Source organism: Ranitomeya variabilis, chromosome 5 (genome assembly GCF_051348905.1).
Source record: "Ranitomeya variabilis isolate aRanVar5 chromosome 5, aRanVar5.hap1, whole genome shotgun sequence".
NCBI classification, from domain to species: Eukaryota; Metazoa; Chordata; class Amphibia; order Anura; family Dendrobatidae; genus Ranitomeya; species Ranitomeya variabilis.
The window spans coordinates 104,842,982-104,915,070 of record NC_135236.1 but is presented as its reverse complement, the minus strand read 5'-3'; the positions used below and the strand labels follow the sequence as shown (position 1 = coordinate 104,915,070).

General features: G+C 45.2%; 1 protein-coding gene across 1 annotated transcript; it reads left to right on the top strand.

Annotated features, from left to right (window-relative positions):
- The first annotated feature begins 21,434 nt into the window (after nucleotides 1-21,434).
- Nucleotides 21,435-59,902, top strand: LOC143775218 (low molecular weight neuronal intermediate filament-like). The gene is made up of 4 exons (XM_077263091.1): nucleotides 21,435-22,249; nucleotides 51,944-52,264; nucleotides 53,093-53,217; nucleotides 53,692-59,902. Exons 1-4 carry the CDS (start codon nucleotides 21,536-21,538, stop codon nucleotides 53,951-53,953), a joined length of 1,422 nt encoding a protein of 473 aa, XP_077119206.1. The 5' UTR covers nucleotides 21,435-21,535; the 3' UTR covers nucleotides 53,954-59,902.
- The last annotated feature ends 12,187 nt before the right edge of the window (nucleotides 59,903-72,089 follow it).

The following is a 72,089-nucleotide window of genomic DNA, read 5'->3' as shown; positions in this document are numbered from 1 at the left end:
GAAATGAAACTAGATTTTTTAGCAAAGGAGAAGGAGGCCAAAACTATCTAAATAGACAGAGATAGAAAAGATTGCTGTGCGGACAGTATAAAAACTAAAAGTCCACGCAGAATGTGCAAAAATAACCACCACACCGACTCACGGTGTGGAGGGGCAAATCTGCGACCCCAGAGCTTCCAACTAGCCGGAATATCTCATAATGACAAGCTGGACAAAAGAGACATAAATTGAACTGAACAGAAGGTCATAAGCAGGGAAACACCCAAAAACTAGCAGACTTATCTTAAGCTGAAAATGGACTGGCCAACAGAGAACTTCCAGGAAAGGACTGAATCCACAGTAAATGCATTGACAGCTGGCATCACCTACAGCCAAAAGCCCAGTTAAATAACAAGGCCAGGAAACCGATTAGTGAACACAGCTGCTAAGTTCCACTTGAAACCACCAGAGGGAGCCCAAGAGCAGAACTCCCAAAAATAGAATTAGTTCTTACCGGTAATTCGGTTTCTAGGAACCTTCCACGACAGCAGTATCGGAGGATGTCTCCTCGCCCTAATAGGGGACAGGAAACAAAGAGGTTAAATACCCCTCCCCTTCCTGCAAGTGCAGCGCCCCAGAGTCCTGGTCGTTGCAGTACTGTGGCTCCGCCGCTAAGGGGAGCTATGGTACGTCTGATGGCACTGAAGGAGTTCATCTGATCAGGTATCACAGACACCAATACATTTCACCGCCGGGCCTCCAGGGGGAGCTAAGGGTTCTATTTACTAGGCCACTCTCCACAACACTGGTAAAACTGGGGGTCAGGCAGGAAGTTAGACAGAAAGCTGACTGGGTTGGAGCCAGGCAACACCTTGTGGCAGAGGGTGTTGCAGGGGAAGATTCGGTAGGGTCTCTGTCAGGGGTGGGATCCTGACAGAGGCTTGGCAAACTGAGAGAACGTAACGGGACCGTGCCTGCTCAGTATAACGACGGTGCCCAAGGAAGGACTAGAAGCGAGATAGATTGTGCTGAGTGAGAAACGAGATCAAAGTGACAAGGAGAATACCAGTAGGGGTCGTGCTGAAAGACCGAGGCAACATCCTACTGAGGCGCAAACAACCGGTGGCCGGAACGCCGAAGGAAGTATTTCTATATACAGCTTCAGGCAATACTTCGAACCTACGGCAGGACAGTCAGTCTCAGGCGGGCTGTCTCACTTAAATCACCTATGCAGTCTTGGGGGGCAACTTGTGGAGAGGGGCGACTCTAGGGTCCCGAAAGAGCTCCGAGCCTACCCATCAAACGGGTGCCGTCCTAACCGTAACATCAGGGAGGGACGGAGGATTAGCAGAACATCATCTAATCGAGTTGTGAGGGAACTTAAGAAACAGACACAACAGTTGTGGGGACTTTCCGTAAGCACAGCAGGGAAGGACCGCAACACATAGCGCAAGAAGGAAGGCACAGATTTCCACCTGTAAAGAGAACTCTGGAGGTGCCATCGGACCGGCCGGACTTGCGCAGCCTGGTGAACCGTATTCCGGACTGAGGACCCAGAGATCTTCAGTAAAGAGGTAAAGAGACTGCAACCTGGTGTCCTCGTTATTTATTGCACTGCACCACCACCACTATCATCATCCATTATATCTACTACTGACTGTGCGCCCCTCGGCAGGGTCACGGATCGGGCCTAGCCACCGTGACAACCCCAGAGCAGAGACTCAGAGGCCCGGTACCGGGTACCCCTCGGCCCTGCGGCAGTGGGGGGCGCTACACAACCACCAGTGTTTTTTTCTGGACACAGTAGCATGTATAGTTACCATTTAAGTGCAGGAATTATAATTTTAATAAATCAGATAGGGAGGGAAATTAGTGCTGTCGTGGAAGGTTCCTAGAAACCGAATTACTGGTAAGAACTAATTCTATTTTCTCCAGTCACCTTCCACGACAGCAGTATCAGAGTGATACCAACCGCTATTTTCTTTAGGGAGGGACAACCGCCTGCAGAACATGTCTGCCGAACGTTAGATCCCTGTTGAAGTTGAGCTTATAGTGCCTGGTGAACGTATGTATTGACGACCAGGTGGCGGCTCTGCATATCTGCTCTGCTGATGCGCTTCCCCTTTCTGCCCAGGAAGTTGAGACTGAGCGGGTAGAGTGGGCCTTCAGTGAAGCTGGAGGTGAGAGCTTCTGAGAAGAGTATGCTAGGCTAATGGCCTGCTTAATCCAATTAGTGCTTTTGGCTGCCTTCTTGCCCTTATTACGCCCTGACCACTGGATGAACAGGTTTTGATCCAACCTCCAATCTTCCGTTTGCTGGAGGTAGAACAGGACCACCCTGCGGACGTCCAGGGTGTGAAAGACCTCTTTAGGATTAGAGGGGTTGGGACAGAAAGAAGGTAATATGATGTCCTGATTTCTGTGAAAGTTTGAAGCTACCTTAGGTGTAAAGGACGGGTCTAATTTGAGGATTATACTATCCGTAGTTATAGTCAGGAATGGTTCCTGAATTGATAAGGCCTGTAACTCTCCTATACGCCTGGCAGTAGTGATAGCTACCAGGAAGACCATTTTGAGGGTTAAGATCTTTAAGCCAGATGCTGAAAGGGGTTCAAAGGGGTCCCCGGTCAGACCTTTTAGCACCAGGTTTAAGTCCCAAGGTGGGGTATGGATCTGGAGTCTCGGACGGATTCTGGTTGCCGATGATATGAATCGTTTCACCCATTGATGACTTGCTAGATCCCGGTCAAAGAAAGCACCAAGAGCTGACACCTGAACCTTTAGGGTACTAGGTGAGAGCCCCAGCTCTAAGCCCTTCTGTAGAAATTGTAGAATCTGCGCAATATTTGGGTTAAAAGGATCCGGTCTGTTCGGGGCACACCATGATGAAAATTTCTTCCATATCTTGCCATAAATGGTGTTCGTTATCGGCTTCCTACTTTTCTGTAGGGTTTCGATTACTGCCTGCGAGAGTCCTCTGGCTCTCAGGATCTCGGCTTCAGTAACCAGGCTGTCAACTTTAGTTTGTGTAGGTCTGGATGGGTGAGGGGACCCTGTTGCAGAAGGTCGTGTCTCTGTGGAAGCGGAATCGGGCCTTCTAGACACATGCTTGTCAGTGCGCTGAACCAGCTCCTTCCTGGCCATAGTGGGGCTACCAAAATCGTTGCGATCTGATCCGTCCGGATCTTCTGCAACGTCCTGGGTAGCAATGGTATTGGCGGAAAGGCATATGCCAGGGTAAACTCCCAGGGGTGGGAGAAAGCGTCCAGTCCTAGTGCCCCGTTTGAGGGGGTCAGGGAGAAGAAGGTGTTTGATTTTGTGTTCTGAACGTTGGCAAATAGGTCCACATCGGGAGTTCCCCACCTCTGGACTAGGGTTAGGAATACCTCCTGGTTTAGAGACCATTCCCCTGGATGGAAGTCTCTCCGGCTGAGATAATCCGCCTGGGAATTGTCTAATCCCCTTGTATGAACTGCAGAGATTGACATCAGGTGATTTTCTGCCCAGGAAAAAATCCTTCCAGCCGTTAGCTTCAGGTTCGAGTGTCCTGTGCCCCCTTGGTGTCGGAGATATGCCACGGTGGTCATATTGTCGGACATCACCCGGACATGGTGGCCTTGGATGATGACAGATGCGGCTTTCAGCGCCTCCTCCACCGCTTTCAATTCCTTCAGATTTGAGGAACTGCGTCTTACATCTGGGTCCCACAACCCCTGGAAGTGGAAGTCTTCTATCACGGCGCCCCAACCTCTCTGACTTGCGTCTGTTGTGAGTACTCTGAGAGGAAGCTGATCCCAGCTGACTCCTCGGTGTAGTTTCTGGGGGTTCAGCCACCATAACAGAGAGGATTTCACATGAGAGGGAAGGGGAATCTTCCTGGTTAAGGCCATCTGATGTCCTCTTGAGTATGCCAGGATGTGTGATTGAAGTATTCTCATATGGGCCTGCGCCCAGGAGACTGCTTGAATGCAGGATGTCAATGAACCCAGGACTGACATAGAGTCTCTTAGAGTCGGGGCTCTTTGATCTCTGAACCTGGAGATCCTGCGGACAAGATCGGTCTGACGGTCCTCGGGTAGAAAGGACATTCTCTTCTCCGAATCCAGAAGGATTCCTAGGAATTTCTTCTGTGCCGAAGGCTGGAGGTCTGATTTCTCCAGATTCGGGATCCACCCGAGTGATTCTAGGATGTCGAGGACTCTTGTCACATCCTGATTGAGACGTGAAGCGGATGGAGCGATGAGAAGAAAATCGTCCAGGTATGGAATGACACAGATCCCCTGTTAACGAATAAAGATTACCGCTTCTGTCATGATCTTGGAGAAGACTCGTGGAGCAGACGAGACTCCGAACGGGAGGACATTGAATTGATAATGGCTGATCCGTTTGTTTTGGGAAATCGCGAACCTGAGGAATCTTCTGTGGTCTGGGTGTATTGGCACATGATAGTATGCGTCCCTCAGGTCCAGCGTCGCCATCACCCAGTCCTGACCGATCAGCGGGATTGCTGATCTGATCGATTCCATTTTGAACCTTCGGTATTTTATTACCTGATTTAGAGGTTTCAGGTTTACAATGATGCGGTGTTTCCCTGAGGGTTTTTTCACCACGAAGAGGTGGGAATAGTGACCTTCTCCTATTTCCTGATGTGGTACATGGGAAATCACCTTCGCTCGCAGCAGGTTTAGGATATCCGGCATCAATATTTCCCGAAGTCCTGGGGATTGTAGAGAAGTGATAGTCAGACGATGAGGAGGAGGGCTCTCGAATTCCAATCTTAGGCCTTCCCGTATGGTACGTAGGACCCACTGATTTGTGGTAATCAACTGCCACTGGGAAAGGAATCCCGAGAGTCGACCCCCGACCGGAGGGCAGTCATTGCTTTTCAGAGGCCTGAGTCGGTTGGGGGACCAGGATGTTTCTGGCTTTTCCTCCCTTGGGGCAACTCCATCGTCCTGATTTGCCCTTACCCCTGTAATTCTGCTGGGGGGTTTGGTCACGGGGGGGATGAAAAAACCGCTTCTTAGGGTTCTTTTGTTCCGGAAGGACCTTCTTCTTATCTGAAGCTTTGTCCAAGATTTCGGCCAGGACTGGCCCAAATACATAATGACCCTGGAAAGGTATACCGCAAAGCTTAGACTTTGAGGTAATATCACCTCCCCAGGATTTAAGCCACAAAGCTCTTCTAGCGGAATTAGTGAGAACCGCTGATTTAGCGGCAACCCGTACTGATTCTGCGGAAGCGTCCGCGAGGAATCCGGTTGCCTTCTGGAGCAAAGGAAGAGAATTAAGAATCTCTTCTCTGGGTGTACCCTGCACCAGGTGATTTTCCAATGTACGCAGCCAGAGGAACAGGGATCTGGCTACACATGTTGAGGCCAAGTTGGACCTCAGTAGGTTAGTTGAAGTCTCTCAAGATTTTCTCAATAAACTCGCAGTTTTGCGATCCATGGGATCTTTCAGCTGGGAGGAATCTTCAAAAGGCAGGGCCGTTTTTTCGGTTACCCTTGAAACCTGGACATCAACCTTGGGCATTTCAAAGAGAGAACAGTCTCCCTCCAAGGGAAAACGGTTCTTGAGTTCTGATGGGACGTTTAACCGTTTCTCTGGAAGGCCCCACTCATGGAGGATGAGGCTTTCTATATTTTCGTGTATGGGGAATCCCTTTACAGATTTGGGCTTTAACCCCCCGAACATGTCATCCTGTACAGAATGGCCCTCCACCTCCTCCTCCACCCCCATGGTGCCCCTCACCATAGACACTAATTCCTCCAAATCCTCGGAGGAAAAGAGGTATTTTTTGTTGTCTGATTTGGGAGCAGAGATAGAGGCAGAACTCTCATTCTCCCAACGGTCCCCTGAATCAGAAGTATGCAGTTCTTTTGAGTCAGAGTCAGAGACTACCGGGGCTATTTTCCTTTTCTTAGCAGAAGGAGGCTGTGGAGTCGGGGTTGGGAAAAGGTCGCCATGGAAGATTGAACTTCCTGCCTGATGAGAGTCCTGATGCTGTCCATAAGAGAGGGCTGTTCAGCACGCAGAACCTCGTATGTGCATGGCTGGCAGAGCTTCTTCTTATATGTGGAGGGAAGCTTGGACGCACATGCAGCACACTTGCGACTGGGCTTCTTAGGGGCAGAAGCCCTGTCTCCCTAAAGGAGAGAGAGAAAGTCGAACTAAGTCACTGAATTTCAAAGAAAATTGGACAGCAAGGGACATCATCCCACTACTTACGGCAGGGGGGTGAGCGCTGGGCTCTGCAGAAGCAGAGTGAAGGGTTTTGTCGCCGTCCATATGATCAGAGGATCTGACTACAGCGGGTATAGACAAGAGGTCTTACCTGGAGGCTCCCTTAGCCAGGAATAAATAGATTACCGAGGCTCCCAGCGAGATTGGTGGTGCTCCTCCCCCTCGTAGTGTCCGTTTGGTGGGGGGGGGGGGGTCAGGGACGCCCGTCCATGCCGCCACTGAATGTCCTGGCCCAGGACGCTGAACGGCGCGCGCGGGAGCTGCGGTGTAAGGAGCCGGCGAGAAACCGTAAGTTCGGGTGCGCGTCACTTCCGGTGCGCGCGCGCCGGCACCAGCAGCAGCGTGGAGGGAGGAGGACGCCAGGGAGCTGTTAGAAGGACCCCGGAGCGCCGCACCGCCCTGCTTTGCCTCCCGAAAGAGGCGCGGATAGGGCGGGCAGGGGTCCCAAGTCACGTGAAGGCCACGGAGATGGGAGCAGTCTGGACGGAGGAGGAGAGCGGAGCCCCCGACCTCGACTGCCCGGCTTAGCAAGGTAACAGTGCTCCCGATCGCCGGCCACGGCAGCACTATCAGAGAACCTCTTCATGCCCCATAGGGGACAGAAAAAACACTGGTGGTTGCAGGAAGGGGAGGGGTATTTAACCTCTTTGTTTCCTGTCCCCTATTAGGGCGGGGAGACATCCTCCGATACTGCTGTCGTGGAAGGTAACTGGACAAAATACCATTAGCAACCACAGGATGGAGCCCAAGAACGGAATTCACAACAGGAAGCTTAAAGCAGCAAGGGCCTCACTTAGAAAGGCGCAAGTAGGAAAGGCTCATGGACCTCTACTGGGAAAAGAGAACTTTAATTTGCCTTTGAACCGGCCAGACCACCATCACCTGTGTCTGGTACCCTGGACTGTGGCCTGTCACCCACAAGTAAACCAGGTAAAGACTTATCACTTGTCTCCTCCATTTATTCACTGGCTACACCATCTACGCCGCACACCATAGGACCCCTGGGGACCCCGCTTCACCTGTGGGAAGTGTTACATCTGGGCTGCCGCAACATCCCCCAGGGGACCCCTCTAATGAAGCGTCGGTCCCCCCTATTGATCAAACTCCACAGGTGGCATCATGACAAACTTTGATCATTAACCCCTTTAACATTGATACCCAGGGCCACGAATTGGGTTGCAGCCACCGTGACATCCCCCTTTGCGACCGGACCCGGTACAGAATACCCCACTGCCGCTGCTTCCCTTTCGAGCTCTGCCATGCGCCCAAACAGTAGTTTACCCCATATTTGGGGTATCAGTGTACTCAGGACAAACTGGACAACAACTTTTGGGGTCTAATTTCTCCTGTTACCCTTGTGAAAATAAAAAATTGCAGGCTAAAAAATAATTTTTGAGGAAAGAAAAATTATTTTTTATTTTATGGCTCTGCGTTATAAACTTCTGTGAAGCACTTGGGGGTTCATAGTGCTCAACACATCTAGATAAGTTCCTTGAGGGGTCTAGTTTCCAAAATGGTGTCACTTGTGGGGGAGCTCCAATATTTAGGCACACAGGGGCTCTCCAAACCCGACATGGTGACCACTAACGATTGGAGCTAATTTTTCATTCGAAAAGTCAAATGGCGCTCCTTCCCTTCCGAGCCTTGCCGTGTGCCCAAACACTGGTTTACCCCCACATGTGAGGTATCGGTGTACTCAGGAGAAATTTCCCAACAAATTTTAGGATCCATGTTATTCTATAGCCCATGTGAAAATCAAAAAAATGAGGCTAAAAGAATTTTTTTGTGAAAAAAAAAGTACTTTGTAATTTTTACGGATCAATTTGTGAAGCACCTGGGGGTTGAAAATGCTCACTATGCATCTAGATAAGTTCCTTGGGGGGGTCTAGTTTCCAAAATAGGGTCACTTGTTTGGGAGTTCCAATCTTTAGACACACAGGGGCTCTCCAAATGTGACATGGTGTCCGCTAAAGATTGGAGCCAATTTTTCATTCAAAAAGTCAAATGGTGCTCCTTCACTTCCGAGCCCTGTCGTGCGCCCAAACAGTGGTCCCCACACATATGGGGTATCAGCGTACACAGGACAAGGTGTACAACAACTTTCGGAGTCCAGTTTCTCCTTTTACCCTTGGGAAAATAAAAAATTGTTGCTAAAAGTTAATTTTTGTGGCTAAAAAGTTAAATGTTAATAGTAAATTTAGGTCGATAATTTTTGCGTTTATTTGTGAAAAAAATGGAAGTTTGGCGACAATTTCGCAATTTTCAAATTTTGAATTTTTATTCTGTTAAACCAGAGAGTTATGTGACACAAATAGTTAATAAATAACATTACCCACATGTCTACTTTACATCAGCACAATTTTGGAAACAACATTTTTTTGTTAGGAAGTTATAAGGGCTAAAATTTGACCAGCGATTTCTTATTTTTACAGCAAAATTTACAAAACCATTTTTTTTAGGGACCACCTCACATTTGAAGTCAGTTTGAGGGGTCTATATGGCTGAAAATACCAAAAAGTGACACAGTTCTAAAAACTGCACCCCTCAAGGTGCTGAAAACCACATTCAAGAAGTTTATTAACCCTTCAGGTGCTTCACAGCAGCAGAAGCAACATGGAAGGAAAAAATGAACATTTAACTTTTTAGTCACAAAAATGATCTTTGAGCAACAATTTTTTTATTTTCCCAAGTGTAAAAGGAGAAACTGTACCCTTAAAGTTGTTGTCCAATTTGTCCTGAGTACGCGATACCCCATATGTGGGGGGAACCACTGTTTGGGTGCACGATAGGGCTCAGAAGGGAAGGAGCGCCATTTGACTTTTTGAATGAAAAATTGGCTCCAATCTTTAGCGGACACCATATCGCGTTTGGAGAGCCCCTGTGTGCCTAAAGATTGGAGCTCCCCCACAAGTGACCCCATTTTGGAAACTAGACCCCCAAAGGAACTTATCTAGATGCATAGTGAGCACTTTGAACCCCCAGGTGGTTCACAAATTGATCCGTAAAAATGAAAAAGTACTTTTTTTCCACACAAAATTCTTTTAGCCTCAATTTTTTCATTTTCACATGGGCAGCAGGATAGAATGGATACTAAAATTTGTTGGGCAATTTCTCCTGAGTACACCGATACCTCATATGTGGGGTTAAACCACTGTTTGGGCGCACGGTAAGGCTTGGAAAGGAAGGAGCGCCATTTGACTTTTTGAACGCAAAATTAGCTCCAATCGTTAGCGGACACCATGTCGCATTTGTAGAGCCCCTGTGTGACTCCATTTTGGAAACTAGACCTCCCAAGGAACTAATCTAGATGTGTGGTGAGCACTTTGAACCCCCAAGTGCTTCACAGAAGTTTATAACTCAGAACCAGTCAAATAAGGCAGCACACTGCGGTGCTAAAACATGCAAACATGAAACATGAAAATTGAACTGCATTACTGCACTAGAAATATGAAAAAATGAGAGCATTTAGCGCATAAATTGGCCAATTCATGTGTACCTGGTAGCCACATTAAGGCATCTCTCTTATACCAGTTCCTAAACTTTCCTTTCCTCACTGCACTGCGTTTTACCTGTGGATTTACCACGGATTTCCAGTGTTTTTTGTGCGGATTTCACCTGCGGATTCCTATTGAGGAACAGGTGTAAAACGCTGAGGAATCCGCACAAAGAATTGACATGCTGCGGAAAATACAACGCAGATCGTGGTCTCCAGCCATGGCCGATGATACTGCTGCATCGGCCATGGCTGGATTGTAATATTTCACCAAGTTTCATTGGTGAAATATTACGATTGCTCTGATTGACTGTTTCACTTTCAACAGCCAATCAGAGTGATCGTAGCCACTGGGGGGCAAAGCCACCCCCTCTGGGCTCAAGTACAACTCCTCCTGTACATGCAGGTTGGGTGAAATTTCAGTTAACCCTTTCACCTGACCTGCAGGAACGCGATCCGACCATGACGAATATGCTGCGTGACAGGTCGGATTGGCACAGGTTTTCATGACTCATACGCTGCGTCACAGGTTGGGAAGGGGTTAAAAGAATCCCAAATCCTTTTCTCGGCAGCTATTTTTGTTTTTCCAATACGTCGTCCTTCATGACTTTCCGAATATACGGACCCACAAAAATCACTTCCTACAGTTTTTTCGGTAGAGCTGCTGAATAATAAGTTATAGCTGCACTCTTTAATGCTATAGTAAGCAAACATGGAATTGATGGAATTGCATTGCTACTATAGAAAATTAGTTAAAAATGAAGATACATAGCTCCTTAATTGGGTAATTCATATGTGCCCAGCAGCCAACGACAAGGCGACCTTCTTTGCTGGAACCTAACCTAATATGATACTTCTCCCAGGCTGAAAGCCTACAATTATATAGGTAAATAAGACCAAGTTGTGATTAACACCGCCATAGGCTGATGGGTGGAGTGCTCAGTCAGAAGGCGAATATTACAAATATCAAAAGATTGACCGTCACTTCCAAAACAGAAAAACAAGTGTGAACAGGTGGAGAGTCACTTCCATATGTAACTAACAATTTAAAGATGTGCTCTGTAACACTATAATATGCAAACATGGAATATATGAAATTGGAATTGCATTGTTGCTCTAGAAAAAAAGCTAAAATGAAGATACTTAGTTCATAAATTTGACAATGTATGGGTGCCCAGCAGACAACGGTTGGGCAACCTTCTTTGCCGGAAACCAGCTTTTATTTGTTAGTTACATATGGAGGTGGCTCTCTTAGCTTGCACCTGTTCACACTTGTCTTTCGGTTTAGAAGTCACTCTTTTGATATTTGGTATGTGCTTCTGGAGACACAGAAGAGGGAAGTCTGCAGAGATGAGCTGTGGGAGTGAAAGCCCATCATGGCGTCTGTGCTACATAGAAACAAAAGGGATGGGAATGACTACAATCAGGGAAGATGTCATCTATTAGGTACTTGGGAGCAAAAGTTTATTTGTGATACTGATGTGTTATCAGTGCTGCAGTGTGGTCTGCAGTCTAATGATGGCTGGTAACAACTCAACTCTGGGTATCTCCGTATCACTACTAAGGACACACAGGGAGTTGTAGGTTAAAGCAATACAATTATATATGGGGTCTGACTTGACATTACAATTGATTGCTGTATTAAGCGTGGTGCGGTATATGTGTACTAATGGTTATTCTGATGCTGCATTCATGTACTGACAGTGGTTCTGGCACTGCATTCATGTACTGACAATAGTTCTGAGGCTGCATCTACAGTGGGGAAAAAAAGTATTTAGTCAGCGACCAATTGTGCAAGTTCTCCCACATAAAAAGATGAGAGAGGCCTGTAATTGACATAGATAGACCACAACTATGAGAGTCAAAATGAGAAAACAAATCCAGAAAATCACCTTGTCTGATTTGGCAAGATTTATTTTGCAAATTATGGTGGAAAATAAGTATTTGGTCACCTAAAAACATGCGGATTTACTGCGGAATCTGTGCAGATTTCATGCAGATTTCTATTATGGAATAGGTACAGAAAGGCTGCAGATCCACAAAAAAAAAAAATGACATGCTCCTTCTTTGAATCCCCAGCGTTTTCTGTGCGGATTTTTCCGCACCATTAGCACAGCATTTTTTTGCCATTGATTTACATTGTACTGTAAATCACTTGCAGATCTGCCGCGTTTCTGTGCAGAAAAAGATGCTGCGGATCCGCAGGAAATCCGTAACGTGTGCACATAGCCTAAGAGGTTAAGCATGCCCTAAAATCACATGTTTTTAGATAAGCCATAAAAATTCTATAAATTGAATCTTGTTCTTTTGTTACAATTACTCTGCAGAACATGATATTTTTAGTAATTGTATTATTTTCTAAAGTGGCAAAGGTAGTTTGTGTTCCAAATTATCACCATTTTCAAGATATTTGCTGTCAGTGACTGAAACAGTAGTTTTTTATAGGAATGCAAACTTCCGCATACCTAGTACTGTGCTCAGATGGGAAGTAGACATATCTGTATCTAGGACGGTCAATGCTCCGCGAGCTAAACAGCTGCAACTGCAGTCTGATACAATGTGGCACAGAGATGTGTGCAGTTCCTGATAGATCCAGAGCATTGCCTGTGCTCAGTACAATAGGAAGAGTCCAAAGAAGAGACGCAGAAGCTTCTACACTCCATGTCAATTTTCTTATTATGCTACAAACAGAATGTGGCAGAAATACATCAACATTCAACTACTCGGAAGCCTCATACCATTGTTTCTAACACGGACAACCATAAAGTGAGAAATAAACAGCGTAAGCCACAGAATGCCCCATAAAGATTGTCCGCCATAAACAGCTTCAGATTCATCATTATCTGGTAGACTGTAAGCCCTTAAGTGCATGGCCCTCTCCCCTCTGTACCTGTCTGTCACTAGTTTGTTAGTTTGTTCACTGCAATGCTATTGCATCAGGAGTGTCGGATTGAAATCCCCCGCCAAAGCCACGCGGCACCGCTCATTGGCTGAGCTGCCGGCAGCTGAGCCAATGAACGGCGCGGGATTCAAATCCCACACGGCATCGCTCCCACGCCGCTCAGCCAATGAGCGGTGCCGCACAGCTTTGAGCGGCGCAAGATTCAAATCCCCGCCCCACCGGCTGAGCCAATGAGTGGTGCCATGCGGGGTTTGAATCCCCCGTCAAAGTCGCGCGGTCAGGGGCAGCTCAGCCAATGAGCGGTGCCGCGCGGCTTTGGCAGGGGATTTGAGACTAAGTGCACACGTTATGGATTTGCCTGCGGATTTTTCCGCACTGAATCCGCATCTCTTGGCAGAAAGAGCAGGTGCATTTTTTATGCGTTTTTGAAAGCTAAAGATCTATTATTGAACAAAAAAAGAAAAGATTTGTGATGTCATTTCTTGTCCAACCTCCTCTTTTACATTTGTCCAACCCACACTCTATTACACACAGACAGACAGATAGAAAGACAGATAGATAGATCTATAGATAATATCTATCAATCTATGTATAGATCTATCTATTATCTATCTCATTCCTTCTATTATCTATATATCTATCATCTATCTACTTATCATCTATCAATCTCATTCCTTCTATCTACCTATAGATCTATCTATGTATCTCATTCCATTTATCTATCTCATTTCTTCTATCTATCATAGATAGAAGGAATGAGATAGATAGATAGATAGATAGATAGATAGAGAATGAGATAGTAGGTAGATAGATAGAAGAAATGAGATAGATAGATATGAGATAGATAGAAGGAATGAGATAGATAGATATATAGAAGGAATAAGATAGATATATGTATGGATAGATGTAGATATATGGATAGTTAGATAGATATATGGATAGATATATCTATCCAGAGATAGATATATCTATTGATAGATCCATAGATATATAATAGCTAGACCTATGAATATTAATGAACAATAGGTTTAATTATTGAAAAAAAAGGGGAAAAAATGGAGTGGGCTCCCATGCAAATTTCTGTGCCAGAGGGGGGAAAGCCGACTCCTGGGGGCCAATATTTGTAGCCTGGGAAGGGGGTAATACCCATGGTCCCTTCCCAGGCTATGAATATCAGCCCGCCTTTACGGGCTATTAAAATAGGGGGACCCCAAAAAATGATGTGGGGTTCCCCTATATTTTATAGCCAGAAAACCTATGCAGACAGCTGCGGGCTTATATACATAGCCTAGGAAGGGGCCATGGATATTGCCCCCGCGGCTACAAACACCAGCCCGCAGCCACCCCAGAAATGGAACATCTGTAACATGCGCCAATTCTGGCACTTAGCCCCTCTCTTCCCGCTCCCATGTAGCGGTGGGATATGGGGCAATAAAGGGGTTAATGTCACCTTTGTACTGTAAGGTTACATTAAGCACAGTTAATAATGGAGAGGCGTCAATAAGACGCCTATCCATTACTAATCCTATTGTAGTGAAAGAGTTAAAAAAAAGACACAGCCAGAAAAAAGTATTTTAAGATTCTTAATTTCACCATACTTACAACAACGCCTAATTACTGCGACGCCCTCGATCACCTGCAAAAAATAAAAAATAATGAACTAACCGTATACTCCCTGTCTGACGCAGTCCAATTAATAGCGAGTGTCCCACGATGATCTCCCCTATAGAGCTGTCACATCAGGAGATGTGACAGCACTATAGACCTTCAGTGACACACAGGAGACAATGGCTCCTGCAGTGCATCACTGAAGAGGTTACCGGAGTTCATTGCTCTCACTTTATGGCAATGCTGCATGGGAATTTCCCCACGCAACAGTGCCGCAAGTGAGAGTATGAACTATACTAACAGCGGCGGAGGGATACAGTAAGGAAGAATACCTTCCGTCATTGTATCCTGATGCCCCTGGAGAGCGGTCGCATCAGCTGATGTGGCAGCTCGCCACGTGAAATCGTCGTGGGACACTTGTATTAATTGGATTTCTGCGGATCAGGGAGTATATTGTTGGTTTATTGTTTTAATATTTTTTTACAGGAGATCGATGGCTTCGGGATGAAGGTGATTGGTGAGTATGTACTCTGTTGTATGTACTGTATGCACTGTATGTTGTATGCACTGTATGTACTGTATGTTGTATGTACTGTATGTACCGTATATGCATTTTTTTTTTTACATTCAACACATTAACCGGATGATGGGACTACTACTGTCCCATCATTGCCTAAAGTGTCAATCACTGTCACTGTAACAGGCATAGCCGGATGGGACTTGTAGTCCCATCGGACGAAACGATGCCTGCACGCACACACCCCCGCAGACCCCTGGACAGCGCTGCACAGCCCTGGACAGCGCCGCAGACCCACGAAGACCCACAGACAGCCCGCAGACCCCGCCCAGGGGCGCTCAGCCAATGAGTGGTGCTGCGCGGCTTGGCGGGGGATATGAATCCCAGCCGCCATATCGGAATACTCATAACTTGGGTGTTCCAATATGGCAGTCGGCATAGTTCCGATGCGAGCAGCTGGGAGATGACCAGCTGGCACCGCTCATCTCCCGGCTGCGCCCGGCTGCGTCGTCGCTGTCCTCCCTGCGGCAGGAGATGAGCCGCGGCTACCGTCGGGAGATCAGCGGCTAATGCTGCTGATCTCTCGATGGAATAGCAGTGCTGTTTTTGTCACTTGTGGAGGCGCAGATCGTGGCCTTCCGGCCGCGGTGGATTGTGGGATAGCAACAGAATCGCCGGAAGTTGTGACAGAACCGATTGGCAATTATATATTAGATTTTGTATGTAACCATCTCATGTACAGCACTTTGGAATCAATGGTGCTCCAAATATAAACAATAATAATAATAAATGTCATCAGGCAGAGAGTGCCCCTATAACTTTACTAACAGTTAGCCAGAGTGTGCCATGCAAACTATGTCAGACATAGAGTTCTCCATAAATAGTGTCAGCCACATAGTATCCCATAAACAGAATTAGGCCGAGGTCACACAGCCGTCTATTCTCTCACGTGAGAGAATCAGACCGATTAGGCTAATGTCACTCCTATCAAACTTTGTCAAAGTGCGGTCAGTGTGCCTTAGGCTACGTTCACATTGGCGTTGTGCGACGCAGCGTCGGGCGCCGCTGCGACGACGCATACGTCATGCGCCCCTATATTTAAAATGGGGGCGCATGGACATGCGTTGCACTTGCGTTTTGTGATGCATGTGTCACTGCGGCGCACGCGTCAGGGCGCAGAGGACGCAGCAAGTTGCATTTTTTGTGCGTCCAAAATCAAGCAAAAAAAGGACGCATGCGTCACAAAACAATGCGTTTTGCATGCGTTTTGCATGCGTTGTGCGTTGCGTCGCCGATGCGTCGCCGACGCAACACACAACAACGCAAATCTGAACGTAGCCTTAGAGTGATCAGATTCTCTTTGCGTGAGAGCATCATATCACAGGTGCAGAGAAGTCTGAGAACTCCATCTTCTTCATTCTCTGTGTTCACGGTAATCGGACTGCATGCGAATGACATGTCCGATGTTACACATGCATCCATAGACTTATATGGATGCGCGTGATCCGGTTATCGGATGCACTCACAGCATGCTGCAATTATTTTCTATGAGAAAAAAAATGCTGGTCAGTACTGCCCCATGGTATAACATCGGATAGCACTCAGACATTTTATACGCTCGTGTGAGTGAGCCCTTAGTCAGAAAGTTTCCCATACACAACATAAGGACCAATTACAGTTTCAGCCAGAGGGCGCCCCACTAACAGCATCGGCCAAAGAGTGCCTCAATACCAGCCCCAGTCAGAGCCGGCCCCATAAATAGTGTCAACTATAGTGACCCATTAAGAGTGTCAGCCAGAGCATGCCCCATAAACAGTGTCAGCCAGTGACCAAGAGTGTCCCCTAAACAACATCAGCCAGAGAATGCCCCCCAAAGAGTATTAGCCAGAGAGGGTACCATAAACAGGTTCCGCTAAAGAGTGTACCTATTAACGGTGACAGATAAAAAGTGTCCCATAAATAATAGCAGAGGGGGCCCCTACAGTACCAAAAGAAAAGACCCACCTCATCTGTTTGTCAAGATTGATTAGCGGGATTTCCCAGGGCAATGGGCTCCTTCACTGTCCCTCAAGCTAGGCGGACTCTAGGCTGTCTGTGTACCCCAGATTACTAGTGATGGTGGAGATGCTGGGGTCTCGTACCTTGCTATGCTCCTATATGCACACTGATCTGTTTCCTCCCCCACCCAAGGAGGTATTTGATAGAAGTGTATAGGATAACACAAACCTGACAGACAGGGGAAACAGAGATAAAAGAAAACTAAAATCATACAAATACTCACAAAACAATAAAGTGGAAATCAAGGGAACAGTAGGAAGGACAGACCAAATGGGAAAGAGGATTGGGATTAACACATAATACCAAATCCATGCAGATATCTCCTGTTAACAACACCAACCGACTGCTACTAATTCACAACTCTACTTGACCAACAAACAAGGAAGTTGTAAACTATCACCAGCAATTCCCTAGCGCAAGAGCATATATACCTGAGAGGAGTGGTCGACACAGAACAGCTGAGACAATTCAGGACAGAGCTTTAGAAGTTAGACAGAAATGATTAACCCTTGCAATAACAGAGCAAGGAAGACCTGCACTGCTAAAAGGAAGGTAAAGCAGATCTAATACGTGCAGGGATTTCGTGATCTTTTGGCCCCTCTCTGTCATGCTGTCCATGTGACACTGTTTTCTCTAAAATGCAGTAGCATTTCACAGAATAACATAGTTGAAAACATGGCTGGGGAGGAGCTGACAAGTCCAAGAGGCCAGTCCCTGTCAGCTTCTCCAAGCTAGCTCAGCAAGATTGACAGGTCGAGTCACTCCCTAAACACAAATAGGGAGAGAATAGTCAGGCTAGCTAAGAGGAACCGGAGAAGCTGGCCTCTTGGACTAGTCAACTCCTCCCCGGCAATGTTTTCAATTAGGTTTTGTGAAATATAGCTGCATTTCAGAGTAAAACATAAATGCTTAAAATGGTTGTCCTCTTTCAATCTCTGTTCCCCCTTGTAAATTAATAACACCTATACTCGCCTCCAATGCCTTTGCTGTTCCAGCTGTGTGGGCACCGGTTTTCCCGAGGATTGTATGACATAACAATGCCACACGATCCCTGAGAGCCAGAGCTGACACCTCTGGAACGGCGCCAGAGGCAAGTATAGGTGTTATTATTTTACAAGGGGGAAACAGAGACTGAAAAGGTGTTGTCTGAGTAGTGGACAACCCCTCCGAGATGCTTATGGACAATCTTATTGTGTATGGTTCAGGCAGGATAAATCACTGACAGGTTCCCTTTAATGGGGTAATCTAGGTGAATACATTAATCGCCTTTCTAGTGGATCAGTGAGAAATGGTAGATTGGTTGAGGGCCAACAGCATAGATCCCAACTGATTGCTAGGACAGGGGACCCTCATAAATGGGGTGTTCTGTTATTCCCACAGGACTGCATGAAACAGCATCTCACATTATTGACAGCAGTGTCATACATTTTACCATCGTCTTGGGGGGAGTGCGGACCGGTATCCCCCATTCTAATAATTGGTTGAGGTCCCATCCATTTATTAACTATTTCTTTAAATTAAAATGAATGAACCTTGTAATAGCAGATGTAAGAGTGTTACATACTGTAACTGGCTCACTTCTTCATACACGTGTTCCATCAGCGCCAGCGATAAAGCCGAGCCCTGGGGGGGCATCACTGAATGATTCATCAGTATTGGTGATGCTGTTTCCACCTCCAGATTGCAGCACCTCTGCAATGAAGCAGCCTGCATGTAGATGGGGGCTACTCTCTGACAATGCGGCAGTACAGCATCAATAACTAATCTGCAGGACCGAGCTCTGCAGATACAGCCGCCTGTGCTGATGAGGATGTCAGGAGCTCTGCAGCATATACCATGGCACTGAGGAGGGTGCGCTGACACAGCAGCTTCCAAGGTTGTACTGTCGGCATTACACGAGCATCTGACGCAGCTGTGCTTCCCTGAAGATTTCATTCTTGATCTAGCACTTTAACGTCTCTTTCAGGATTAATGACATATTGGCCACTCAGCCCCGAATACGTCACTATATCCGTGCAGAATTCACCAGGCAACATATCCACAATCATAATACAGCACTTCACTTCCCAAGAGCCACAGATCTTCCTCTTCTTCTTCATATTAACTATTGGGGCCTAAGTATAGAACTGTTCTGATTCATATTATATTTAAGAAACTCCTGCATTTTATTCCCTAGCGTCTTATTCCTGTACTTCCCACCACTCTTCCATTAGAATTTTCAAAAGCTTGAATATTTACCGTTTCCTTTTTCCCAATATCAGATTTCAGCTTTTTCCAAAATGTTTCTATTGGATTGGGATCAGGACTCATTCCAACAGTCCATTTTTTCCCTCTCGAACCTTTTGGTGTATGTTTGGATGTGATCTTCCCTGACTTTGAGACCAGTTTTGATGGACACATTTTTAATTCTATTTGAATGAATATTCTGTTTATAATGTCTTGATAATCCTCATTATTTATATAACAAGGCCTCCAGCCCCACAACATTGTGAATCCTCCACGGTGGGATAGACGGAGCTTAAGTTTGAGTTCTATAAAGATGACGATGGTCTGCTTTAGCCTAATCAGTCCACAAGACTTATTTTTCCCTAGGTTTCTCAAAGAACACTTTGGAAAATTCAGTTTTAGCTTTTTACACCTTTGCCTGCAGAGCCTTTCTTAAGTCATTGGTAGAAGATGAAACCATCACTTCAGTTGTCCCAAGTTCAGTCTGAAATTCTATGGATATTGCTCGTATTTTGATTTCAACATCATGAACCAAATTTTACAAGGTTTTTGTCTTCCATCAGTTCACTGAAGTTTCTTGATTTTGTTACATATAAAACACTTTATGAAGACAATCCTCATCTACAGAATCTGCAGTATTGGGGCATAAAGACTTCATAGAGGGGCACTGGAGGACACAGAAGAGTGCCCCTTGTGCAAGAACAATACAGTATATGGGCCTCTTGCAGCCCAAAAGCTCATCACAAAGCACAATCCCACCTGCTTTGAAGGTGGATGTGGCCCCCTTACCTCTTGGGCGCACAGGTTGTACCATTGATATGTCTGCCCCGTGGATGGGTCCCAAGCTGAGGACCAGCTATGATCCAGAACAGAGAGAATTTCCATTTTTTGTGGATTCAAGTCATCCATTTGCCATGTAATATTTCCATTCCTATACAGCGACTTTTGCAGAAGACATCTGGCCAAAGAAAGCTTCTATTTTCTGGGAAAATCAGCTCTTTATAGGAGGTGTTGGGAGTGGAAGCAGGTGATGACTATGATGGCTCTCATGAGACAACCCCTTTAAGTATCAAAGCTGCCATTCAAAGGCTAATAAAAAGCATGTGAAGACTGCTATTAACAGGTGAGTGTATTTTGTAATTACCCGCAGGATGGACGAAATGATGCCAAAAATCATGTCCTGCTATAATGTACTTAAAGAGGATCTCTAACCTTTCCTGCCGTGTCTGGTTTTCCCATGACCTAATTCTGGAGCATCTTTATGGAGATCTCTCCATTGTGCCACTCTTCCTCCTGAAAAATTCATGAGTACATTGCCAACCGGGTGTTGCCATTCAGAGGGGTGTGTCTCTTCAGTCAGCACTGATTGGACGGTGACAGACTGTGTAGGAACACACCCACTTGTCTATGTAGTCATTCATTTGTACGAGGAATAAAGGAGCAACGGCACGATGCATAGTTGTAATAGGAAAGTTGCTGAAAAATTATTTTATTGAGTATTAACCAAAACGGACACGTCAGGAAAGATGATAGAGCCTCTATAAAATTCTGAGATTCTAAAAATGTTGATTTATCTTAGGCTTTATTCATACATCAGTATTTGTGTGCCAAAACCAGGAGTGTCTCCAAAACACAGAACAGGCGTCAATGTTTTAATTATAATTTTTCTCTGATTGTTCCACTGGTTTTGACAAAGAAACAGTGATGCAAAATACTGACATGAGAACAGAAGAAGACCTTAGACTTCTTTTTCTAATCAGCACGTGGTATCTATGTCCCTTATGGTATCGCTGCATTGCTCACTAGGTCAGACTGCGGGCTGCGGGTCCATCCCTCTGCCTCTCACACCCTCCATATCCTCCCGCAGTAGGGAGGTCCATCTCTCCGGATGGGCAGGGCAGTCTATGGGACATAAAGGAGTGGCAGTATTGCCAAATGAATGTATGATAGGAGGCTGTTGATTATTATCCTGTATGAATGAATATACATCACCTTTCAGAGCAATACTTATGGATTTCTACCTATCAAAGGGTTAATAAATTCTACATTGCCTTCTTTATGTATCTTCCAGAGTGTTTTACTTTTTTTTTTGCAAAATATTCACCCCACAAAACTATATATGTTGTAAAGCTATAAAATCTGCGTCTGTCCAATCTGACATGCGCGCTCGTGGTCGCAGGATTAGCCCCAGTGTGGATAATATAGGGATCAGATGGTCCTCACTAGCCAAAGTGCTGATGTATTCCACCACTGCAGCAGTGCTCTGAATTGATTAACCCTTCCCTTTGCTGGATGGGATAACTGCAGAGGATGCTGCACATGGATGGGATGGGCACATGCTGTAGTGCGGGGAGTGGCTAGCTCCTGGGATGGGTGGCTTGAGCAATGTGTATATAAAGTGATGCTGGAAGTCTGCAGTGTGCAGTGTGTGTAGAGGGGAAGAAGGAAGGTACCACATCCTCAGCCATCACCAGCAGCATCCCACACCCACCTTCAAGGCTTAACCATGACTTCCAGGGATATTTACACCTCATCCTACAAGAAGATATTTGGGGATTCTCCCAGGTCATCAAGCCACCTGTATAGTGCTAGCCCCAGGTCTTCCCAAGCATATAGACCTAGAGATACCTACACCAGCATCTCCTCCTACAGGAAGGTCAGCAGGTCTCCTGCCAGCCACCTTGCCTCAGTGCACCAAGTTGATTTTGATTTACCCCAGACCACAGCTCTCAGCAATGAGTTAAAGATAGTGAGAACCAATGAGAAGGAGCAACTGCAGGGTCTCAATGACCGGTTTGTCACTTACATCGAGAAGGTGCACCAACTGGAGCAGCAGAACAAGTTACTGGAGGCAGAGGTGACCTTGCTGAGGCAGAAACAGTCAGAGCCCTCAAGGCTCAGCCAGGTCTATGAGCAGGAGGTCAGGGAGCTTAGGTCAAGGCTTGAAGAACAACTTCATGAGAAGGACCAAGCCCAGCTTGACTGTCAGCATCTGGAAAATGCTGTGCACCAACTGCAGGAGAAGCTGGATCAAGAGGCTGGCAAGAGAGAGGAGGCTGAAGATGCTATGAAGAACTTTAGAAAGGATGTAGATCAAGCCACCCTGGACCGTCTACAGCTGGAGAAGAAGGTGGAGTCCCTGCTGGATGAGCTGGCTTTCCTGAGGAAGGTCCATGAAGAGGAGGTCGCAGAGCTCCAGGCTGCAGTGACAGAGGCTCAGGTGGGTCCCATGGGTAGGAAGGGGTGTCTGTCAGGGCTGTGGCTCCAGCTGGGAAGGGAGGGGGGGGGAGTGTGTGAGTATATGATTGAGACACATGAGGCACCCCATAGATGAGAGACTACATGCTCAGATATGCCCAGCCATAAGCAAACTGCAATCCTAAATGTACATACAGTAGGCTCTGCAGATGGTTTAGGAAATGCCCTAGTAATATCCTAATATGTAACTGCTGAGTGGTGGGAGACATGTCCTACCATGTGGCAATGGGATGCCCGAAGTCAGGTCCTACAGTGCACCAGTGTTTGCTGATATGTTACCATGAGGTCTCCCATTGTACTTTATGACACTTTCCTTCAGAATGCTGATTGTATTTGTTGTTTTTTTATCTCCTCCATGGAAAAGACATAGAGAGGTAAAGAATTTCCCATTAAGTGTAGCATCTAAGCATTTTTTGTGCAATGTCACCAGTAATAGAAAGTTCTTCCAATGGATGTGGGAGGGTACCAGCAGCACGGCATGTATGGTTTGGGCAGTATAGGCAGATGCCTAGGGCTGCACATTGTAGAAAATGGCATTCATATACACAGCGACGATAATGTGTGCAACCTATAAAGCGCTGCGGAATATGTTAGCGCTATATAAAAATAAAGATTATTATTATTATGGCTTAATTATACTTTATGCTCCTGAATTATTCAGATTAGGTAATATGGTCTGTAAAAAAAAAGAAGAAAGCCTTAATAAGTCAATGAGACCACCACACCCTGATGGCAGCTGGAAAAGGAGGGGCTGGTGCTCCTTTGTTCCTGGGTGACATGGCACTTTTGGTGGCTCTGCCCTCTTTTCATACCTAATGTAATTGCAATTTTGATGAGTCCATCTCAAGGTCTCATCAGCCATTGGCCACAGTATCTAATCTTCCCCCTCTCCAATGGCCCCATAGTAACAGCAGGAGCTGCCTTTATGACTTCTGCATATCTGCATCGTCATCATCACCTAGCTGCAAAAATAAATGGAGGCATTTGGTCCATATGGAAGTGGTTGGCTACCAACAACTGAACGTGCCCCATGCTGAGCCCATGTCACCCCCATCATGCAGGGGAAGGATTTGTGACACTACATGAGATGACAATGAGAAAACAAGAAGATGCTGAGGAATTTAGGAAGGATGAGCCACATGGGACAATAATATGCTGCCAGTTAGTCAGAACACGTTTGCTTCCACAGGAATTGTGTAATATATTTTATAATATCCAGCACATATTTTGAACTATTTCTTTTCCAAAATACAAACGCTAGTAATACTGGACTATAATTTATACTTTTGGGGTGTTCTGATAGTTCAGTTTAAATCAGCAGCTGATGATATTTTAAAAAAAAAAAAAAAATATATATATATATATATATATATATATATATATAATTCTATTTATTATTTTTATATTTTATTTATTATATGTATTTATGATATTATTTATGTATTATTCCGAAAATGCAGTGTTTTTTCCCCTACTATTTTTTGCTGCAAAAAAACCTGTGGCCAGATATTGGCTGGGAATCAGGTGTAAGAAATGAGTCGGCAAACTTTTTCTACGGGATTTTCACACTTTCAGTGTATATCTTGGGTTCCTGGAACACATCATGCTCCAGGTGTCACATTTTTTTGGCATCTTTTTCATAGATTTCTCTATTGGAAAAAAAAAAAGTGAATGAGAAAACCCAAATCTGAATAATAATAAAAAAAAAACAAACACAAAAATGTCCAAAAGTAAGAACAAAAGTGCGGGAGAATCCCAAGGAGAGCGATAAAAGAAAAGCTTAAGGCTACGTTCACACGATCCTTTTTTTCATCCTTTTTTTTTCAGGTCCTGTTTTGAAAAACCGCAGCTAAATTCAGCGCTGATTTTAGCTGCGGTTTTTGATCCTTTTTCTTCTGCGGATTCCACTGCGGGTTTCCAAATGCAGTTTCCTATTGGTGCTGCTGGAAACCCGCAGCGGAATCTGCAGAAAGAAGTGACATGCTACTTCTTTTTTCTGCAGGCAAAACCGCTGCGGATTTGCCTGTGGAAAAAAGGATCGTCGGCACAGCGGGTCCTTTTTTCCATTGGGTTACATTGTACTGTAACCTACATGGAAAACTGCTGCGGATCCGCAGTGCAATTCCGCTGCGGATCCGCAGCAAAAACCGCACCGTGTGAACATAGCCTTAGATTCTTCTGGATCTGTTTTTATTATAGAAAAACCACAGCAAACTGTGACGAAACTGTGGTACACCCGACACAGAAGTCTAGGTGGGGAATGAAGAAGAAAAATATTTTCATATTAATTATACAGAGGTGTGACCGTGATAATCCTCGCTCCATTATTGTTCTGTATAATGTGGAGATTTCTTGTAGTGATCATTTCCAGGTCTTAAGATATTGACTGCAGCTGACGAATGTAGACATTGATTTCCCACCGCGGCACAATACTGACTCGGCAGTACCACACCCACCCGAACAAAGACCCTCTGTGCCACAAATGTATGTAACAGCCCCCCTATACAATGAATCTGCAAATTATCATCACACGTTACCATTGTTGAGAGCCCTTAATATTTTTGTATAATATTATATTTTGTTTTATCACCAATTCCATTAGATGACAGTTTACATCTTCCATGACTATATTTTGCCACTGATACCACTCACATTTTCCCACCAAAATCATCACTTTAAGGGCTCGCGCACACTGGTGTATAACACAGGCGAGTGCTATGCAATGTTTTATCCGATGGCACTCGGACCGGTGTTATACTGTGGGGCAGTGCAGATCTGCAATTTTTTTTTTCATACTGATTTGACATGAGAAAACACTCAGAGCAAGTTGCGAGTGTATCGGATCAGATCACACTCATTCATTCCAGTCTGGGAGAGTGAAATATCGGACTGCACTCAGATGTCATTCGAGTGCAGCCCGATATACGAGAACAAAGTCAATAGAGAGGATGGAGAAATTAAATCCTCCTTCTTCGCACCTGTGATACGATTTTCTCAAGCCAGAAAATCGGATCACACTAAGGTGACACGCGGCTCAAACTTTGATAGAGTTTGAGCCGAGTATCATTAGCATTATCTGCCCCATTCTCTCACATGAGAGATTATACGCCGGTGTGACCCCGGCCCAAGGGTAGGGTGCACAACCCTTCCACATTCAAGAAAAATAGTCCAATTACTCTGATCAGAGTTTGCGCTCAGAGTCATCAGTTTTTCTCGGAGGTGGAAAAAAAGAAAAAACAGTTCTCCATTCTGTCAGTCTGTGAAAATTGTGCCACACTCTGAAGCCATCTGAGTGCAGTCAGATTTTTTTCATGGACCCATAGACTTGCATCGTACCACAATGGGTAATCATTAACCTGTCTCTTGTGTATAATGACGATGATAAAGTGTTGGAACACTGTGGTTGACAATTTAGCTTTTTTTTTTTTATACTCCTCTATGAATTTGAAAGCATTTCTGTATTGCAGCTACTAACACTATGGCTACTCTTTTAAATTTGTGATATATTAAAGTAATTTTTCTATTTTCTGTATTGTGCTTTTTTGCGAAAATCTTTAAAATGGCGCATGTGGTTCATGAAGTTGGCACAAAATTAAGCACTTTATTTTTTGTATGTAGTAAAGTTGCTCTTGTGACAAAAAGTCACAAACCCTTTACAAAAGTCGCATGTAAAAAAGCCCCCCAAATTTACATACCCCGCCAGAAATCTTACTATTGCAGGCAGGGCCAGGAGTGAGACAGACCCCCCAACAATGCAACATTTGGGAAAAGTCATATTTCATTAATCTGTCAAAACATCTCGCTAAGCAAAGTTGATGTCAAAAAAAAAAAAACCTTTTAAAAGAGAACCAGACAGCTGACACATTCTGCTTGAGTTGATTTCAGCCATGTCTGTCTGTTTATGAGTAGTGTTGAGCGATACCGTCCGATACTTGAAAGTATCGGTATCGGAAAGTATCGGCCGATACCGGCAAAGTATCGGATCCAATCCGATACCGATACCCGATACCAATACAAGTCAATGGGACTCAAGTATCGGACGGTATTCCTGATGGTTCCCAGGGTCTGAAGGAGAGGAAACTCTCCTTCAGGCCCTGGGAACCATATAAATGTGTAAAAGAAAGAATTAAAATAAAAAATATCGCTATACTTTACCTCTCCGACGCAGCCGGGACCTCAGCGCAGGAACCGGCAGCGTTGTTTGTTTAAAATTCCCGCTTTTACATGGTTACGCGAACTCCCGGCTTGTGATTGGTCAGGGCGCCCATGTTGCCGGGCCGCGGACCAATCACAGCAAGCCGTGACGAAAATACGTCACGGCTTGCTGTGATTGGTCCGCGTCCCGGCAACATGGCCGCCATTAACCAATCACAAGCCGTGACGTCACGGGAGGCTGGACTTGCGCGCTTTTGAAAAAGCGCGCGTGTCCAGCCTCCAGTGACGTCCCGGCTTATGATTGGTCACGGCGCCATGTTGCCGGGACGCGGACCAATCACAGCAAGCCGTGACGAAAATACGTCACGGCTTGCTGTGATTGGTCCGCGGCCCGGCAACATGGCCGCCATTAACCAATCACAAGCCGTGACGCCACGGGAGGCAGGACAAGCGCGCATTTTAAAATTGCGCGCGTGTCCAGCCTCCCGGCTTGTGATTGGTTGATCGCGGCGCAACCAATCATAAGCCGGGACGTCACTGGAGGCTGGACACGCGCGCTTTTTCAAAAGCGCGCAAGTCCAGCCTCCCGTGACGTCACGGCTTGTGATTGGTTAATGGCGGCCATGTTGCCGGGACGCGGACCAATCACAGCAAGCCGTGACGTATTTTCGTCACGGCTTGCTGTGATTGGTCCGCGGCCCGGCAACATGGGCGCCCTGACCAATCACAAGCCGGGAGTTCGCGTAACCATGTAAAAGCGGGAATTTTAAACAAACAACGCTGCCGGTTCCTGCGCTGAGGTCCCGGCTGCGTCGGACAGGTGAGTATAGTGATATTTTTTATTTTAATTCTCTCTTTTACACATTTTAACAATGTTAAAATGTGTAAAAGAGAGAATTAAAATAAAATGTTGTTCCGATACCCGATACCCGATACCACAAGAGTATCGGAATCCCGGTATCGGAATTCCGATACAGCAAGTATCGGCCGATACCCGATACTTGCAGCATCGGAATGCTCAACACTATTTATGAGGCTATGTTCCCATAATGAGCTTTTGGGGCGTTTTTTTTCCTCACAGTTCCAGCAAAGTGGATGGGATTTATAGAAATCTCCTGCCTACGCGGCTTTTACTGACCTGCGGTGCCTGTTTCCATTTCGCAACTTGTCAATCTCTCTTGCGGGTTTTCGTGCAGATTTTCCCATAGGCTTGCATTAGATGCGGAAAATCCACAGGTGAAAACCCACATGCGGTTTAAGTGTGCCTCTATTTTTGCGTAAACGCTTCAAAAAACACACGTGATCCGCACCTAAGTTTCTCAATCAAGTTTTGTGAAAGCAAAAAAAAAAAAAAAAAAAAAGGAAGTTTCAAAAACAAAGCAGCTTTACTTGACCCCTTAATGACCTATGACGTGCAGAGTCCGTCATAGGTCATCTCCCCCTCTTGAAGGCCGGTTTCACACGTCAGTGGCTCCGGTACGTGAGGTGACAGTTTCCTCCCGTACCGGAGACACTGCCACACGTAGACCCATAAAAATCAATGCATCTGTGCAGATGTCATTGATTTTTTGCGGACCGTGTGCGGAACGTGTCTCCGTGTGCCAAACACGGAGACATGTCAGTGTTCGTGGGAGCGCACGTTTTACACGGACCCAATAGAGTCAATGGGTCCGCGTAAAACACGGACCTCACACGGACATTCTCCGTCTGGGGTCCGTGTGCGTGCCGGAGACAGCGCTACAGTAAGCGCTGTCCCCCCACATGGTGCTGAAGCCGGTATTCATATCTTCCCTGTAGCAGCGTTTGCTATAGAGAAAATATGAAGAATAGTGTTAAAAATAAAGATTTAGGTGTCCGCCGCCCCCCCACCCCCTGTGCGCCCCCCCCCGCTGGTCAGAAAATACTTATCCGGGTCCCCCGTCGGCTGTCGCTCCTTCCTGGTCTGGCCGCGCCTCCTACTGTATGCGGTCACGTGGGCCCGATCATTTACATCATGAATATGTGGCTCCACCTCCCATAGGGGCGGAGCCGACTATTCATGATTGTAATTGATCGGCCCCACGTGACCGCATACAGTAGGAGGCGCGGCCAGACCAGGAAGGAGCGACAGCCGACGGGGGACCCGGGTAAGTATTTTCTGACCAGCGGGGGGGGCGCACAGGGGGTGGGGGGGCGGCGGACACCTAAATTTTTATTTTTTAACACTATTCTTCATATTTTCTCTGCAGCAAACGTTACTGCAGAGAGGATATGAATCGCAGCTTCAGCACCATGCAGAGTGGGTACCACACGCTCCGTGTGGTACCCACTCGCCATACGGGCGGCACACGTGTGCCGCAGGTATGGCCTCCGTGAGTTCCCAGGCACACGGACACGGATAACTCCGGTACCGATTTATTCCGGTACCGGAATTATCTGGACGTGTGGGACAGCCCTAATGCTGGATCCAGCGATGAGCCCACACCTTTTCTGTCACATCGCAGCTGATCTAATCACCTAACATGTGCCCCTAATAGCCTCAGGTGAAATCGCGATCCACCCGCAGCTGTTAACTAGTTAAATACCGCTGTCAAGCTCTGACAGTGGCTTTTAACTTGCACAAACTGGATGCATGTCTTAACTCCGCCCATTGGCAACCATGTCACATGACTGTGGGTCGCCGATGGGCTGGCATGACAACCCGAGGTCTGCAGCAGACCCCTGTGGTTGTCATAGTTGGTTGGCACGCATAGCAAGTGAGCAGAGTGTAAGAAGAGGGACCGTGCCGTGGATACCTGTTCTGTGTCGGTTCCAGAACTGTCGGGTCTGTCCCCCCTGTCCTTGGGAAAGCTTAAGGGACTGGACCAATCATTGCAGGCGGGAGCAGGGGGTGTGGCTAACGGTACACAACCTCAGCGCATGCGGAAACAGGCAGCATAGAGCAGGGACAAGTGCGTGCTCCGGCTCGCGAGTATCAGTACAGCGCTGGCCCGTGCCCGAGCATCGCCGTCACTGCTGACAGAGACTGTGAGGTGAGGCGTGCAGTGTGCCCGTTGGCCACCATGAAGGGAGATGCCAAATGCTCCAGGCCCGTGAATACTGTGCGTGCGCCGCCTAAGAGAGACTGGGTGCAGGATCGCCATCTGCGCCCCCGATTCCCCAGTGTATATCTGCCGGACTACAGTGAGGTCAGACAGCGCAGTGGCCCACGCTTCCCCGGCCACATCAGTATATGGACTAGGGGCTCAGCGGAAGGTTCTGGAGACCAACCGCTGCCGCCAGAAGGCGGATCGTCATTGCCTTCAGGATCTCATCGGACAAGCACCGCTCCAGCCGTTGTGGATGCTGTCACCTGCTCTGTGGTCCACCACGTCCTAAGAAACGACTGACAGGATAAGTTGCCCCAACAACAACTGTTAATACCTTTTCTACTGTTCTTTAACCCTGCATACTATTCAGGTTTCGAACTGTCTACCCCCTGTTACCGTTTATCTCCCTGCTAGGAGTATTCCAGTGTTAATTAAAATTGTTAACCCTTGCTCTGCATCCTACAACCTTCTCACGCAGAGCAGGGCTGAAGTCCTGCTATGTGTAGCACAGTCAGTCGGATGATCGCAGTTTCTAGTCTCCCATGGAGATTACTGAAGCAATTAAAAAAAAAAATAATATAAAAGTTCACATCTCCCCCCTTTTTCCCCATTTAAAATAAAAACAATAAAAAAAAAATACACATATTTGATATCGCCCCGTTCAGAATCACCCGATCTATCTAGATATAAAAAGAATTAATCCCATCGGTAAACTGCGTTACGTGAAAAAAAAAATCAAAACGCCAGAAACATCAGCTCGGCGCACAAAAAATAAGCCGCCACTCAGCCCCAGGTCACAAAAATAGAGATGCTATGGGTTTTGGAAAATTGCGCTTTTTTTTTTTACAAACTTTGTATTTTTTTTCACCACTAAAAATAAAAAATAAAACCTAGACATGTTTGGTGTCGGTGAACTCATAATGACCTGGAGAATCATAATAGCAGATCAGTTTTAGCATTTCGTGAACATGGTAAAAAAATTAAAAAAAAAAAACAATTGTAGAAATGCACTTTTTTCTTGCAATTTCAACGCACTTAGAATTTTGATCCTGTTTTCCAGTACACAATATAGTAAAAGCTATGGTGTTGTTCAAAAAGTGGAAAAATATTAAAGTTATGGCTCTGGGAAGAAAGAGAGCAAACAACGAAAATGCAAAAACGGAAATACCCCTGGTCCTTAAGGGGTTAAAGCATGACATACCAACAAGAGACAAAAAAAAGCAGCAGCAAAAACACAATGAAAAACTGCAAGTAACCTAATTTAAATAATGGGTGCAGAAATGGTACAGAAACTCTCCAAGAGCTCATTGTGGGAATGTAACCTGAAATGCTTTAAGAGGAAAAACAAAAGCCCCGAGTCATTATTTACGGGTTTAAGTCACTTTTCTTTTTTTGTCTTGAGGTATCCGCTGATGCTTATTGCCAAATTCATTAAAGTGGCGCACGTGGTTCATGAATATAGTGCAAAGTCAAAAAAGGGCTTATTTTCATTTCAGCAATTTTTTTTTTCAAAAAGTTGCCAAAAAAAAGGTACTGCTTTGAAAGATATGCATAAAACTAAAGTAGAGAAGACTGGAGCAGATTTGCGCTAAATTTTGTGACTTTTTAAACAGCCACCATTGATTAATTAGGCTTCGTTCCCACGATGAGTTTTTGGTGAGTTTTTGATGTTGTAGATTTTCTGCACCTATTAAATAGGTTACAATATTCAGCATAAAAGACTCACCAAAAACTCGAGTCGAAAACATCTGAAATTACTAAGCTCTGTCCACAGAGCAGAAAACAAAAAGGCGAGCACATAAAATAGACTTTAAATAAAGCGCAAATAGGATTTTGAATTAGGTGCAAGCAAAAAAAGGCGCAAAACACACAAAAAATGGGTGCAAAGGCAATGATGAATTGGTGCCATAGCTAAAAATCGCCAGAGACCAAGAAGCATGGGAGACTAGTCACACATGTGGGCAGGGGTGAACCTAGCCACACTGCTGCCTGAGGCGAACTTCAAAACGGCGCCCCCCAAAAAACATATACAGTACAGCCCCCCTATAGGGCTCCCATTTCATATACAGTCCCCCCATACATAACATGAGTGATAACTATTGTACATTCTACAATAGGTCATAAATCAGACAGTATAGTCCTCCATATGGTATTCTGGGCACCACAGTGCTCCTTACAAAATAATGAGCCCCATATATTGCTCCATACAGTATAATGAGCACCATATATTGTTCCATACAGTATTATGGGCACCGCACAGCGCCCCATACAGAATAACATGCCCCATATATTGCTCCATACAGTATAATGAGCCCCACATGATGCTCCAAACTGTATAATGGCCACACAGTGCTCCATACTGTATAATGGCCATACATGATGCTCCATACTGTATAATGGCCACACATGATGCTCCATACTGTATAATGGCCCCACAGTGCTCCATACTGTATAATGGCCACACATGATGCTCCATACTGTATAATGGCCACACATGATGCTCCATACTGTATAATGGCCACACAGTGCTCCAGACTGTATAATGGCCACACATGATGCTCCATACTGTATAATGGCCACACATGATGCTCCATACTGTATAATGGCCCCACAGTGCTCCATACTGTATAATGGCCACACATGATGCTCCATACTGTATAATAGCCACACATGATGCTCCATACTGTATAATGGCCACACAGTGCTCCATACTGTATAATGGCCACACATGATGCTCCATAAAGTATAATGGCCTCACATGATGCTCCATACTGTATAATGGCCCACATGATGCTCCATACTGTATAATGGCCACACATGATGCTCCATACTGTATAATGGCCCCACAGTGCTCCATACTGTATAATGGCCACACATGATCCTCCATACTGTATAATGGCCACACATGATGCTCCATACTGTATAATGCCACACAGTGCTCCATACTGTATAATGGCCACACATGATGCTCCATAAAGTATAATGGCCTCACATGATGCTCCATACTGTATAATGGCCCACATGATGCTCCATACTGTATAATGGCCACACATAGTTACTCCTACACACGCGGCTGCGCTCCGTACACCTTGCACACATGGTTCTACTCCGTACTGACGCGGCTCCGCTCCATACACCTCGCACACGCCAGGCTCTGCTCCATACACCTCATACACAGCTGGCTCCGCTCCATACACATCATACACAACCGGCTCCGCTCCGTACATCTCATACACTCACGGCTCTGCTCCGTACACCTCATACACACACGGCTCTGCTCCGTACACCTCATACACACACGGCTCTGCTCCGTACACCTCATACACACACGGCTCTACTCCATACACCTCATACACACACAGCTCCGCTCCATACACCTCATACACACACGGCTTCCGCTCCATACACCTCATACACACACGGCTCCATTCCGTACACCTCATTCACACACGGCTCCGCACACCTTGTACACATTCTGCTCCGCTCCTTACACCTCATACACACACGGCTCCGCTCCATACACCTCATACACACACGGCTTCCGCTCCATACACCTCATACACACAGGGCTCCATTCCGTACACCTCATACACACACGGCTCTGCATACCTCATACACATTCACATACCCCCCAACTTTTGAGGAAGGGAAAGAGGGACAAAGCTAGTGGGCAAATTTTAGGTCACACCTCTGACCACACCCATTTTGAAACTAGTCACGCCCCAACCACACCCATTTAGCACTTCTGATCACAATGTTTCGTAAACAATAATTATAATCAAAAAAATATGGCCACAGTGCTCCATGCTGCATAATGGCCACACATGACGCTCCATACTGTATAATGGCCACACATGATGCTCCATACTGTATAATGGCCACACATGATGCTCCATACTGTATAATGGCCACACATGACGCTCCATACTGTATAATGGCCACACATGGTGCTCCATACTGTATAATGGCCACACATGACGCTCTATACTGTATAATGGCCACACATGATGCTCCATACTGTATAATGGCCACACATCATGCTCCATACTGTATAGCGGCCACATTATGCTCCATACTGTATAATAGCCCCAAATGATGCTTCGTACTGTATAATGGCCACACATGATGCTGCGTACTGTATAATGGCCACACATGATGCTGCGTACTGTATAATGGCCACACATGATGCTCCATACTGTATAATGGCCACATTATGCTCCATACTGTATACTGGCCCCAGATGCTGCTGCTTACAGTATACTTGCCCCACGTGATGGTCCATACAGTATAATGGCCCCACATGATGCTTTGTACAGTATAATGGCCCCACACGATGCTGGGTACAGTATAATGGCCACACATAATGCTGAGTATAGTATAATGGCCCCTCACGATGCTCCATACAGTATAATGGCCCCACACAATGCTGGGTACAGTATAATGGCCACACATGATTACCCCACCCCCATCATTGCCTTCTCCATCACTACACACACACACCTTTCACTGCGCACCCTCGCAGCAGCCGGCAGCTTCCACTCCCACAGCGCTGAATGGTGTCATCCAGCTGTGCCGCTGACTGCTCACGTTGCTGCAGCTGTGATACGCCACTGATAAAGACCTCTCCGTGTCTCCTGTGCCAGTCAGTGTCAGAGCGAGAAGCAAAATCTGCTCCGATCCGACACAGCCAGAATCCGCTCCGTACACCTCGTACACATGCGACTCCGCTCCATACACCTCGTACACACACGACTCTGCTCCATACACCTTGCACATGCGGCTCCGCTCCGTACACCTCATACACACACGGCTCCTCCCCATACACCTCGTACACACATAGCTCCACTCCGTACACCTCGTACACACACGGCTCCGCTCCGTACACATTGCACACGCTGCTCCGCTCCGTACACCTCGTACACACACAGCTCCACTCCGTACACCTAGTAGACACACAGCTCCGCTCCGTACACCTAGTAGACACACAGCTCCGCTCCGTACACCTCATACACACACGGCTCCACTCCGTACACCTCGTACACACACAGCTCCACTCCGTACACCTCGTACACACACGGCTCCGCTCCGTACACATTGCACACGCTGCTCCGCTCCGTATGCCTTGCGCACACATGGCTCCGCTCCATACACCTCATACACATGTGGCTCTGCTCTGTACACCTCGTATGCACGTGACTCCGCACGTCTTACACACACGACTCTGCTCCATACACCTTTCACACGCTGCTCCGCTCCTCACACCTCGTACACACACGGCTCTGCTCCATACACCTTTCACACTCTGCTCCGATCCGCACACCTCTTACACACGGGGCTCCGCTCCATATACGTCTTACACACATGACTCCGCTCCATACACCTTTTACACGCTGCTCCGCTCCATACACCTCATACACACACGGCTCTGCTACATCCACACTGTAAACACCTCCTGACCTCACACATACGCTTACCCTCCTCCAGCGCCATGACAATCAGCAGAGTCCTGTACACTGAGGTCCTCCCGATCATGTGACCCCGACTCCTCCCATCCTGTGACTTCATCACAGGTCCTGTGCGAACAGAACAGCCAATACGCTGCTCTGCCGATGCATACCTCCCAACCGTCCCGATTTCAGCGTGACAGTCCCGCTTTGGCACCGGGGTCCCGCTGTCCAGCTTCGGGCATTTAAAATCCCGAATTTGCGGCCGCCGGTGAAGCCCCGCCCACTTCCGGGACGTAGAGAGAGCCCGATTAGGACTCCCGCACTCCGGGCGGGGTCAGGAAGGAGTGACGTAAGCGGCCGGCATGATCTATTGCAGTGATGGCGAACCTATGACACGCGTGTCAGTGCTGACACGCGTAGTCATTTTCAGTGACACGCCGGCCGCCGGCCGCGGCCCCATAGAAATTGCTTCTTTCCCAGGGTCTGAAGGAGAGGAAACTCTCCTTCAGGCCCTGGGAACCATATTAATATGTAAAATAAAGAATTAAAATAAAAAATATTGCTATACTCACCTGTCCGACGCAGCCTGGACGTCCGCGAGGGAACCGGCAGCGTTGTTTGCTTAAAAATCGCGGTTTTCCTTCCTTACTTGAAGTCCCGGCTTGTGATTGGTTGCGTGCCGCCCATGTGACCGAGACGCGACCAATCACAGCAAGCCGTGACGTAATTTTAGGTCCTTCAGGATTTTAAAATTACGTTCCGGCGTTGTGATTGGTTGCGTCGCCCATGTGACCGCACGCAACCAATCACAACGCCGGAACGTAATTTTAAAATCCTGAAGGACCTAAAATTACGTCACGGCTTGCTGTGATTGGTCGCGTCTCGGTCACATGGGCGGCATGCAACCAATCACAAGCCGGGACTTCAAGTAAGGAAGGAAAACCGCGATTTTTAAGCAAACAACGCTGCCGGTTCCCTCGCGGACGTCCAGGCTGCGTCGGACAGGTGAGTATAGCAATATTTTTTATTTTAATTCTTTATTTTACACACATTAATGTTGTTTCGATACCGATACCCGATACCACAAAAGTATCGGATCTCGGTATCGGAATTCCGATACAGCAAATATCGGCCGATACCCGATACTTGCGGTATCGGAATACTAAACAATGGCATCCGATCCGATTTTTTATCGGATCGGATGCCATGCAGGAGGTCTGTGGGTCCAAACAACAGAGCTCCGGTGCAGAGCGTCTAGGCCTGGGACTTCCGGTAGGCTAGGCGCAGCTCCCGGAAGTCCCAGGCCTCTGCGTCGGATCTGTGTTGTTTGGGCGACATTGCGCTGCTCCCTGCTGCGCCGACCAGAAGTCCCAGGCTGCACTTCTGAGGCCTGAGGAGATTGCTGTCTGGACTCAGGCCCTGTGATAGCTGTCTGGACTCAGGCCCTGTGATAGCTGTCTGGACTCAGGCCCTGTGATAGCTGTCTGGACTCAGGCCCTGTGATAGCTGTCTGGACTCAGGCCCTGTGATAGCTGTCTGGACTCAGGCCCTGTGATAGCTGTCTGGACTCAGGCCCTGTGATAGCTGTCTGGACTCAGGCCCTGTGATTGCTGTCTGGACTCAGGCCCTGTGATTGCTGTCTGGACTCAGGCCCTGTGATAGCTGTCTGGACTCAGGCCCTGTGATTGCTGTCTGGACTCAAGCCCTGTGATTGCTGTCTGGACTCAGGCCCTGTGATAGCTGTCTGGACTCAGGCCCTGTGATAGCTGTCTGGACTCAGGCCCTGTGATTGCTGTCTGGACTCAGGCCCTGTGATTGCTGTCTGGACTCAGGCCCTGTGATAGCTGTCTGGACTCAGGCCCTGTGATAGCTGTCTGGACTCAGGCCCTGTGATAGCTGTCTGGACTCAGGCCCTGTGATAGCTGTCTGGACTCAGGCCCTGTGATAGCTGTCTGGACTCAGGCCCTGTGATAGCTGTCTGGACTCAGGCCCTGTGATTGCTGTCTGGACTCAGGCCCTGTGATTGCTGTCTGGACTCAGGCCCTGTGATAGCTGTCTGGACTCAGGCCCTGTGATTGCTGTCTGGACTCAGGCCCTGTGATTGCTGTCTGGACTCAGGCCCTGTGATAGCTGTCTGGACTCAGGCCCTGTGATAGCTGTCTGGACTCAGGCCCTGTGATTGCTGTCTGGACTCAGGCCCTGTGATTGCTGTCTGGACTCAGGCCCTGTGATTGCTGTCTGGACTCAGGCCCTGTGATTGCTGTCTGGACTCAGGCCCTGTGATTGCTGTCTGGACTCAGGCCCTGTGATTGCTGTCTGGACTCAGGCCCTGTGATTGCTGTCTGGACTCAGGCCCTGTGATTGCTGTCTGGACTCAGGCCCTGTGATTGCTGTCTGGACTCAGGCCCTGTGATTGCTGTCTGGACTCAGGCCCTGTGATAGCTGTCTGGACTCAGGCCCTGTGATAGCTGTCTGGACTCAGGCCCTGTGATAGCTGTCTGGACTCAGGCCCTGTGATAGCTGTCTGGACTCAGGCCCTGTGATAGCTGTCTGGACTCAGGCCCTGTGATAGCTGTCTGGACTCAGGCCCTGTGATTGCTGTCTGGACTCAGGCCCTGTGATTGCTGTCTGGACTCAGGCCCTGTGATTGCTGTCTGGACTCAAGCCCTGTGATTGCTGTCTGGACTCAGGCCCTGTGATTGCTGTCTGGACTCAGGCCCTGTGATTGCTGTCTGGACTCAGGCCCTGTGATAGCTGTCTGGACTCAGGCCCTGTGATTGCTGTCTGGACTCAGGCCCTGTGATTGCTGTCTGGACTCAGGCCCTGTGACTACTACAGCAACCATCATCCAGTGAACTGTGGGGTGTCATTGGCCATTACTGAGATAAGTGAGAGGGAGGCATCAGTGATGGCGAACCTGTGGCAGTCCAGCTGTTGCAAAACTACAATTCCCATCATGGCTGGCCATTCAAAGCAAAGGCTTTGGCTGTGAAGACATGATGGGAATTGTAGTTTTGCAACAGCTGGAGTGCCACAGGTTCGCCATCACTGGAAGAATTCCCCCTCCCCCTCACTTATCTTAGTTCACGGCACCCCACACAAGTTAAATAATAGCAAGACCAACAAAAGAAACCAACTGACAGATGAACAAAGAAGTCACTAAGCAGGTAAGTTAATTCTAATTATACATATTTGTTATTTAAACTATACATGTCGCAAAATTGTTTTTTTATCAAGGTGACACACCACCCAAGTTATGCTCGGTTTTTTGGCGAATTTTGACACACCGAGCTCAAAAGGTTGCCCATCACTGATCTATTGTCTGGTCATGCTGCTGCATCACTCCTGATCGTTTCCGGAGGTCTTGGTGGCGGGCAGCCCGTGCAGTAAGCAAAGTGCGGTGGAAGATTCTGGAGGCGGCGGAGAGGTGAGTAATGGGGAGGGGGGTCGGCAGCATACTTATTACCGCATCATGATTGCTTTGCGGTAAGCATTGCTGCCGTATTTAGCGTTTTGGGGTGGCAATAGTAATACCTTACCCCTCTAAGCATCACCTCCAGCAGAACCCGCCGCTGTGCCCCATTGCCTCTACTAGTACTGCTACTGCCCCCCCCCCCCCACTGTGACCTCCAGCATGCCCTTATCGCCTCCAGTTGTTCACATTAATTGAAGTAGGTGGAGTGTGGGATGGGTGTGGCCAGGGGTGGGGTTATGAGGGTGGGCGGGGCTTGGTTGTCCCTCTTTCCGTTCCTGTAAAGTTGGGAGGTATGCCGATGCAGGGGCTCAGGGAGCTGACCGGGTGACATACACACCTCCCAACCAGTGTGGGGGACAACTAATGTCCCGCCCGGGATCGCGGGGCTGACTACCAAAATCAGGACAGTCCCGCTGGATCCGGGATGGTTGGGAGGTATGCATTCAGCTCCATTCCGTACACCTCGTACACACACGGCTCTGCTACATCCACACTGTAAACCCTTCCTGACCCCACACATAAGGCAGCTTACCATGGCAACAAGCATAGCAAAGTCCTGCAATCCATGGAGGTCCCGATCATGTGACCGCTGACTCCTCCCCTCCTGTGACCTCATCACAGGTCCTGTTTGCACAGAGCAGCCAATATGTGGTGTGCTGCTCTGCGGGTGCAGGGATGACCGGCTGATATTGCACACCGTGGGTTGTGACTAACCTAATGGTTAGGTTGTGGGCTGTGAGCAGGGGCGCGCGCACCGCACTAGTGACACTCAGCAAATGTCAGGGATTATGGAGAGTCGGACTCGGCACCAGATGTTCTGACCGCCGCTCTGCCACCCCCTGTCTCTCAGTGACGACTGCCGCCTGAAGCAAAGGGCTCAACTTGCCCCATGATAGCGGCGCCCCTGCATGTGGGTCCCTGGCAGTTTCTTCCTGCCCACTGCCTTGGGGTGACAGGTCTCTCGCATAAGTAGGGCGAGACATGGCGGTTATTTCCTGCGGGCTGGGAGAAGCCGTGGCTTATAAACTAGGATTTTCACTAAAACACTACAGCGCTTTAGTCATACAGTCAGCGCCTGATACCTGCTAACCATGGATTGGGCACCATGTATCAGCAAAAAAACCTAAATTTAAAAAATGGTACAAATCTTTTATGAGGCACAAATAGTAAAGTACTAAAAAGATGCAAATTACTTCAGAAAACTGGAGAAACTGCAATGATGAATCAGGGCCTATGTGTGGGCGTAAGGCTGACAGAACAAAGGCACGAAGTCTCCCCGGAGGGGTGGATGTCGATAGATCTATTCAGGAAGAGGTTTCTCAAGGTCAAGACACAAATCCCTGTGTATAATGGAGCACTGAGGCTGTGCTGAGAGATGGAACGTAGCGTTGGGTTAAATTCCCACCATGAGTTTTTGATGCTCACTGTGTCCACAACGCAGCATCTTCCAGTTCCAGCAAAGTGGATGGGATATATAGAAATCTCAGGCCCACTGTACGTTTTTTTTATTAATTCACTAAGGCTATGTTCACATGGAGCGTTTTTGCTGCTTTTGTTTCTGCAGCCAAAACCAACTCTCTTGGTAGGAATAAATGCTGCAAAAAGGCTGAAAGAAGTGACTTGCTGATTTAAAAAAGCGCCTCAGTTTTCCAATTCACTCAGGGAAAAACCCAGTCATTTTGCATGAGATACCTGCAATAATAGCTATTGCTGGCACTAAAGGAGACCTGTCGGAAACTTTAAAGGCCACGTGCACACTTTAAGTATTTTACCTCAGTATCTGTAGGCCAAAGCCAGGAGTGAGTGATAAATACAAAAGTGGTGACGTGTTTCTATTATACTTTTCCTCTGATTGTTCCTCTCCTGGTTTTGGCTTATAAATACTGAGGTAAAAAACTCACCAAACACTGACCATGTGAACATGAACTAACCTTCCCCACCCAATAAATCATTTCTATGACTGTGCAGCCCTTTAAATTATAAATCACATGATTCCTTTATGACCACAAAGCTCTGGCCCAGCAGCGAGAAATTGCGTTTTGAAGTTGTGTCTGGAAGTGCATTGGGTCGTGACGATGCACTTAGAGCTTTTTGGCCTCACGCTGTAATTTCTACCTAGCAGCCCCCTTTGTGACTGATTGACAGGTCAGGGCCATTGTATCCGAGCAAACAACCTGTCAATCAGCCAGGGGAGGGTGCTGCTTGTTAGGACATACAAGCCCCCAAATTGTGGCAGAACATCACAGGGTCAAGGGTACATAAATAGCTAGAAAGAAGAGTAGTCACAAAGTAAGGTGTCAGTGCATATATAGAATTATATACTACACAATATAATAAATAAACCTCATGTAACCAATTGATGACATATACAGGGTGGGCCATTTATATGGATACACTTAAATGAAATTGGAATGGTTGGTGACCCAGATCGGCGCGCTGAATTTGCAGAATGAGCAAAACAAAAATTGGAACAGGACCCTCAGTTTACACAGAACATTATGTTCAGTGATGAGGCAAACTTTTTTGGGTGGGCCATTTATATGGATACACCTAAATAACATGGGAATCGTGACAGTTTTCTTGCATAGGGTGTCTTGCATTGGAATCTGCTACAATGACTCGGGTACTGCGTTCACCAGACATCAACACAATTTATATCCGCTCCTCACGTGTTAGCCTCTGCGACATGTCAATGGCTGTAAATAAAGAGAAACTTGTAAATAACTCATGAAAGAATAAAGTTATGTTAAAACCAAGCACACCATTGTTTTTCTTGTGAAATTCTCAATAAGTTTGATGTGTCACATGACCCTCTTGCCATTGAAAAAATAAAGTTGGATCCAAAATGGCCGACTTCAAAATGGCCGCCATGGTCACCACCCATCTTGAAAAGTTTCCCCCTCCCATATACTAATGTGCCACAAACAGAAAGTTGATATCACCAACCATTCCCATTTTATTAAGTGTATCCATATACATGGCCCACCCTGTATTACTAGATAAAGTGCAAACAAGGGAATAGGAAGGTCCAGGACTACCACTAGAAAAAGGGATCTACTAAATGCACATGTAAATACGTTGGGAAAAACATGACCATATTATAAAGTCACATGATAGTAACCATAGACAGGATAGTACATACTGACCACAGACTTCACATGTCTGCCCGACGCGCGTCGGAGCATTGGCACGCACCAGTGCACTTCCAGACAACTTCAAAATGTGATTTCTTGCTACTGGAGCCGTATTTTGTGGTCATAAAGAGAAAGACTTGGCTTGTATTTTAAAGGGCTACAAATTTATAATAGTTTGGGTGGGGGAAGGGTAAACGTATCTGACACATTCCCTTTAAAGTTATCCATAAAATTAGATTTTTTTTTGCAGATTCTGACTAATTTAATGTAATCTACCAACAGTATAACTGACAGCTATTCAACGTATGGTCATCTTAAATTCCAGTGCCCAAAATACATGTGAAATTGTCAGCAGATCCCACCAAGTTAGATGAGTGCCGACAACACACAAAATGCTGCAACAAAAATGTATACTGCTATAGAGCTGACCGTACACATCAGAGAACTGTTCGCTGAATGTTTGTACAACCTACAGCCATGGCCTACAACTTCCCCCATAAACATGCATGCTCAAAGTTTGTGAGTATGCAGTGAGAGGGAAAAATATTAGCAGCTCATATCTCTTAGGGGTGGGAGGATGGACCAGAAATAGAGCATATTGATACCAACATGTATGATTATTTTCATGGATGGTGGAAGAGGCAATTTTGCTGCTCAAATCTATGGAATCAGACAAATTTACAAATATGTGTGACAGTTTACTGTGTGCAGCTCCATTTTTCTGATACGGACATCTAAATCACCTGCAGACACAGAGTGCAATGAGAAATCCTGTCTACCTGCAGTCACATGTAGAGGGATTTCAGAGCACTTTATGCATATGGCTCTATTATGGAGTTGAATGTAAAAGCAGGCAGTAGCTCCCCCTAGTGGTGGCTAATGGCAGACAGGATTTTACCATGTACCACTTTATTTATATGGGATATTTAGTATAACGTGAAAAAAAAACTTGGATATTTTTAAAGATAAATGTTAAAATTAATCAGCACAGAAGTTTGTATTTATTTAGATTATGAGAAATTTCTTTTAAAGGTTGACATAAAATTTTCACCTTAGACATTTACAGCGTATCAAATGTCCTATAGATACAGATCCCAGTTCTGTGACCCACTCCTAACTCCAAACCGGGTGTCCCCCAATGCCCTTACGCCTGGTGAGGTGGCCACCATCTGCCTTATCTTATATTTCTGCGGAATTACTGCAGATTTACCGTGGTTTTTCCGTGTTTTTTGTGCGGATTTCACTTGCGGTTTTACACCTGCGGATTCCTATTATGGAGCAGGTGTAAACCTCTGCGGAATCCGCACAAAGAATTGACATGCTGCGGAATAAACAACGCAGCGTTTCCGCGCGTTTGTTTCCGCAGCATGTGCACTGCGGACTTTGTTTTCCATAGGTTTACATGGTACTGTAAACTCATGGAAAACTGCCGCGAATCCACAGCGGCCAATCCGCTGTGGATGCGCAGCAAGATCCGCAACGTGTGCACGTACCCTCAGCAGTGTAGCGCGGAGGATAACACTTTTTTTTATTAAAAATTGTGCCCATAGTCCAAGATTTTCTAAAAGGGGACAAGTGATTGCAGCAAGTAAAGCACAATTAATGTTGGCCAATAAAATGTAATAATGATCAGTATGCAGTACCTATGAAGGCATACAGATATTATTGATGGGAAACTCTTGTCAAGACCTATAGGGGTATGTGCACACAAAAGGTTTTTTCAGGATTTTTGAAATTCTCCAAATTCTTCTAAAAACATAGAGGTTCTGCTCTAAAAACTCAGCAAAAAGACATGGTATCCATTCATATGAAAAGCAGACGTAATGATAACTTATTTCCCATGCAGAACGCACTCTTGAGGGCTAATGGCTGATTGTGGAGTGTTAGAACGTGTAAGGGGTGTGGACTGTTTTGTCGCATTCCTTGTGCGGTGTTTTATATATATATATATATATATATATATATATATATATATATATATATATATATATATATATATATATATATAGTGTCATGTGAAGTGTAAACTATGTGTTGCGGTTTTTAAATGTTTTAGGTAGTCATGTGATATAGTGTAAATTACAATGTACCGTGACATAGACTGTGATAAGTTAATGCATAGTACTGGTAATGTATAGTAAAGGACATAGATAGTTGGCTGTAAAATATTTTTTTGTAGAGAAGTCCTGCCCAGCAACAGACAGCAAGGTAAGTGAGAGTTAAGAGTTGGGACTAGCCCACAGTGGGAGGGGCTAGTGCCAGGGAAAGCAGACTACTTCCTGATAGTTAGTCAGACACAAGACAAGATAGAGTTTGGAGAGTAACAAGTGTGTAGTGCTGCCAAGGGGGTGATCTACAGCTAGAAGACACTGCAGCAAGGAATAGAGAGATCCTAACGAGAGTTGTTGACAAGACTGAGACCTTCCAGAAGACGTTATCAGATAAGATGCTGAGTCACAAGGAACCCGGGTGCCAGCTAGTGCTGAAGATAACAGACCTAAAGAAGATACAGAGTGTGGGACTAGTGGGAGTTCCATGTGGTAGATCCAGGGCCCTGTCCATAGTGATAGCACGTGGAACCGCTGAGCGAGTACAGAGAACCTCGTTGATCAGGAATGTGGCTCAGAAGCTGGGCTGTGGTGACATAGCATGAAACAGATGCAGAGTCCTGGAGTAGCCTTAGAGGAAGGATATAATAGGAATGAAAAGGCTTCTTACTGTGAAGGAAACTTGTTTAAGACTGTGTACCCTCTAACCCATGTACATGACCCTTATCAAGTTCAGTAAAGTCCCCATGTGTGAACAGAAGTCTCCTTTATTAATCTGTGGAATTGTGGTCCTGGTCAGCCAACACCTTTGGCTAAAGGTGGCCTGTACAGGCGCAAGGCCCGTACTACACCAACACCCAGTCAGGAGGACCCACTCTATCATGTAGCGCATAGGGGTGTCACAGGAGAGGACCAGTGCCTCACCCGCCTCTACCACCCCGCGCTACAAGCATAGGCTGGTACAGTCTTCCTTTAAATTTACAAGGTGGACAATTCTTAAAATTGGTAGAAGAGTGTAGCAGTTCCTCATGGAGACCAATCAGGTTTCTGCTTACATTCTACATAGTGCTTCTGAGAAATAAGAGCTACATTCTGATTGGTTGCTATGGGCAGCTGTACCAATTTGCCTTTGCATTAGATCTGATAAAGCCCTTATATATATCTCTGACATATCAGCTCCGATTTATATCTTTATCTATTGTAGTCAGGATTAGCCATCTGTAACATTCTCCGCTCTTCTTGTCTTAATCCCATGTCTAAGATGATCACTAATGTCGCCTCGTAGTAAATACAGAAGGGGCACATGTGCACACCGTTCCTTTGTATTGTGTCCTGACACGGCTTGTCAACCTTATTTTCTATATTGATTTTTGCTTTTGCGTTGCTATTTTTAGATGTGATCTGTCACTTTGATTTATGCTATGTACTATAGCAGGTAATCATTTCACGTAATAAAATCATAGAAGATGGCGGTATATTAGATTTACAAGTACATTTCCTCATCTGTCAAATCTCCTCGGATAATAGATTCTCTTACTAAGATTTTTCTACTTCATACAAATCTTTGAATAACCCTCTTACGTCAGACTCTGTTCTGCTACAGTGGCTTGCAAAAGTATTCCCAGAACTTCCCCCTTGGCTTTTTACCTATTTTGTTACATTACAACCTGTGATTAAATGTTTTTGTAATCTGATTTGTGTGTGATCATGAGCACTAAAAAGTGTAAGTTGGTGAAGGGAAGTGAGAAAAATGTAGGCATAAACTAAATTCATGGGATCAAATAACTAAAAATTGGCATGTGCATATCTATTCACTTCTTTTCGAATGAAACCCCTAAAAATTTCTGGTGCAAGCAATTACATTCATAAGGCCGGGGTCACACTTGCAACTGCAATGCGAGAAACTCGCGCGAGTCTGTCGCCTCAATACCCAGCACTGCGCCGGCGGTTCGGACTGGAGCGTTCAGCAGAGTAGAAATACATGCAGCCGCTTCGGTCCTGAGTGCTGGCGGCAGTGCCGGGTATTGAGGCGAGAGACTCGCGCGAGTTTCTCGCATTGCAGTTGCAAGTGGGACACCAGCCTAAGTCACATGCTTAATGAAAGGAAGTCCACCAGCGTGCAATCTAAGCATCACCTGGTCTCTCAGTACATACACACCTGTACGGTAAGGTCACAGAGGCTGCAACACCATTAAGCAAGAGGCACCACTAACCAAACTACACTATGAAGAACAAGGAGATCTCCAAATAAGTCAAGTAACTTAGTTAAGGCCCCTCCAGGGTAAGGCCAGCACGTGGCGCAGTGGGTCCACATCAACCAGCGTTACAGTTGAGTCGCCCACCAGGACAGCGGGGTACTCGGCACTGGGTCCGGTCGCTATTAAGGGGGATGTCACGGTGGCTGCAACCCGGTCCGTGGCCGTGGGACTCACTGTAAAAGGGAACGGTCTTTAAAGGGGATTTGTGAATAAGCCTGTCGTGACGCCACCATGTGGTGTTGGGTCAATAGGGGGACCAACACTGCTATAAAGGGGTCCTCTGGGGGATGTTCTTGCAGCAATGATGGTGACGCTTCCCACAGGTGAAGCAGCGTCCCCAGGGGTCCTAGAGTGTATGTTGATCATGGTGTTTGCCGGTCAATGAGTAAAGGACACAAGTTGTAAAGTCTTTACCTGGTTTACCAGGTTTACCAGGCTCCAGGGTGCTGCTGTACCACAGGCTTAATTTGGGCAGTATACGTGTAGTGCTTTGCCCTCCGGTTCTGCTAGGTGTCCTACAGTTCCACTCTAGCCTCGGGCTCCCGTTACCCGGTTTCTGTGCTTTGGCTCCTCGGAGGCCCACTTGCAGCCTCCTTGAGCCCTGAAATCTCTCCTCTGCTCCTTTCCTGTCTGCTCTCCAGACTCAACTGCACTCACTGGTCTCTCTGGACCAACTGTCTCTGTCCACTGTCACTCTCAGACTGGCTAACTCCTCCTCCAAACCAGTATGTTTATTCAGGGAAGCTGCCCTAAAACAGGGTTTTGAGCTCCCCCTCCTGGCCTGGATTCAGAAGGTGTTGTGTGTGAGGTTTACCTGCCAAAGAGATCCCTCTTGTTTCCTGGCATAGCACTACCCTCCCCGAGTGGAAGGCAGCACTACTGTGGTACCCGAACTCCTGGGGTGCCACACAGTGGGCTCAGATCATGGACGCTGCTGACAAGACAGGATCTAGAAACTCCAAGTCTCTTGTTTGAGGAGGATCATGCGAGAGGCAAGTGTCAAGACCAGCTGATTATTAATGTGATGGCAATGTGTCCCGTGCCTCAACCGCGGCAAGCCCTCCTTCCTCAGCATTACCATCGTCTCTAGGGGAGTCGCCTGGAGTTAGTGTCTGGTGTAACAGTTATGCTTCAGCTTCCACTTTGTGTTTTCCTGCCATTTCCAACCCTGCCTAGTTCCCCCATCAAGGTCCGTGCTTCCTTTCTTAGCGACACAAACAAATGATCACTGCAGCCAATCACTGTTCGCAGCAGTGATAAACAAATCACCACTATAACCTGCGATTGGCTGCAGTTGTCACTTGACCACTTAGCCGAAAGAGGAAATACTGAGACCGGCGAGGGAACCAGGCTGTCATGCTCGCGCCCAGACTGGTTGGCACGGGCGTGCGGGGGAGTGGCCCCACTGGACCACAGACCAAACCTCCCTGGAAGGGGCGTAACTAAGTAGCTTCCTAGGTGTTCGCTGGAGACTCTGATGGTGAGGTCAGACTTGTGCAATAGGAAGCTACCAGGTACCACTCCAGGGTGGAGTCTGGTTGTGGCTGCTGATCCCACCGGGGAACGGAACATAGACAAGCAAGCGGGCACGGCTGGCACATAGGCAGGCAGACGGGTACAACAGGAACACTGTCAGGCAGGCGGGCACGGCTGGCTCTCTGGTAGGCAGGCGGGCACGGCTGGCTCTCTGGCAGGACTGGTGGACAAGACTGGTACACTGGAAGAACCGGTAGGGACCGGTCTGCAGGCAGGTATGTAGAGCGGGTAAGAATCTGTTCAGACACGAGGACCTAGGAATAAGTAGATAAAGACCGCAAGAGCGGATGCAGAGCGAAAGCATAGGAGCTAGAGCCAAGAACAGAAATGCAGGAGGCGGAGCCAAGAGCTGGAGGCGGAGCCAAGTGCAGACAGGCAGAAGGCGGAGCCAAGAGCTGGCGGCGGAGCCAAGTGCAGGAGAAGTAGAACCGCGAAGAGCGGAGCCAGGTAGAACCGCAAGGAGCGGAGCCAGGTAGAACCGCAAGGAGCGGAGCCAGGTAGAACCGCAAGGAGCGGAGCCAGGTAGAACCGCAAGGAGCGGAGCCAGGTAGAACAGCAAGGAGCGGAGCCAGGTAGAACCGCAAGGAGCGGAGCCAGGTAGAACCGCAAGGAGCGGAGCCAGGTAGAACCGCAAGGAGCGGAGAGGTGCTGCGGGAGGGGTCTCTGCAGCAAAGCTGAGCAGAGCCACAAAGAATGTGGAGAGAAGCTGCAGCAAGGGATAACTGCAACAGCAGAAGATAAGCTGAGTAGAAAGGAGCAGAAACGCAGAAGTGAGGAGCAGAGGTAAAGTAACAAAGGTTCAGAGCAGGCAGAGCTGCAAGAGTGCGGAGTGTAAGCAGACTGAGAATACAAGGAAAGACAACAGGGAAGGAAGCCAAAGACTAGGAGACAGAGATAAGACTAAGTGCAGACAAGGCAATGGAACAAGACACAAGGACAAAGACACTGGGACCAGGATATACTGCCTCCTGGTGGGCGGACAACAAGACCAAGGAAATAACACAGAAAATCCTCCAGAGAGGGAGTAACTCAGAGAAAGGCCAGGCAAACTCAGAAGCAAGACACTAACTGAGCTAACACATTGCACAGGCCCAGAACACTGGGTGGAGCTGAACTAAATACTACTGGAGGTCTCCTGGCAATTGGTCAGGAACAGATTGGACAGATGCACCTGATTCCTATAAGAACCAGAGAGTTCAGGCGCCGCCCCTCTATACACAGAACCATGAAGCATGCAGAGAGCAGAGACACAGAACATGGAGCTGGCAAGAAACAGAAACCACATCATGACCTGGAGCAGTGGGTAAGATAGTGTGGGAGGTGCGAGGCCATGCCGTGATGCCAGCAGAGTTGTTACACAGGCAGTGTTGTAAAAGAAGCTAAGGGATTAGTAAGGCGAGTATACTTCATTTTATTATTTTACTGCATAATGGACAGGCTCTGTAAAAATAAATCAGAGGTGGACAACCCCTTTAATTGTGATTATAACCCTGAATAGAATGACAGCTGTGCCCAATTAAGGGAAATGGTGCAAAACAAATAGATCCTTCTTTTTATTACTGGCTATTGGGAAGGTTTATAAACCCAGACCGGACGCCATGCGATATAATGACACAGCCGCGGATGCCGGTCTCAGGCTTCTGTACAGAGATGTCTTCCAGACTCCACTGCTCAGCGCACAAGTGTTTCCTCTGGTAGATGGATGATAATAAGATTTCTAAAGATCGCACCGTGGAGCAGGCACTTATTTTCCCAATCCCCAATGTCCAGCTGTTCATTTAATGCATTTGTCTTACCCACAATTCATTGGATCCTCTGCTGGGATTTACAGTCAGCATCAGCAGTCATTGGCTTAACACTTTCATGGCCAGCATTCTATTGTGAATGGATTAATCAGATGTTTGCACAGTGTAGTTTTATGTTTGAGATATATGACATATAATCTATAATCGTAATATAATCACAGTACTGTGGACTTGGAAATAACGACTCAGGGCTAATAACACCGTGGATTTGAAGACAACTTCCATGATTGGAGTTACATGTTGCAGACATCCTATTGGAACTACAGTTATTTAGCTATACAGGTCCTTCTCAAAAAATTAGCATATAGTGTTAAATTTCATTATTTACCATAATGTAATGATTACAATTAAACTTTCATATATTATAGATTCATTATCCACCAACTGAAATTTGTCAGGTCTTTTATTGTTTTAATACTGATGATTTTGGCCTACAACTCCTGATAACCCAAAAAACCTGTCTCAATAAATTAGCATATTTCACCCGTCCAATCAAATAAAAGTGTTTTTTAATAACAAACAAAAAACCATCAAATAATAATGTTCAGTTATGCACTCAATACTTGGTCGGGAATCCTTTGGCAGAAATGACTGCTTCAATGCGGCGTGGCATGGAGGCAATCAGCCTGTGACACTGCTGAGATGTTATGGAGGCCCAGGATGCTTCAATAGCGGCCTTAAGCTCATCCAGAGTGTTGGGTCTTGCGTCTCTCAACTTTCTCTTCACAATATCCCACAGATTCTCTATGGGGTTCAGGTCAGGAGAGTTGGCAGGCCAATTGAGCACAGTAATACCATGGTCAGTAAACCATTTACCAGTGGTTTTGGCACTGTGAGCAGGTGCCAGGAAGCATGAAGTGCTCCAAAATCTCCTGATAGCTAGCTGCATTGACCCTGCCCTTGATGAAACACAGTGGACCAACACCAGCAGCTGACATGGCACCCCACACCATCACTGACTGGGTACTTGACACTGGACTTCAGGCATTTTGGCATTTCCTTCTCCCCAGTCTTCCTCCAGACTCTGGCACCTTGATTTCCGAATGACATGCAAAATTTGCTTTCATCAGAAAAAAGTACTTGGGACCACTTAGCAACAGTCCAGTGCTGCTTCTCTGTAGCCCAGGTCAGGCGCTTCTGCCGCTGTTTATGGTTCAAAAGTGGCTTTACCTGGGGAATGCGGCACCTGTAGCCCATTTCCTGCACACGCCTGTGCACGGTGGCTCTGGATGTTTCCACACCAGACTCAGTCCACTGCTTCCTCAGGTTCCCCAAGGTCTGGAATCGGTCCTTCTCCACAATCTTCCTCAGGGTCCGGTCACCTCTTCTCGTTGTACAGCGTTTTCTGCCACATTGTTTCCTTCCAACAGACTTACCATTGAGGTGCCTTGATACAGCACTCTGGGAACAGCCTATTTGTTGAGAAATTTCTTTCTGGGTCTTACCCTCTTGCTTGAGGGTGTCAATGATGGCCTTCTTGACATCTGTCAGGTCGCTAGTCTTACCCATGATGGGGGTTTTGAGTAATGAACCAGGCAGGGAGTTTTTAAAAGCCTCAGGTATCTTTTGCATGTGTTTAGAGTTAATTAGTTGATTCAGAAGATTAGGGTAATAGGTCGTTTAGAGAACCTTTTCTTGATATGCTAATTTATTGAGACAGGTTTTTTGGGTTATCAGGAGTTGTAGGCCAAAATCATCAGTATTAAAACAATAAAAGACCTGACAAATTTCAGTTGGTGGATAATGAATCTATAATATATGAAAGTTTAATTGTAATCATTACATTATGGTAAATAATGAAATTTAACACTATATGCTAATTTTTTGAGAAGGACCTGTACATTGTCACTTATCCCTTATTGGTCACTTCTGACCATTACTATGTTCAGATAATATTATTATTATTTACTATTATAGCTCCATTTATTCCATGGCGCATTACATGTGAGGAGGGGTATACATAATAATAACAAGTACAATAATCTTAAACAATACAGGTCACAACTGGTACAGGAGGAGAGAGAACCCTGCACACGAGGGCTCACAATCTACAAGAGACATTAATTAAATTAAGATTTTGGCCAATTAAACACCCATTTTACCATATTTATCTTGATTTGTTTCTGGCACAATTTTTTTTAGATATTTTTGTTAGATAAATAAATGCATTTGTAATTTTAGTTTTTTTCTCAGACCCTATAAATAATAAGTGGCATAGAAAAATCTTGGCATAGGATTTCTGGGAAGGAAAGGTCTTACGCTATCAGAGGTGAAGAAGCAGTGGTCTGGCACACAGCAGAAATGGAGAAGTTGTGGTTTGGTCATTGGCAGAAGGGAGAAAATTATTGACTTCAACTATGCAGAAAGCAGTGATATGGTCTGGAATATTGGTGGGTTGGAGTAGAAGTGGTCTGGCACATAGCACAGGTATATGGATAAATGGTCTGGAGCTACTTAGAGATACAGAAATGGTGGTCTGGCACATGGCAGAGGTGGTCGAGCGAAAGCCTAGGAAAAAGCAAGAAGGGGTGGTGTGACCTTGTTATTATCCGTGGAAAAGGAGTGATCTTGCACTTAGACCATTCCTTTTCCACCTCTGCTAACACATTGCAGGCGTGAAGAAAGATTGAACGGGCACATGGCAGAGGAAGAGAGGAGGAAATCAGATACACAGTGGTGGAGAAAGAGTGTTCTGCTGGGGACTGACTTGTATAACATTTTGTCTTGCAGATCACTGTAGAGATGGATGTGGTCAGTAAGCCCGACCTCACAGCTGCTCTAAAGGAAATACGCATGCAATATGAAGTACTTTCCACTCGTAATCAGCAATCAGCTGAAGAGTGGTACCATGCCAAGATTGCCAACGTGTCTCAAGAGGCTGCCCGCAACAACGACAACATTCGTCAAGCCAAGGAAGAGCTCTCAGAATATCGAAGACAACTACAAGCCCGAACTCTGGAGATTGACGCCCTACGCAGTGCTAATGAGTCACTTGAGAGGCAGCTCCAGGAGGCGGAGGACAGGAACAATGAAGAGATACTGCAAATGCAGGTAACACTTCCGCAAAGTCTCTTTTTCAGCCAGTGTTAGAGAACTGCCTCTCTACATGTATGACATAATACTCACCTCTCGGGCACCATGCGTGACATAATACTCACCTCTGGGGCACCATATATGACATAATACCTCCAGAGCACCATGTGGGACATAATACTCACCTCCGGAGCACCATGTATGACATAATACTCATCTCCGGGGCACCATGCGTGACATAATACTTACCTCTGGGGCACCATGTGGGACATAATGCTCACCTCTGGGGCACCATGTATGACATAATACCTCCGGAGCACCATGTGGGACATAATACTCACTTCTGGAGCACCATGTATGACATAATACTCATCTACAGGGCACCATGTGTGACATAATACTCACTTCTGGGGCACCATATATGACATAATACCTCCAGAGCACCATGTGGGACATAATACTCACTTCTGGAGCACCATGTGGGACGTAATACTCACCTCTGGGGCAGGATGCGGGACATAATACTCACTTCTGGAGCACCATGTGGGACGTAATACTCACCTCTGGGGCAGGATGCGGGACATAATACTCACTTACAGGACACCATGCATGACACAATACTCACCTCCGAAGAACCATTCTTTCGTAAAGACAAGGTATAATAGCTAGACACATTTTCAATTTTTAGCTTTATACTGATTTTGCAGGTAATCTGGAATACTAAGTAAAGTAGTAATAGTAATAAGAAACACTGCTACTATTCAGAACACATCAATTATTGACGTTATCCGTCTACGTTCTGATTCTTCTTCATAATTATCTTCAAATATCTCATCATTTCTCTAGGAAACCATCAACCAACTTGATAATGCTCTAAGAACTACTAAAGGAGAAATGGCTCGTCACCTGAGAGAATACCAAGATCTGCTCAATGTCAAAATGGCTTTGGATATTGAAATAGCTGCATACAGGTAATTGGTCATACAAGAGTAGCCGGGCTGGGGCATTAGCCGTAATATGATTACACAGTAAATGTAAAAAGATGCATACATTATGTTTAACCTGTTGTCCTGCAATTTCCATACAAAGGAGAATACTGGACCTATGAGGCTAAATCATCTCAAATCTCAAAATCTAAAAAAAAAATGATTTCTTCCTCACTTGCTTGATCTAATTTGTGTTGTGACACGTTCAATGCACCTCATGATCCTGTGTGCCTTGGCAGCAGCTACCTGACACTAATATCCCTAAGTCCTTCTCCATGCCACTGAATGTTTTCCCATTTAGTATTAACAGTGGAAAATATTTTGCCTTCCAGGTTCAGAACTTTTTAATCTGTATTTCCTACAGAAAACTAACAATCTATAGCACTAATTGTTTTAACCCTTTAATATAAATTCTACTTTGATGTGTGTCCCTTGAACCATATTTATTCTTATTTCTAGGAAACTCCTCGAGGGAGAGGAGACCCGTCTGACCACAGTGGGAGGAGGCGGCATGTTTGGCATTGGTTACCCATATTCCCCTGGCTCTTATTCCGGGGGGAAGGGTTATACTTCTAGCACAGTCACTATCCGGAAAGAGGAGAAAAAAGAAGACAAGAGAGATGAGAAAAAAGAAGTTTCTGATGGAGGCAAGGGAGGGGGTCAACCCAAAGCGCCAAAGTCAGGAGAAGCATCCTCAGAGAAGACCCACTCCAAGAACTGAGTTGGCTACAGTATGCCGAAACACACACCTTGCCATAACAATACCTTGTCTTTTATTTTTTCATCTTTTGCAACTAGGCTAGCACTGGTTAAAAAGAAGCCAAAAGATATTGAGAGCCAATGATAAGCTCTATCCAGTTGTCACCTGTTGCAATGAGGTTACTAAGTTCATCTCATTTATTTCATCCCCATGACAATACGTAATATTTACCGGTGATATACTGCTCTGATTAATTGTGTCCTTTTATTAAATTTCACCAAAATAAATTCACTACTAACATTTATCTCAGATATAAAGGAGAAAAGACTAAGGACAGATATTTACATGGCGCTTGAAATGAAAGAATTTCTCAAGTGCAAGTATTTATCACTCTGATATCTAAAAATATATATGTGTCGAACAAAACCACCTTATAGGGCTATCGGATTTATGTACATATGTTACCAGAACAAAATCTGCCTTTGGGACAGCAGTTTATTCTGACACGCAGCAGAGCAGATTACAAAGGGATAAGTAGTACCAGCAAGTGCGATATTCACACATGGCGAGAACTAGATGGCTGCTGCCCTGAATTCTGATTCTAGAGATTTTATACTTTTTTCATGCAAAACAAGATGGAAATAGTATCACACATTTGAAATCATTTGTTGGCACTTCGGCATACTCATTCTCGGACTCCATTCTCAGTATTTGACTTCAGCAGCCTTCATGGTTTAAACTAAATATGTTAATCTCAATACTTTGGCAATTTCGACCTCCCAATCTGGCCATACACATTAAATAGCAGACGTGGTTTGGCTGACACCTATTTCTCCCAATCATAAGAAGGCTCAGCCAAACTTTCATGTATCTGAGGTCCTGGCAGCGGCTTATCTGACCTTCAAGCAATTGAAAACTATTGAAATTCGACAGGTTGTATCATGATCCCCTCTGATGTCTTCTGTCAGTAGGTTCAGACAGCTTTTATCTAAAGTATAAGACCAATTTTAAAGTTCCGCTGCTCCATAGTTGCAGTTATTCAATGGATTCTTCCACTGCCACAATATACTGCTTACCGGTAATTTCTCCACCTTTCCCAAGGAATACAATTAGCACATAGATCTACCAGGACAAAGGCCACCTTAACAAAGTTTTCAACAGTATAATTGTAAGATGGGTGAGAGGGGTACAGATACAACTTAATAGGAGAGGCATGAAGGTGTTGTTCTCCATGAGTCTGATTATGGAACCCGTAGGTTTGATCATCAGTAGCATTCATTTTTCATAGATGACATATTGACCCTCCAGTGGCACCTAATCACTGGGTTTTTCATATAAATTCTGTATGTGGAGTAATCCATCTACATCAGATAGTCCCTTGTCAGCCTTCTTATGTTGAAAATCTATTTACTATAAAGACAAATAATTAGAAGACAGGGTAACCACAAGATGAAACAAGACAAATAATGTACAAATCTCCTGAAGCCTGAGATTTTCTGAAAAGAACAAGATAATTTGTTTATTTTCATCTGTTAAAATAAGAACAATAACCAAAGAACTAAAACATCCAAATCAAATGTCTGACATTTCAAAAAGATATCAGTGACCAATATAATCTCCCTTCTTTTCAATAACAGTCATAAGCTCCATCCATCCATGGAGTCTGTCAGTTTCTTAATCTGCTAATGATCAACTTTTGGGGCAGCACCAACCACAGCCTCCCAGACACTGTTCAGAGAGGTGACTGTTTTCCTTCACCGCAAATCTCCCATTTATGAAGGGCCTATAAGTTGTCAATAGGGCTTAGGTCAGTAGTGGAAAGGGCGATGTGATTATTATTTCATGTTTATGGCCTTTATTGGCAGCCAAGTAGTGGAGACTTCGATGCATGCAATAGAGCATTGCCCTGCATAAAAATCATGGTTTCTTGAAAGATGCAAACTTTTTCCTGTAACACTGCTTGAAGAAAGTATCTTCTAAAAACTTACAGTAGGTTTATAAATTGATTTTGAGTCCATCTTCAACCCGTGAGTTGAGGTGGAGGTCTGGGCCCATTATGTATTCATCCATGGGCCCATCCATCTGGTCCGTCAATAGTCACTTTCATATCATCACTGCATAAAAAAAATTACAAAAATCTGTCTTCAGATATTTCTTGGCCCAGTCTTGAAGTTTCTCTTCTGTGTCTTGTTCAGTGGAGGTTGGGTTTCAGCCTTGCTTACCTCGGCCATGTCTCTGAGCACTGAGCACCTTGTACTTCTGGGCCTTTTTCAGTGGAGGTCGAGTTTCAGCCTTGCTTACCTCAGCCATGTCTCTGAGCACTGAACACCTTGTACTTCTGGGCCTTGTTCAGCGGAGGTTAGGTTTCATCCTTACTTACCTCAGCCATGTGTCTGAGCACTGAACACCTTGTACTTCTGGGTCTTGTTCAGCGGAGGTTAGGTTTCATCCTTACTTACCTCAGACATGTCTCTGAGCACTGAACACCTTGTACTTCTGGGCCTTGTTCAGCGGAGGTTAGGTTTCAGCCTTACTTACCTCGGCCATGTCTCTAAGCACTGAGAGCCTTATACTTCTGGGCTCCAGGGAGGGTGCAGGTCTGGAATATGACAGCAATGGAAAGCAAGCTGCCTAATTCTGCATACCTTGATAAAGAGCATTGATATCCATAGGCCACATACCCCTGATTATACAAATATACATCAAATGATCTGCTTCATCCAATAAGCATTCGGGTTTATACAGCTTGGAGTTGGAAAATCTGCATAAAAATGATTCTATGGTCAAAATACTCACTTGCCTAATAATTGTGCACATAGATATCCACAATCTGTCTCTTAATAGAATGCAATACAGGGGAAAGTACGTAGTTTTGTGACAGAGCAGTTTGGAGTATTATAAGTCACGTAATGTTTTGTAGAAATGTGGAAACACAATTCTTCACTATTGAGTTGCCAGAATAAATTCCCTCTAAGGTCCTCTATTATCAGGGTGGCAAGTCGTTTCCTTATTTTCCCAGTAAGGCTTATAAACCCATATGGGCATATCATGTCTGAATTTTCTAGTCCACAAGAGGAGGTAGCCTGGAGTTCCCTCAGCGGATATATCTTACATTGTTAGCCCCTTGGCTTCTGATGAACCAGTCATATATTTGTATTAAAAGGGGATAACATGTCTTTGAATTTGTGCTAATGCATCAAAAGTACAGTTATAGGCATCTTGACTGGAATAAATCATTATCCTACTATCCATCATTCATCCAGTTTCTTAGCAAATTCTTTTTTTTCTGCCCAATTAGGGCCCATTTCATCATAGTCAATGGCCATTTAAGAGGGTCTGCAACATTATTATTTTGTTAGTTTACAACTGTTCCTGAAGGGCAATGAATGCAAGAGCATCTGATTCATACTGAGTCACATCACCAATGTCATGAGCATCTTGCAGCAAATGATTAAACTTGCCCTGGAAATAACCCATAACTTGAACTTAATCCCTTTGGCTATTAACTCTCATTAGCCCTTGAATTGCACTTAGAATTAGGGCCACATTTTCTTATTCTGCGCCTAAAACAGCAAAAGTGTGTTAGTTGGTCTTTTTCCACATATCTTTTTATTAAGAAAAAAAATATAGAAAAATAAGCAAAGGAAAAGAGGAGAAAAACCTTTGAACGGTATAAGCAGCAGCCAAGAATACAAAGGTGTGATAGTAAATGCTACAGCATAAAAAATAATCAAACGCTTTCAATGGCCAAATTTAGTCTAGACAAAAAAAAGGGAATGTTGAGATAAAAAAGAAAGGTGGAAAAGAGAAAGAGGTTAGAGACAGAGCAGAAAATGGAACTAATTAAATCATTAGTGGGTAATGTTAACCATATTCAGATGCCAAGTACATTGACCATATTGGGTATCTGGTGATATTGGGACTAGCCCTACAATGGCAGCTGGCCATAGTCCTCTAGAATCTCCTAATCTCATCTGAAGCCACTGAAGGAGTGCTTGCGAATAAGCTCACACCGTCATCATACTTCACCTTGGCCAGTAGAGTTCTTACATTTGATAGCAAGGCTTCTGCTATGTCCTCAATGGTCTTAGCATTTTGTAACACCCCTGACTTGAAGGAACCCTAAGAGCACTAATTGACCCATCATGGCATATTTTACTCCCTGGTCCATGAAACAATTTAGTTTATCAAACACTAATTCTCCCTTAGAAGCTGTAAGATCTTTCTCCAACACTTTCTGATAAGCTCCCAAGTTCTTTCTAGTATGATGTTGCGGATTAACGCATGCTTCCATCCAGACCCTTGTGTGTTTTCCATCGATGGGTGACTGGGTTACGTCTCTGCCTGATTTCTCACCCACTTCATTTTAAAGCACTGAAATTACAATATTTTGCCTGCCCTGGTATCAACCATGCAATATGCATGATCTCAATCTCTTGCAATTTACCGATTAATCTCATACAACCTACTAAATCTATTGGCTGTTTGTGTCCGTTTCAGCCAATTAGTGGCCACAATAGCTGGACCTGGTTATAAAACAAATTATAAGGGCTGGCCAAGCCCGTTAACTATGAACACCAATTGTTCTCTCTTTTGGTAAAACTGGATTGCCTTTGTTGGATTTATTAAACTCTTTTTTTCTCCCATGGTGTGTCCAGCTGGTCACCTTTCCATGAAACTCCCAAAGATTGGGAGTAATGACTGCTGATTAATCAACTTTGGCCAGTAGTTGTCTAATGTTCTTGCATCTGCTGGTCATATACTATGTAGCCATGAATCCATATTAAAGTCTAAAAATGACTTCTAGGCATGATTGGGTTTGCTTACTGGATTGGTAAACTGCAGATTATCCTGGTCAAAGGTTCATAAACTCCAGTGTTCCTGGTTTATGTGCATCAGATGTGATGTGGATCTTTTTTTATCATGGGCTCCAATCATATATCTTCTGGTTTTATTTATGACAGTCACTATCCGTCTACCTGGTTGCAAAGAGAAGCCATTATTCTCATCACTGCCATAACCATTAGTTACACAAGTCACAGCAGGAAACATGCGAAAACTATTATAGCTATTGGCCTTTACATTACCCTTCATGACAGTAGAAAGTGTGAAAGGTGGATGGACAGTAGAGAACGATGATGGATTAGAAGAAAGATCAATCACAATCTGGTATTCACGTGTACTTATCAGATCATGTACTATGAGCGTGTTTGGGAGAGGTCTCCTGTAGGATCTTGTCTCTCCAGACATCCAGGAGAAGAGGCTATCTTTAGAAATCTTTTTCAAACACACGGATATTATGAGTATGATGAAGGATTTTTGGGGGTTCACATTGAGCTAGACATCATTTCTTCATCAATATGGCCCTTGTTAACTTATACACTGGAAAAAGGCATTCATCGGGCCCATGCAGCATTCACTACAGCTAAAGAGTTTATATGAGATTACTTTTTTCCCAGAAACAGCTCGAATACTAGTCAAAGCCAATTATCTATCAGTTCCAGATGATTCCTATGGAGTTGTGCTGCTTCTAGGACAGTTATCTATTCGTTTTAATCTCATACAATCTCTTTAGATCATCATGGACCAGTAAATTGGCTTATCAAACCTGGTTCCTTGTGAATTATATTCAGCGCCCATTACTACAAATCTGCCTCCACAAAAGTTAACATTTAACATTCACATGCATCAGGAAATGTTTGGTTATTCTATAATCTGAGGCTCAAGGTGCTGTGTGATATTCCCACTTACGTACAACCCAGTTATTAAGGAAACAATACTAAAACACAGAATAAAGATGTCTCCAATAGATGAGGCCTATGGGATAAATGAGAGACCTGCATATTAAGGAATTAGCCATGTGTACGATTCATGTCAATATGGCAGTCGAGGAATTCTTGCATGATCTTGTCTGTAGATCTGAGTTTTGACTTGGAGGACAATAATAAAAGATTACAGTAACACCATGAAGAGCTTTGGGGTTTTTTTTGGTTTGTAAATTTTTTTTTGCTTTTGCTTGTAAATTTGATAATTTCTGAATGTTTTTGGATAAAAACTATCCTAGCAAAATCGGTTCCACCCATGTCTGCAAAATGTTTCCACTACAAATTGACAGGTTAGATGGGTGAGATTACCGTCCGGGGGGTAGCGACACTCTGGCCATGGTTCCTAAGGGGGCTAAGACCCTCTACTGCAAATAACACATAGCAGGTGTAGTAATGTGATTCAGATTTGCATTGGGCTCTCAAGGTTCAAGTTTGACTCCTGATTAGCATTTATTAACAAATCAAAATTGGGCAATGTGAAATAGGAGGAAGGTCAAACATTACAGAAGGGCCTGAAAGTTCTCATAGACCCTACCAAACAGTGGGATCATTAACAAATTATGTTCATACCTAAAGTACAATTTAATATGATATGGTGGAAAGAAGGAACAGTGAACAACATTATCACTTTTCAGTCAATGAGAAGAAGCAAATTATCACAGTTTACCCATTTGTACAGAACCATCCCTAGGCAATTGACTCACCCAATATGTTATTGAATAGTGCAAAGATTATCACTGAAAGTTGACTTGAATAATTTTAGATTTGTTGCAAGATAAAAAAAAATCTCTTCACTGTAATTTTTTACATTTACATTTGTAGCTTCTATGCAGATACAATCATGGCCACAAGTGTTGACATCTTTGAAATTGTTCCAGAAAATGAAGTATTTCTCCTACAAAATTTTTGCAATTACACGTTTCCTTATACACATGTTTATTTCCTTTGTGTGTATTGAAACAACACAAAAAAGGGCAAACTGGACATAATTTCATGCAAAACACCAAAAATGGACTGGTCATAATTGTGGTACCTTTCCAAAATTGTGGAAGAACAACTTTGTTCCAAACATGTGAAGCTCATTCATACTCACCTGTGGCAACAAATGGGTGTGGGCAATATGAAAATTACTCCTGAAACCAGATAAAAAGGGAGAAGTTGACTCAATCTTTGCATTGTGTCTGTGTGTGCCACACTAAACATGAAGAACACAAAAAGGAGTAGAGAACTATCTGAGGAATTGCGAAAACTGTTGAAAAATATCAACAATCTCAAGGTTATAAGTCCATCACCAGAGATCTTGATGTTCTTTTGTCTTCGGTGCGCAACATAATCAATAAGTTTACAACCCATGGCACTGTGGCTAATCTCCCTGGACATGCACAGCAGAGAAAAATTGATGAAAGGTTGCAACTTAGGATAGTCTGGATGGTGGATAAGCAGCCCCAATCAAGTTCCAAAGAAATTCAAGCTGTCCTGAAGTCTCAGGGTGCATCAGTGTCAGTGCAAACTATCTATCAACATTTGAATGAAATGAAATGCTATGGCAGGAGACCCAGAAGGACTCCACTGCTGACAAAGACATAAAAAGCTAGACTGCAATTTGCCAAAATGTACGTGAGTAAGCCAAAATCCTTCTGGGAAAGTGTCTATTGGACAGAAAACACCAAGATAGAGCTTTTTTTGGTAAAGCACATCATTCTACTGTTTACTCAAAATGGAATGAAGCCTGCAAAGAAAAGAACAAAGTGCCTATAGTCAAATATGGTGGAGGTTCAAAGATGTTTTGGGGTTGTTTTGCTGCCTCTTGCACTGGGTGCCTTGACTGTGTGCAAGGTATAATGAAATCTGAAGATTACCATAGGATTTGGGGTTGCAATGTAGTGACCAGTGTCAGAAAGCTGGGTTTATGTCCTTGGTCATAGGTCTTCCAGCAGGACAATGACCTCAAACATACTTCAAAAAAGCACCCAGAAATTGATGGAATCAAAGCGCTGGAGAGTTCTGAAATGGCCAGCAATGAATCTGAATCTAAATCCCATTGAAAACCTGTAGAGAGATCTTCAAATTGCTGTTTGGAGAAGGTGCCTTCAAATATGAGAAACCTGGAGCAATTTGCAAGAGTGGTCAAAAATGCCAGCTGAGAGGTGTAAGAAGTTTGTTGATTGGAAGTGATTGATTGCAGTTATTTATTCCAAAGAGTGCAACCAAATATTAAGTTAACAATTTTGGCAGGCCCATTTTTGAAGTTTTGTGTGAAATGATGTCCAAATTGCTTTTTTCCTCTGTTTCTTTGTGTTGTTCCAATACACACAGAGGAAATACATATGTGTAGAACAAAACATGTGTAATTCCAATAATTTTCTGGGAGAAATACTTCATTTTCTAGAACAATTTCAAAGATGCCAACTAGTGTTGAGCGATACCTTCCGATATGCAAAGGTATCGGTATCGGATTGGATCGGCCGATACCCAAAAAATATCGGATATCGCCGATACCGATACCCGATACCCGATACCAATGCATATCAATGGGACACAAAATATCGGAATGGTTCCCAGGGTCTGAAGGAGAGGAAACTCTCCTTCAGGCCCTGGGATCCATATTCATGTATAAAATAAAGAATAAAAATAAAAAATATTGATATACTCACCCCTCGGACGGCCCCTACCTCTCACCGGTCCAAGCGTCTGCCTCCGTTCCTAAGAATGCAGAGTGAAGGACCTTCGATGACGTCGTGGCTTGTGATTGGTCGCGTGACCGCTCATGTGACCGCTCATGCGACCAATCACAAGCCGCGATGTCATCGCAGGTCCTACACTCACTGCATTCTTAGGAACGGAGGCTGCCGGTTACATCGCTAAGGTCCAGGGTCCGCCGGAGGGGTGAGTATATCCATATTTTTTATTTTTATTCTTTATTTTTTACATGAATATGGATCCCAGGGCCTGAAGGAGAGTCTCCTCTCCTCCAGACCCTGGGAACCATACACTGGGAACTTCCGATTCCGATTTCCGATATCACAAAAATATCGGAACTCGGTATCGGAATTCCGATACAGCAAATATCGGCCGATACCCGATACTTGCGGTATCGGAATGCTCAACACTAATGCCAACTCTTTCAGCCATGACTGTATAAGTGTCGCCATGGTTACAGACTACAAATACACCGTGTGTAGTCTGATCCTGCTGCCCTGTGAGGTTTCATTCTGATATCAGTTTTTCATGTACAAGTGTTTTTTTTTATGTTTTTCAAAGATAAAACTGTTCCCTGGGGCTGTTCACATTTCCATGTATTTTTCTGCCCAAGTCTGCACAAAATCAAGGAAACATGTCCAATTTTCTTCTCAGTCACGGATCAAACTTGATATGGACAGTATTCACATGCCATCTGTGTGCTGACCGTTTTTCCCTGACATAGGAAAAAGTGGAGAAAATTTCAGAAGTTTTGCTTACAAGAAATAATGAAGAAAAAACTGACACTGACTAAAACTGATAAAAATCTGACCAGAACACTAATGAAACTCGGAATATTTTGCGAGTGTGAGAAAAATCACTGATGTGTGAATGAGGCCTTACTCGCTTTCATTTACATCTTTTTCTAACATCTGTAGATGACAATACAATCTGGTAGTTTTTAGTCTTTTTAATCAAGACTATTTGTAAAGTTGATTCATTTTTTGTTTAGATGTATATGGAGCGCCCCCAAGGGCCGTGGGGTATTCGGAGCCGGGCCCTTCGGTTCTCGGCGGGGATGTCACGGTGGCTGACCCGGTCCGTGGCCCGAGGTACGTCCTTTAATAAAAGGGGGTAAAGGTCTTTAAAGGGATAATGTTCGTGATGCCACCTGTGGTATTCGGTCAGGATGACCGACGCTGCTGTGAGGGGTCCGCGGGGGTGATGTTATGGCAGCTAGATGGTATACCTTCCCACAGGTAAAGTATGTCCCCAGGGCTTCCCAGATGTGTAGGTGGTGATGGTGGACGTTGTAAGGCGCAATGAATAACGAGGACACAAGGTTGCAGTCTCTTTACTGATGGCTTCAGCATCCACAGTCCAGGGTACAGACCACAGGATAGGCAGAGTCCGGCCGGTCTGAAGGCAAATCCAGAGTCCCCTTATCCAGGTGGAATTCAATAGCCTTCCCCTAGCGCCTGAGTGTTGTAGTACCTCCCTGCTGAGCTTCACGGTAAGGTCCTCACAACTATTGTAGATGTAATGTCTCTTTCTCTGTGTCCCCCTGATGGATAGGATAGGACAAACCCATATGACTGATGGCCTGAGGCTTTTTACAGGGACTCTATCACGCCCCGGCCCCCACAAGTTGCCACCGTGCCTCCTGGGTATAAGGTCGGGCAGCTAACGTGGAATTAACTGTCCTGCCAGTCTCTGAAGTAAAGCGTAGAGATCCTTACTCCCTCAGTGTTCTGGCAACCAGATTCCTGCGCTTTAGAAAGGAGGCAGCATTTTACAGGGCAGAACGCCTTCTGGTTTCTTCTCCTCTTGCTATGACTTCGTTGCTCACTCACTACAAGACAATTCCCTTCTGATGTCTCTTTCTTAGGATGCTGCCACACGTAGGGCAGGCGCAGCTCCATGGACCCTCGTCCTACGCAGACCGCAGTCTGCATCTGACTCCCTCTCCCTCCAGTCAGCTTCTGCCTAAATTCCTGTCCAGACTACCAGTTTTACCTAATTGTGAGGAGTGCCCTAATAGATAGGCCGGCGTCACACTGGCGAGTTTTACGGACGTAAGAGCGCAGAAAATACGTCCGTAAAACTCGCAAAATAAACGGCACAATTATTCTCAATGGGGCTGCTCCTATCAGCCGTATATTACGGTTCAGTATTATACGGCTTTCTACGGCCGTACAAAATCGCAGCATGCTGCGTTTGTCAGCGTATTGCGCAAAAAAAATCGCCAATGAAAGTCTATGGGGGCGAGAAAAATACGGATTCCACACAGACCAGCAGTGTGACTTGCGAGAAATACGCAGCGGTGTTAGTGAAAAGTCGGTAATTCAATTGCCGGCTTTTCATTTCTCCTGCACAAACCCGACATGATATGAGACATGGTTTACATACAGTAAACCATCTTATATCCCCATTTTTTTTGCATATTCCACACTACTGTTAGTAGTGTGTATGTGCAAAATTTCAGCGCTGTAGCTGCTAAAATAAAGGGTTAAATGGCGGAAAAAATTGGCGTGGGCTCCCGCGCAATTTTCTCCGCCAGAGTGGTAAAGCCAGTGACTGACGGCAGATATTAATAGCCAGGAGAGGGTCCATGGTTATTGGCCCCCCCTGGCTATAAACATCTGCCCCCAGCCACCCCAGAAAAGGCACATCTGGAAGATGCGCCTATTCTGGCACTTGGCCACTCTCTTCCCACTCCCGTGTAGCGGTGGGATATGGGGTAATGAAGGGTTAATGCCACCTTGCTATTGTAAGGTGACATTAAGCCAGATTAATTATGGAGAGGCGTCAATTATGACACCTATCCATTATTAATCCAATTGTTTGAAAGGGTTAAAAAACACACACACACATGATTTAAAAGTATTTTAATGAAATAAACACAGCGGTGTTTTAATATCTTATTGCTCTCTCAATCCATTTGCAGACCCTCGCTTGGCAAAACAATAAACCCACAATATACATACCTTCTGCTGACCCGTCACGTCCCACGAGGTAATCCATCTGAAGGGGTTAAAATAATTTACAAGCTGGAGTCCTGCAAATGCAGCTGTGCTCGTGCTTGTAATTCCCCGGCGAATGAAGGAAATGTAGGTCATTGACCTACATTTCCTTCAGTCGCGGTGATGCGCCCCTGCTGGATGTTCTCATGAACTGCAGCCTGGGAACTTTTTCCCACGCTCCAGGTCATATGAGGACATCCACCAGGGGGCGCATCACCGCGACTGAAGGAAATGTAGGTCAATGACCTACATTTCCTTCATTCGCCGGGGAATTACAAGCACGAGCACAGCTGCATTATAGCAAGGCTCCTGCTTGGAAATTATTGTAACCCCTTCAGATGGATTACCTCGTGGGACGTGACGGGTCAGCAGAAGGTATGTATATTGTGGGTTTATTGTTTTGCCAAGCGAGGGTCTGCAAATGGATTGAGAGAGCAATAAAATATTAAAACAACCGCTGTGTTTATTTCATTAAAATACTTTTAAATCATGTGTGTGTGTGTTTTTTAACCCTTTCAGACAACTGGATTAATAATGGATAGGTGACATAATTGACGCCTCTCCATTATTAATCTGGCTTAATGTCACCTTACAATAGCAAGGTGGCATTAACCCTTCATTACCCCATATCCCACCGCTACACGGGAATGGGAAGAGAGTGGCCAAGTGCCAGAATAGGCGCATCTTCCAGATGTGCCTTTTCTGGGGTGGCTGGGGGCAGATGTTTTTAGCCACGGGGGGGCCAATAACCATGGACCCTCTCCTGGCTATTAATATCTGCCCTCAGTCACTGGCTTTACCACTCTGGCGGAGAAAATTGCGCGGGAGCCCACGCCAATTTTTTCCGCCATTTAACCCTTTATTTTAGCAGCTACAGCGCCCAAATTTTGCACACACACACTACTAACATTAGTAGTGTGGAATATGCAAAAAAAATGGGGATATGAGATGGTTTACTGTATGTAAACCATGTCTCATATCCTGTCGGGTTTGGGAAGGAGAAATGAAAAGCCGGCAATTGAATTACCGGCTTTTCACAGATATCGCGCTGTAGTAAATATAAATACAGACTATATATATATGTGTCTCAATGACATATATATATATATATATATATATATACTATATATATTTTCCCGAACATTTGAGCACATAAATCCATTCGATGTCGGTTTTGCAAGCCTGCGAGAAAATATCGCAGTACGGATGCCATACGGAGGATGCCATGCGCAAAATACGCTGACACACCCTGCCTACGGATCACTATTTTGGGAACATCTCTCCGTATTACGGCCGTATTACGGCCGTAAAATACGGACCGTATTGTCTTACGCCGAGTGTGAAGCTGGCCATAGAAGCGTAGCTCCCCCTGGCGGCCTGGAGTGTGAAGTGTGTTGTGTGGTTTGTGATACCTGGTAAAGAGATCTCCTTTATTGCCTTTAGACGTAATATCACTCCCCCTGGTGGAAGAATGACACTACTGCAACGACCAGGACTCTGGGGCGCTGCATATAGGAACAATAATATACCATATAAATCTAATTATTGGGAGTGATTCAGAAGACAGGCTTCCAGCTGACAGTAATTGGTAACTCGATAACCTGTCCTCCCTGGCTGAATATTACAGCTGCCATGTTGTGTATATCAGTCTGTATGCTTAGCATCTTCCACAGTGCATTCTGCAAGAACATGGGAGTGTTGGGGTAAGATCAGATGTGGCGGATATTTTCAGTAATACACTTTGCCAAACATGCACTGAAATCCTGCACCAAAATCTTTATGTGTAAATCACTTAGGATTTTGATGAGAATTTTACATTTACATATTGCAGAGCAGAAATTGGTGTCAAAATGAGCGCACTACTGATGTGAAGATCCACATCATGTCCTACTCCATGCAGATTTTTTCTGTTACATGTGAAAGAAATTTTGAACACCCCATGCATTACACATCATTTACAAAGCTCATAAATCCAGGTGTCATTTAAAGGGAGTTTGTCAGCAACATGATGTAGGGGCAGAGAGCCTAATTCCAGCTATGTGTCACTTGCTGAGCTGCTCGTTGCATTTTCAATAAAATCAGTTTATTTATCAGCAGGAAATTGTCACCAACAGACTAGTTGTGTTGTGCCAACTAGTACTCTTGCTCTCTGTGACCCCGCCCCCAGCAATGATTGGTCATTTTTTTTCCTATGGCAGCATTCTGTGCACACTGTGCAATCAGTGGTGTGGGCGGGGTTATACAGAGCTCAGCATTCAGAGATCCGCTACATCTGCAGTAGATAAAACCGATTTAATCAAAACTGCACAAACCAGCCCAGTAAGTGACACATCTCTGGAATCAAGGTCTTCTGACCCTATATCATGCTGCTCTTAAATTACATAACAACAACCTAGTAACAAATTCCCTTTAAATCAGTCAATGGCTGACCACAGATGTGTTTTTTGTGGGTCGACATTTCTATGCTGTTATAAATCTCAATAAACAGGACCCCAATGTATGTAATATTAGATTATAGGCTGGTTTCAAATAGTAGATAAACATCATAATTAGGCCATGTTCACATGTTGCTTTTTTATGCTGCCAAAACATGATCTCCTGTGTTGTGAACTCTGTTTTTGGGCTCCCTCTAGTGGTCACAAGCGATACTGTGTAGTGTTGTCTTTCTGCAGGTTGGCAGCATCTGCTGGTTCATTATCCTTGGTTGGTTTCTTATTTAGCTCACCTGGATACTCAGTTCCTTGCCTGCTCTCAATGTATTCAGTGCTCTTCAGATTCCTTGTGACTACCTTGCTCCCAGTCTCTCCAAGACGAGCTAAGTTTTTGTTTGATCATTTTTTGATTATCAGCATTTATTATGTTTTTAGTCCAGCTCGCTAAAATGTGATTTCCTCCCTTGCTGGTTGCTCTAGGGGACTGAGTTTCTCCCCCCACACCGTTAGTTGGTGCGGGGGTTCTTGAAATCTCAGTGTGGATATTTTGTAAGGGTTTTTTACTGACCGCACAGACCCCTTTTCTATTTTCTGCTGTCTAGTATTAGTGGGCCTCATTTGCTAAATCTGTTTTCACCCCTGTGTATGTGCCTTCCTCTTACCTCACCATTATTATATGTTGGGGGCTTCTATATCGTTGGGGATTATTTCTCTGGAGGCAAGAGAGGTCTTTCTTTCTCTCTAGGGGTAGTTAGTTCCTCAGGCTGGCTCGAGACATCTAGGATTTTTAGACACGTTCACCGGCTACTTCTAGTGTGTTTGGATAGGTTCAGATTTGCGGTCAGTCCAGTTTGCCACCTCCCTAGAGCTTGTCCTATGTATGTTACTTAGCTGGAGTATTTGTGATCCTCAACCACTAAGGATCATAACACTCCTGGCAGGAAAATAGGTGCAGACAAAAAGCAAGATTTGCTGTGTTTATATTGCAGCTTTAAACCCAAACTCTGAATAGTTTTACAGTACTGGACCACTATATGCTCACCATGGTAAAACTTGCCATATACCTAGAGCTTAATTTAGAGCTCCTGATGCACAAGGCGTTGGGAACCTTACACCCCATCTAGTCACCTTACACCCCATCTAGTATCTAGTCACCTTACACCCCATCTAGTATCTAGTCACCTTACACCCCATCTAGTCACCTTACACCCCATCTAGTCACCTTACACCCCATTTCGTATCTAGTCACCTTACACCCCATCTAGTCACCTTACACCCCATCTAGTATCTAGTTACCTTACACCCCATCTAGTCACCTTACACCCCATCTCGTATCTAGTCACCTTGCACCCCATCTAGTCACTTTCCACTTTCCCCAACATAAAATATATTTCTGCACTAGTGCGATCAGCTGCAGGTGCCCGACTGATATACATAACCGGCTCCTGCTGTAACTGGCATTCTCATTGATCCTAGCAGTTTTACCCCTCATATGCCACTATCAATAGTGACTGTGACAAATGTGGAATTTGAAACAGGGAAACCAATCCATTGGTCAGTCCACCGGCATCCCCGTAGCACGATCGTGGGTGCTGACAGGATGCTACGGCAACTTGAGACCTGACAAATGCCTTAAAAGGGTTGACCACTACTCAGACAACCCCCTTCTCAATCCGTATGCTTGCCCCCAGTAATTTAATAACACTTATACTCATCACCGGTTTCAGCGCTGTTCTAGCGGTGTTGGTACTGGCTCTCCCAGGGATCAACGGTGTCATGCAATCCCTGCAGTCAATCATTCTCCCCTCCTTTGGACATATCACATACATCTGGATTAAGTGAGAGAGCATCAGCAGCAGTGCTCATTTCCTCCAGATGCAAGCGATTTGTCCAAAGGAGGGGAGAGTGAAGCCAGCATATGGGTCACACATGCAGGCACACATTCACAACACAAAGACACACACCTACCCTCATGGCAAATACAATTATAACATACATCTACACATAGGCATACATACCCTTACACTCACTACATATAGGAATGCACACGGTGAGTCTGACTTCCATACCAGGAAAGATCTTTGAACAAATTATTAAACAACATGTATGTAAGTACCTGGATAAGAATGAAGTGATTAACCAGAGTCAGCATGGGTTTGTAACTAATAAGTCATGTCAGACTAACTTAATTTCATTCTATGACAGAATCACTGACTGGGTGGATCAGGGAAATGCTGTAGATATAGTAAATCTTGACTTCAGCAAAGCATTTGACAAAGTATCTCACACAATCCTTATTGAAAAAAGGTGGATTCATTAGGTGGTTAGGTGGATTCATAAATGGCTTAGTGATCGGACCAAAAGAGTGGTCGTAAATGGCTGCACATCCAGTTTGAAGAATGTCTCAAGTGGGGTACCACAGGGTTCTGTCCTGGGCCCTGTATTGTTCAACATCTTTATCAATGATTTAGATTAAGAAATTGAGGGTACACTAATTAAATTTGCTGATGACACAAAGCTAGGAGGGATAGCTAATACTGGAGAAGAGAGAGAGGATTCAAAAAGATATAAATAAACTGGAGCAGTGGGCAGCAAATAACAATGTTTTTTTAACAAGCAAAAATGCAAAGTACTACATCTGGGCAATAAAAATGAAAAAAGCATTTACAGAATGGGAGGAATAGGGCTAAGCAACAGCACATGTGAAAAAGACTTGTGTATACTAATAGATCACAGACTGAACATGAGTCAACAGTGTGTGATGCAGCAGCAAAAAGGCAAATACAATTCTGGGATGTATTAACAGAAGCATAGAGTCTAGATCACGCAAAGTCATTATTGCCCTCTACTCCTCTTTAGTCAGACCTTATCTGTGTGCAGTTTTGGGCACCACATTTTAAAAAAGACATCAACAAACTGGAGCAAGTTCAGAGAAGAGCGACCAAAATGGTGACTGGTCTGCAAACCATGTCCTATGAGGAACGGTTGCAGGATTTGGGAATGTTTAGCTTGCAAAAAAGAAGAACTGAGAGGAGACTTAATAGCGGTCTACAAATATCTCAAGGACTGTCACATTGTAGAGGGATCATCATTATTCTCATTTGCACAAGGAAAGATTAGAAGTAATGGGATGAAACTGAATGGGAGGAAACACAGATTAGATATTAGAAAAAACTTTTTGACAGTTAAGGTACCATCACACTCAGCAACTTTGCAAAGAGAATGACAACAATCCGTGACGTTGCAGCGTCCTGGATAGCGATCTCGTTGTGTTTGACACGCAGCAGCGATCTGGGTCCCGCTGTGCCATCGCTGGTCGGAGCTAGAAGTCCAGAACTTTATTTCGTCGCCAGGTCGGCGTGTATCGTCATGTTTGACATCACATCAAAAGCAACGACGCCAGCAACGAGCATAGGGGGCGTCGCAGCGTCTCCTTCTAGCCAGTCGGTACACTCCGGCTGTTTGACATGGAGCTAACAACCAGCGAGAACGAGAAGTGAGTCGCCGTTACGTCACTGTATCGCTCCTGCATCGTTCTGGAGTTGCTGTGTTTGACGTCTCTACAGCGACCTAAACAGCGACGCTCCAGCGATCTAGTTTTAGGTCGGCTCGTTGTTTATATCGCCACAGCGTCGCTGAGTGTGACGGTACCTTTAGGATGATCAATGAGTGGAACAGGCTGCTACGAGAGGTGGAGAGTTCTCCATCCATGGAAGTTTTCAAACAGAGGCTGAACAGACATCTGACTGAGATGATTTAGTGAATCCTGCTTTGAGTAGGGGATTGGACCAGATGACCCAGGAGGTCCCTTCCAACTCTACCATTCTATGATTCTATCACTACATAAATGTACATATACCCAGAGCATACCTTATTGCATACTTATAAGGTCAGCTCTCTGTTCAGAGATTTATATGGAAGGTCCGTGTTTCGCAAATCAACGCACCATCAGTGTTCCACGTGAATTTACTGGATTTCAACGCCCTGCCTAGGATTCATATGCTAACTGAGTGCTCATTACTCAAGTCTGCTATGGGTGCTCAGGTATGCACTGAGTAACGCAGGTGCTCAAGTGAGATGCTCGCGTCCCCAGGTTTTGCGACTGTAAGTTACAAAACATGCGGGGATTGCCTGATATCACTAATCCTAACCCAATTCTAGTAAGGAAGTAAAGAGCTAACTAACCCTCAATTAAGCT

Bases quoted from the DNA above. Each gene is read 5' to 3' on its own strand.
- LOC143775218 (XM_077263091.1), top strand. From the start codon at position 21,536: ATGACTTCCAGGGATATTTACACCTCATCCTACAAGAAGATATTTGGG. The intron at 22,250-51,943 runs GTGGGTCCCATG...TTTGTCTTGCAG, and splicing joins CTGCAGTGACAGAGGCTCAG to ATCACTGTAGAGATGGATGT. The intron at 52,265-53,092 runs GTAACACTTCCG...TCATTTCTCTAG, and splicing joins AAGAGATACTGCAAATGCAG to GAAACCATCAACCAACTTGA.